The sequence below is a fragment of the Saccostrea cucullata genome, unplaced genomic scaffold, assembly GCF_032062105.1.
Source record: "Saccostrea cucullata isolate Sc308-1 unplaced genomic scaffold, CSIRO_AGI_Scuc_v1 ctg2400, whole genome shotgun sequence".
In the NCBI taxonomy this organism is placed as follows: Eukaryota; Metazoa; Mollusca; class Bivalvia; order Ostreida; family Ostreidae; genus Saccostrea; species Saccostrea cuccullata.
In genome coordinates, this window is record NW_026936167.1 from 1 (window position 1) to 68,106 (window position 68,106).

At 34.4% G+C, this 68,106-nt stretch overlaps 2 protein-coding genes across 2 annotated transcripts; both read left to right on the forward strand.

Annotated features, from left to right (window-relative positions):
- The first annotated feature begins 6,803 nt into the window (after positions 1-6,803).
- LOC134244939 (ecdysteroid-phosphate phosphatase-like) lies at positions 6,804-40,634 on the forward strand. The gene is made up of 11 exons (XM_062727198.1): positions 6,804-6,889; positions 7,356-7,542; positions 7,840-8,032; positions 9,392-9,561; positions 9,949-10,157; positions 10,305-10,410; positions 10,513-10,660; positions 12,453-12,572; positions 39,236-39,328; positions 39,514-39,753; positions 40,081-40,634. The coding sequence occupies exons 1-11, from the start codon at positions 6,807-6,809 to the stop codon at positions 40,323-40,325; spliced, it is 1,794 nt and encodes a 597-aa protein (XP_062583182.1). The 5' UTR covers positions 6,804-6,806; the 3' UTR covers positions 40,326-40,634.
- Positions 40,635-59,574: 18,940 nt separating this feature from the next.
- On the forward strand, positions 59,575-62,764 carry LOC134244938 (uncharacterized). Its single transcript, XM_062727197.1, has 3 exons — positions 59,575-59,697; positions 61,477-61,550; positions 61,654-62,764. Exons 1-3 carry the CDS (start codon positions 59,624-59,626, stop codon positions 62,751-62,753), a joined length of 1,248 nt encoding a protein of 415 aa, XP_062583181.1. The 5' UTR covers positions 59,575-59,623; the 3' UTR covers positions 62,754-62,764.
- Positions 62,765-68,106: the final 5,342 nt, after the last annotated feature.

The window sequence follows — 68,106 nt, forward strand, 5'->3', positions numbered from 1 at the left end:
GTGTGTCTGTCTGTAACAAATGTTCTTCCTATATTTCCGGCAACTACTCATAGTAGATGATTGGGGCTTTTAACACACGTTTTGCATGGCAAAAAGTGACATTTATTTTTGTATGAATACAACGTCAACTTTTTGTTTATCTGTGTGTCTGTATGTACCAAATTTCCATCATGGTTTTCTCAGCGAACACTCATTGCAGATTCTTGAAATTTTAGTACACTCTTTGTTTAGGCATCCCATGTTATTGTGAGATTGATTCATGAGAGTCAATCAGAGTGGGGGTTTTACTATTTAGTACTGGCTTGTCCTTTTATACCTGTATGAAAATCATACAAAAGAAAAATAATTGATTATATTATAACATGCCTGTGTATCTGTTTGTTAGGAAAACCAAAAACTTGGACACTAGAGACGGTAGTTTCAATATAAAAAGACCAAGGTCAGACTTATTGTTTCACAATAAACAATATTAATTATTTAATGTAAATCAAGGTCAAAGTTTCTTGATTATACCCGCACTTTCTAAAGAAAGTTCGGGTATATTGTTGTTACTCATGTCCGTCCGTCCGTCCGTCCGTCTGTCACACTTTTCTTCCCTGAACTCCTCCTACATTTTACACAGTAGCTTAATCATCTTTTGGGGGAGATGGTTTGTGGGGTCATGTAGATGTGCAGTAAGCTTTGGGAAATTTTTGTTTTTTGCCCCAGGGGGTCAATGGGGTGAAAAATGACGTTTTTTAGCAAAAAGCTCCGTCTTCCCTGAACTCCTCTTACATTTTACTCAGTAGCCTAACCAGCTTTTGGTAGATGGTTGGTGGGGTCATGTAGATGTGCAGTAAGGTTTTGGAATTTCGATTTTCCCCCGGGGGGTCAAATGGGGGTCGAAAAATGACGTTTTTTGTCCAAAAAGCCCCGTCTTCCCTGAACTCCTTCTACATTTTACTCAGTAGCCTAACCAGCTTTTGGGAGATGGTTGGTGGGGTCATGTAGATGTGCAGTAAGCTTTCGGAATTTTGATTTTGCCCCAGGGGGTCAAATGGGGGTGAAAAATGACTTTTTTTGTCCAAAAAGCCCCGTCTTCCCTGAACTCCTTCTACATTTTTTTCAGTAGCCTAACCAGCTTTTGGGAGATGGTTGGTGGGGTCATGTAGATGTGCAGTAAGCTTTCGGAATTTTGATTTTGCCCCAGGGGGTCAAATGGGGGTCGAAAAATGACGTTTTTTAAGCAAAAAGCTCCGTCTTCCCTGAACTCCTCTTACATTTTACTCAGTAGCCTAATCATCTTTTGGGAGATGGTTGGTGGGGTCATGTAGATGTGCAGTAAGCTTTCGGAATTTTGATTTTGCCCCAGGGGGTCAAATGGGGGTGGAAAAACGACGTTTTTTAAGCAAAAAGCTCCGTCTTCCCTGAACTCCTCTTACATTTTACTCAGTAGCTTAACCAGCTTTTGGGAGATGGTTGGTGGGGTCATGTAGATGTGCAGTAAGGTTTTGGAATTTCATTTTCCCCCGGGGGGGTCAAATGGGGGTGAAAAATGACATTTTTTGTCCAAAAAGCCCCGTCTTCCCTGAACTCCTTCTACATTTTACTCAGTAGCCTAACCAGCTTTTGGGAGAGTGTTGGTGGGGTCATGTAGATGTGCAGTAAGGTTTTGGAATTTTGATTTTGCCCTGGGGGGTAAAATAGGGTGAAAAATGATGTTTTTTATGGAAAAAGCCCCATCTTCCCTGAACTCCTCTTACATTTTATTCAGCATCCTAATCATCTTTGGGAGATGGTTGGTTGGGTCATGTAGATGTGCAGTTAGGTTTCGGAATTTTGATTTTGCCCGGGGGGTCAAGTGAGGGTTGAAAAATGACGTTTTTTATGGAAAAAGCCCAGTCTTCCCTAAACTCCTTTTTTGTTTTAAACAGTGGTCTTATCATCTTTTGGGAGAGTTCACTCTTTTGAAATTTTGTTAAAACATCAAGGTCAAGGGGTAAAAAATCATAGCATGTTGGGAGCCTCTTGTTATGGGTAATGTTCACTTGAAATGTGAAAGTCAAATCTCTTCTCAATGAAAAGGAAATACAACATTAATGAAAACTAAGTTAAACTTCAAGGTCAAGGTCACAGAGTCAAAAAGTCATGATACATTTTGGAAGGTCTTATCACAGGTAATATGAAAGCCCTTTCATTTATCTTTCAAAATGATCAATTCAAAGCAATTAATTTTTTTAAGGAAATTAGGTCAAACTTCAAGATCATGGGTAATGAAAATCATATTGTATGTAGAATGGTATTGTCCCATTTAATACTAATACACATATTTAATATAGAAGTCCTATCTCTTCTCATTCAAAATATACGACCATGATGACCAAGGTTAAATTTATTGTGACAGATAGGCAGATTGACAAACAAATGAGATTTAATGTACCCTACCTTTAGCAAAAATGGGGACAATAAATGTCTTTGCTGTTCTTGAGAAGAAGATTTATGTTGGAACAAGATGTGTTTGTGAAACACTACGCGCCCGGCGGCAACAAAGTTAAAAAAATCTTCTTTTAGCATATTGATCACAGTCAAGGTCACAAGGTCATTGACCATGGTGTCATTCGAAAGAACTTAATCAGTGGAGTATGCGTACTAAATATGAAGTCCCTATCTCCCATGGTTCAAAAGTTGTGGCAAAAAGTGTAAAGAGCTATTTTTAGCATATCCGTCACAGTCAAGGTCACAAGATCATTGACCTTGCCGTCGTTTGAAAGGACTTTATCGGTGGAGTATGCATACCAAATATGAAGTCCCTATCTCCTATGGTTCAAAAGTTATGACAAAGTGGAAAAAGCTATTTTTAGAATATAGGTCACAGTCAAGGTCACAAAGTCATTGACCATGGTGTCATTTAAAAGAACTTAATCGGTGGAGTATGCATACCAAATATGAAGTCCTCATCTCTGATGGTTCAAAAGTTATGGCAAAAAGTGTAAAAAGCTATTTTTAGCATATAGGTCACAGTCAAGGTCACAAGATCATTGACCTTGATGTCATTTGAAAGGACTTTATTAGTGGAGTATGCATACCAAATATGAAGTCCCTATCTCCTATGGTTCAAAAGTTATGACAAACAGTGGGAAAAGCTATTTTTAGCATATAAGTCTTAGTCAAGGTCACAAGGTCATTGACCTTGAAGTCATTTGAAAGGTTTTTATTAGTGGAGTATGCTTACCAAATATGAAGTCTCTATCCCTTATTGTTCAAAAGTTATGACCAAGGTTAAAGTTGACAAACAGACAGATATAAACAGACAAACAGACAAACAGACAGGACAAAAACAATATACACCCGGGATCTATCGATCCGGGCGGTTAAAAAGTACCCTGCATATTTAAATGTAAATTGGTTGAAATTAGCCTAGTGGTTCTTAAGAAGTTAATGTGAAAAGTTTGCAGATAAACAGATGGACAACAGAAATCAGTACATTTCAGAAAACAGTATGCTTATAAATAGTTAATCAAGGTGCTTTGGGTAGCAAAATAAAGCTAAACTGGTATATCTAATCTACGCAGAGCTTAGTATATTTCAATATGCACAACCTTTTCAACTCTTATAATTATTTTTTAAAAATTTATATCACCATGTCTCATTCAAGGGAGAACTAGAGATATGACCAGATGTATATCTGTTGAATATAAAATATGTACATGTATTCTGTGTTTTTTTTAATAATTTGTTTGTTTGTTGTGACAGCAACTGTTATGGCAGCTTTTGGCAAAGGTTGAAGTTTCTCAAATGTAAGTCAAACTCCAAGGTCAAGGTCAAAGGGTCTAAATTGTTGGTATCAAAGGGAAAGTCTTGTCACAAGGAATACACATGTGAAAAAGGGAGAAATCCCTAGAACTTCCTCACCTGTTCAAAAGTTATTGCCAAGGTTAAAGTTAAATTGGATTCAACTCTAAGGTCTAGGTCAAAAATAATTATACCTGTTGAAAGTTCACAATGATTACACATGTAAGAGCATGAAAGTCCTAGCACCACCTGTTCAAAACTTACGCCAAGTTCAAGGTATTTTTCTTGTAAAATTGGGTCAAAATCCAAGGTCAAGAGATCAAGAGGTCAAAATTGGTGGTACCCATTAAAAGGTTTTCCCAAAAGAAATTTACCTATGAAATATTCAAGCCATGTGTATAGCCCAATCCACTTAAAAAATATGGGCAAGGTTAAAGTTTCCGTGGACAGAAAATACATAAACATAGGAAACAAAATATGTATAAATAGTCAATTGAAAAAATTTTCTACTATTATGGAGTCATAAGATCAATTGTCATTTCAGGTACAGGGAGTCAGTGGCTAGGGAGATAAGACCCCCCCCCCTGGAATTAGCAGTTATTTAAATAAGATGATATATGTACTGTAGTAAAATGACTTTGGACATCCTCCCCCTTAGAAAACAGGGACTCCACCATCATTGTTTTTATTATTATTTTTTATTTCCATCTCAGGAAATCTTGGGCTGATTTTTTTGACTGAGGTGTGACACCCCCCCCCCCCCTTTCTGAAAAAAAAAAAATTCTGGATCTGCGTCTGTTATATACTGAATGTCCGCAACGGGAGATAACTTGACAATGTGAAATTTGTCGACTGTGGCATGCGATGATCTTTGACCATGTTGACCCTTTTTGAACTTCAACCTAACCATTTGCATTTATTTATTTTTATGCAATCTATGCTAAATCTTGTACTTACCGAATGTCATAGGTCGTGACAACGAATTCATGAAATATAATCCATATAATCCAATTAAAACACAAATGATTTTAACTGACCACACTGCATCATCAGCATACATGTGCTAAATAATCTCATTCGACAAACCTTTGCTCATTCCTTTGCCAGATGAATTGGCCGAGGTGTGCCAAGAGGTGATATCTATATATATATATTTTTTTGGCCCATGGACCTCATATTTGAAGAGAAAAAATTTATACTAATGAATTTAAGCATCTTGTTGTGAAGTTGTTTTAAGATTTTTTTTTTATTAGGTCACAAGAGGACTAAGATATTCCTTTGTTTAGGAGTAAGATAGATTACTAGCCTAGCTTTGGTCCCTTGCATAATTTTTCTTTACAGATATTTGACTAATGAAAAAAAGAATATCATTAAAAGTTAAGCATCTCTCAAAAACCTCTGATATCTGAAATGTCAGTATAATACATCCTTGTTCTGTCTATTGTCTATGAATAGAGATAGAATACCTCTATTGTCACCTGTATAAAGATATGTATTCATTGACTTCCCAGAAAAGCATATCCACTGAGCACGAAATTTGTAGTGTTGAGAATTCAATGAATATCTAACGTATTGTACAGAGATACGTTGTCATACCTATCTTTTATGGAGGAAATATTAGAAGAATCATACATATTACTATGGTACACCATGACTTTGCAATTACAGTGTACATTATTTTCGTGTTAGTATTAAAGAGTGAAGGTGATAGCTAGGGCTATATACATGTAGTTTTTCCTTTTGACTGAATGTCTCAGAGTCCCACATTTAGGTATTTTTTTGCACTTCTTAGTAGACTTATGAGATCTATATCAATAAAACTAGGATGAAAAGGGAAAATATATGCACCAAGGAGAATCTTCAATGTTTGTGTTAAAAAAAATTAAGGGTTCCAGAGACTTTCACTTAAAGGGGAGAAACCCTATGGCATTTACATTTGTAAGATCACATTTCAAAAATATTGGATGGGAGATTTTAAAGTTTTTTTTTAACCATTTCATGACTTTGAAGTAATGACCTGCACAAGACCCAGGATGAGTTTGTCATATCATTATATTGACCTGCATATAACTCATGGTCACCTCGAGATCTTCATAAGTCTTAGAGATATACATATGTATTGACCTTCAAAAGTCACATGTTGGTCACATGTTGGTCTAATCTGCCCATTTAACTGATATTAAAAAAAGATATATTGAGGGAGAGAATTCAGGTATTGCAATAATGCAAAGATTATATAATTACTGGGTATATATAAGTATCAATTATTCAGGATAATTATGGACTGCATGAAAGCATTAAATTACTTATATCTTTAAAAAGATGTAAAAATTCTAGCCAGATTTTTTTTCTCTCATGATTTTGTCATGAATCAATTGTTAGAATTTATAAGGGGAAGGAAGTGTTTTTTTTTTCTTTTTGCAAAATGTTATAAGATTACCATTCATATGATGAAATTTGCTTTTATGGTAAATTAATTGGCTTTAAAGAATATTATTATGTAACTTAACTAATTACAAAAGATTATATGACATCTCAATGTAAAACCTGTTGAAAATAAATTAATATTATCTGAGTACATGTATACAAGGACATTAAACCCTGAATTTTATAGGTATAAAAAAAGGAGTAATATGGTATAAAATTAACAGTTATTTCAGTCTTTGAATGTCACATTGAATTTGAAGATTGCATGACTTTTTATGCTAAGGACTTATTTGTAAATATTAAATAATTATAGGTTTAAGAGAAAAAAATCCATGTTCCTCAAATCAAATTCATTATAGAAACCCTACATTTAGATTAGTATGAAATGTGATTTAATTTAGAGAAAAAAAAATGAAATTAATTTACCATATATGCATTAATCAACATTGACATTATTCACTTGTATACATAATGTATAAAATGCACCAAATATTATCTGTGTCATGAACATACTGTTAAAAGAGCTTGTGAACATATAAGTACATTCAAGTTTTTATCTTGAACACAAGATGCTTCCTTAAAGAGATACAACATGTATGATAACATGTATGTGCAGAATTTCTTGCATGGATATAATGAATCTTGGTTGTAAGAATGTTAGAAGTAACAGAAGGAGAAATTCTCAGTACATGTAAGCCTTTTACTATTTACACACATGGATGAACTTTTCAAGATGTCCAAAATTGATGCTGTTTGATTTGTTGAATATCAGATAACTTGCACATTTTGTTAATATAGACGTAAATGTAAAATCTGTTCCAGGAGATTACATTACCTTATTATTGGTTTGAAAATCTGCAAGTTTTAATAATTAATACATGAATTTTACAACAATATAGATGTAGGTTTTCAGCATATTCTTTACTTAGCATGGAAGTGCCTGAAAATGATTACATGTACAGTGTAAACTGTCTTATCTGACTTCTGTACAATCTGTTTCACTGTGAACTCTGACCTTCATTTTGATTCCCATTTTACTGTCCATTTATATTTTCACACTGTGTAATCTGATACCCTGTGTACACCCCCCTCCAATGGTATCTCCTTGCAAGTGGGATTAGAGAGAGGCTTTACTGTATTTTGAACTTTTTTTGCAGGCTCTTGTCACATGTAGATGACCCTACCCTGGATGATGGCACCCCCAGGGAATATGTCCTCTATCTGTGTCCTAACGGTAAAATGCAGGACGAACTCAACAAATTCTGGGAGAAGAGCCTCACCCATTGTGGATGGAACGGGGCTCATTCCTACTTCCCTCACATCACCATGTGTCCATTCTTTACAGTGAGCTCAGTCACACTTTACAGGCCAATGATGTAAAGAACAATGTAGAAAAATATTTGTTTAACAGACAGGGTTCTTTTTTGGCAAATTTGGCATTTTGGGATTTAACTATTTTCTTTGGTCTTGAAAAAGACAACTTTGCTGTCTTTGAATGTAAAAGAGAATTTTCTGAATGTAAAAAATGTCTGTGAAGTGATTTGTTGAAATTATTGCTAAGTTCACACAATTAATATATTTTTTTAAAAGAATATGTGTTTGTAGCAAATTAAGACTGAGTCTCAGATAATTTTGTTTTAGGTTGATGACAAAGATGTAGGATTTTTGAGTGAGAGCTTTGTAAAGCTAGAGAACAAACTCAGACGGGCCCCTGATACTCTGAAGCTGGATTTCTTTAGTCAGATGAATTTCATTGGATTATTTGTGAAGGATACTATGTATGAATACTTACAAGAATGTGTCTCAATGTTCAGCAAAGAATTAGCCAAAGGAGGTAATACATTAATGTAGTAAACATGCATGGCTACATTTAATTAAAAAATACAGTCAAACCTGTCATAGGGATCACCTGTATTTTATGACTTCCTGTCACATGGGAATTTTACATTTAAAAGATTTTTTTATTAACTCATATACTTGAATTAGGCATCTTCCTGTCTTACAACATGTGACCGTCCCTCAGTTTCAATCCTTGATTACCGTAATTTACGGAATATAGGTGGATACTTTTTTCCCAGAACCATTGGGATCGCTCAATATACATTTACGTCAATAACCTAAAAATTGGTGACTTTCAGCTCTTCTTTTCATGTGACAATTTTAGAACCTCCATTCATAGATCGCCTAAAACAGGTTTGAATCTGAGTCCAGGACAGTTTATATTTGACGAGTCATTCCATGTACATGAATTTCTGTTTATAACTGAAATACCTCACACACTAGCTCAAACAAGCAGGAACACCACATTATAAAATTAATAAACATTTTTAAGATGATTCAAGTGGTTATATACAGTAAATACGTGTAGTATTTTTGTAAAAGTTCATGTATGCTGAGTTAATAGCTGGTACCATATTACACAGGAAAAACTAATGATAAAAAATAAAACATTTCCAGTTAGAAGGTGGGAAAATGACAAGTTGCACTTTTATGAATTTTTATGTAAATACATGTATGTGAAAAATTGGTACAAAAAATTGCTTTTGCAGTGAGATTTTTTGTATATGTTCTAAACATAAATGAAGATTAAAGGCATAGCATCTTCTCTCAAAGAACACATTATGGCTTGTGAAACTTCCTTTATGCATTCACTCACTTACTCACCCACCCACACACAAACACACTTTTTATATTCCTTTCAACTTGAATGCAGAGTGATAAAAAAAGTGCTTCCTGGAATATGTGCAAAAGAGTGGTAGTACTGTAGACAATTTGTTATAAAAATTGTCTATAATTGGTAAAGACAGATGTTTCCCTTGTTAGTAATCATAGCTTGGTTGAGAGAAATGAATTACTCGGAGTAATCTTTGATGTACTAAAATTAGGTACCCTTAAATTATATAAGATGCTTAAATACTGACTGCTGAAAATTACGTAAACAGACAGAAGAAGTGTTTTCACTTTGAAAAGATACACATTCTCAAGATATACAGTTAGACCTTGTTATCTCAATAGGATGCACATGAAACTGTATATCAACATACCGGTATTAATACTTAATTTAAAATTCATATTTGTATAAATCAAGCAAACCATTTTACCAGACTAACATTATAATTGTATCATTCATAGATTTTATATTTATTTTTGAAGTCATTGAAAGAATTTAAAATAAATTCATTTTCCTTTTAAGGGGTCAAAGTTGAGCCCCACAAGAAACAGCTTCACCTGACCCTGGCCTACCAGTACCCACCAGAACAGCATGACAAGCTCCTGAAGTATGCCAAAGAAATAGATCTGGGGGTGGACGTTAGATGGGACCTCCGTCTGTATTCCAGGGATCCCAGGGCAGGCAGAAGTGAGGTATTTATATAATCTAAATGATGCAATTTTCAAACTCTTAGGAGGTCAGTATTGGATCTTGTGCTCAAGGTTCAAGGTAAACTTACCAAGAATGAAGGTCAATGTCATGTTGTTTTTTTTTTTATAGAGAGCACCAGGTCATTATAAACATAATTGTTTTTATCAGAAAAGTTTATCATTGCTTTGAAAATACAGGGGATGAAAACCACTTCACTTTAAGCACAAATTTATCTTAAGCAGGTTCTCTGTAACACAGTGGAAACAATGTAGTTTAGTTATCTGTATTTAAAGAAGTCTACAGGTTCTCCTTATAAGCAGGGTTTTTTAACCTCTGTCTCTACCATTTTGAATTTTCTATTAGAAAATTCATTTAAATGATGTTTCCAGATCCGTCGAGTGGTGAAGGCGTACACACCACAAGTTGGGGATGAGCTGGAACTCATTGATGGAGATTTCATTTTCCTGGACCCAAAAGAACTGACTAAAACCAAGGATGGCTGGTATCCTGGGATTTCATGGCTGACCGGGATTCTGGGAATGTTCCCGGGAGTCTACACACAAAAAACAGCCGAGACATGGACCTGGATGCTTCATAGGTCAGTATTGGGAACATCATGGGAGACATAATGTGCTCAGAAACTGTCTTGTACTAAGGTCTACATAGAAAAAGGAAAAAATTTGAATTCTGATATTGTTTAAATAAATTTCATGGACATGTAGAATATTGTGTATACTATCCCTAGATCTCTACCACTGCATGTAAGACCCAAGTCAGTAGCTGTGACCAATGGAATCATTGTAGAGGAAGATTATGATGCAATCTGGCACGATGATAAGGATTATGCCAAGGTAAAATACAGCCAATCTCACCTCTCTTTTCTTTTTTTTAGTTAAAAGACAAAAAAATCTTGATAATGCAACATAATTTAGGTAGCGAGTTTGTGAATTTAGGTCAACAAAAACTTCATTAAGGAGAAAAAGCAGCGCATGCCTTCAGTGGAGAAGAGGGAACAGAGAAGATTGATTATATGTCGCCATGGCGAGAGGACGGACTTTGCCATGGGTAAAGGGTGGTACGACATGTGCTTTGATGATGATGGTAAGATGTTCTTCATAAGTATTTTCCTTTGTTGCATTCTTTTCTTCTTTATTTAAAGTTTTTTAAAAATGTTTTTTTTTCCCAATACCACATTGGATTCAAAAGTGCAAAGTTTTGGTCTTGGTCATACTTTATATACTGTAAATCACTTTTTATTCACGAGAACTTTATTTTCGCGTAATTACGCGAGGTCGTGTGCTCGCAAAAATTTAATTCTTGCGTATAAACTATAAAAGTATTTCTTAAGATTATATAGAGCAATAACCACAATTCGCGAAAATTTTGTCTCGCTAATCAAGAGTCAATGACTATCTCGCGAAAATAAGGTGTCGCTAAAAATTTAGTGATCTACATTATATTATCATGTAATATAAGCACTTTACTACAAGAGCAAAGTAATTAAAAATATTAAGGTTTTTAGTAGCTCACCTGAGCCGAAGGCTCAAGTGAGCTTTTCTGATCACATTTTGTCCGTCGTCCGTCCGTTTAGCTGTCCGCCTGTAAACTGTTCACTTTTCGACTTCTTCTCAAGAACCACTCGGCCAATTTTGACCAAACTTGGTACAAAGCATCCTTGGGTGAAGGGGAATTTAAATTGTTAAAACAAAGGGCCAAGTTCCCTCACAAGGGGAGATAATCAAGAAAAGACAAAAATAGGGTGGGGTCATTAAAAAATCTTCTTCTCAAAAACCACTGGGCCAGAAAAGCTGAAACTTATGTGGAAGCATCCTGGGGTAGTGTAGATTCTAAATTGTAAAAATCATGACCCCCGGGTGAAGGGCGGGGCCACAATGGGGAATCAAAGTTTTAAATAGAAATATATAGGAAAAATCTTTGAAAATCTTCTTCTCAAGAACCACTGGGTCAGAAAAGCTGAAACTTATGTGGAAGCATCCTGGGGTAGTGTAGATTCTAAATTGTAAAAATCATGACCCCCGGGGGAAGGGCGGGGCCACAATGGAGAATCAAAGTTTTACATAGAAATATATAGGAAAAATTTTTGAAAATCTTCTTCTCAAGAACCACTGGGCCAGAAAAGCTGAAACTTATGTGGAAGCATCCTGGGGTAGTGTAGATACTAAATTGTTCAAATCATGACCCCCAGGGGTTGGGCGGGGCCACAATGGAGAATCAAATTTTTACATAGAAATATATAGGAAAAATCTTTGAAAATCTTCTTCTCAAGAACCACTGGGTCAGAAAAGCTGAAACTTATGTGGAAGCATCCTGGGGTAGTGTAGATTCTAAATTGTAAAAATCATGACCCCAGGGGGAAGGGCGGGGCCACAATGGGGAATCAAAGTTTTACATAGAAATATATAGGAAAAATCTTTGAAAATCTTCTTCTCAAGAACCACTGGGCCAGAAAAGCTGAAACTTATGTGGAAGCATCCTGGGGTAGTGTAGATTCTAAATTGTAAAAATCATGACCCCCAGGGGAAGGGCAGGACCACAATGGGGAATCAAAGTTTTACATAGAAATATATAGGAAAAATCTTTGAAAATCTTCTTCTCAAGAACCACTGGGCCAGAAAAGCTGAAACTTATGTGCACATGGAAGGATCGTGGGGTAGTGTAGATTTCAAAATGTCTAAATTATGATTAGTGGGATAGGGTGGGGATGCATTATGTATTACAAGGGAGAAATCTGGTAAAGAACAGAATGGTCAAAGCTTCTCAGGTGAGCGATGTGGCCCATGGGCCTCTTGTCTTACCATACAATAAATTATATGTACAAATTGCATAGGGAATCAAACATTAAAAAAATCATGTATAAAATCTAATTCTGCAGGTAGATATTCCAGAATTAACTTGAATTTGCCAAAGAAGATGTTAACAAGGTCTAATAACCTGGAATACATAAATGACCCACCTCTGACAGAAGTAGGAAAGTTACAAGCACAGCTAACAGGTAAATTTAAATCAGCTTAAAAGCTGGGCAAAGTACAGTTTCTCTAATAACTGCTATATGTTTCATCACTCCAACACAGAGAGTCTTTTTTAGGTTCCCAAACATGGTAGAGGACTCTTCTTGAGCATTTGGTTGGTTACCATGATAAGTAAAGTAATTTGATAGGTTTCCATATTTCTTAATGTACGCAACAAGCATTCTGAGAGTATTACATAGGCGATACATGTACCCTACTGGGTTCCCCTTTTCTCCTTAGAATACAAGCTCATTTAGAATATTAATTTAGTGCATCATGATTCTGATAGCAGTCCCAACTATAAAAAATGAATTAAAGTACTGAAAGTACTGAATCGAGGTGACGTCTTCCAGTAAAATGTGAAATTCACCCCCAAGTAACTGGCATATACAAAAATTTTAATCTAGGAGAAACCCCAATGAAAATCACTGGAAAGAAAAAAGTGAGCAGCATGACAATGTATTTTGTAACTTATTTGAATGATGTATAAAAACTGAACTATAAGTACCCGTCACCATAAGAGGAAAATACCTCGCATTTCTCTTTAAATTAGATTTTTGATTTGTTTCTTGTTACACAGTAGATGCAGATCTGTAGCTCTCCGAAAAAAAATCACAGACCGGAGAGGTACAGTGCCATCCATTGAAAAAACTATTTATTTATTGCGCTCAAAGAAGTGCGCTGTTTTTCGATTTATTTCTCCATGTTTTTAAACTGTCTGACATTTCAAAATATTACTAACCATGTGTTCCTAACATATTCTTTCACTGTTTCCCCAACAAAAAGTTCCTTATAATTGTTTTTAATGGCCCTACTGGTTCTGAAATTGAGATCATCAAAATTTTCGTCTATTTACACTGCCATTTTGGTTTGCACGATAAATTCAGTCCAACGCACTTTGAGCTGATGTCAACTAAAAGAGTACTTCATAGAGGAGTAAGGATTTTTTAAAAGTGTTTCTTTTTTTGGAAGAACTATAAGTCTAAAACTAAGCACAACTTTTTGTGCGCAATAAATATACATTTTTTTTCAGTGGATGGCACTGTAGCTCTCCGGTCTGTCAAAATATTTTTTTCGAAGAGCTACAGATTTGCAGCTAGTTACACAGTAATAAGGATGAACATTATATTTAATGTTAGCAACAAAAAAGTGCAGACACTGGGCTTATATAAAACACTAAATAGAATGAGTATCCTGCCAGTATCATTTTGTCCAATGTATCGTAACTCTGTCACCAGGGTCCTCTACAATATGCCATCTTATTAAAGAATTCCCCCTAGTTAAACTTTTCCTGAACTTTGTACGTGTCATATATTTTTGAAATTGCAGCATGCAGGCTCTGGGGCCATAAAACTTAGATGAGCTCACTCTTGATCTCAGTCTCACTTTTCTACAAATACATGTACTATTAATTCGTTATAGGTAAAAGTGAAATTAGATCAAAAGTGCCCCGGAGCAATGAGACAACATTTATCATTGATGCAGCTAGCATTTAATACAATCAAAAACCCTCTATTTAGTTTTTTTTTGCCAAGAGCAGGCCCAGTTTGATATTTTAAAGAAAGGTATAAATTCTGCATTTTAAAATTTGACTTCCAAAATAGAAGATTAGGGGACTAGAGATTTTACTTTAGTGATTGAATTCGCCCATCAAATCAAAATCTATATTATTAGCTTTAAGATTTAAATTATTACTATCAAATTAAAATACATAGCGTAAGGTATAGTTAAAAAATATATTATTTCAAATTTTTCAGTTACAAGGCATATAAATGTCTACAGCTTGAAAACAAATTATTCGCTATTATCAATCTAAAGTTTTTACATCCTCTTCAAAGTTCATTTTCAAATTCCTTATAATTACTTTCTTTTTTGTGAATTCTTAAAATTATGAATATTAGAAACCACATATTAATTACTTTATTGCGAGTATAAATTATTATGTAAACTAGATTAAAATCTCTGAAATTTACATATTAACAAAAAAATGATCTACCTTCGGTATGACATCGATAGATGTTTAGCTGTGTTAACGTTGCGTCTTATTGTGTATAACTTGTAACAATGTAATTTTTCATATGCGGAATCCTAAATTGTAGAGGAGTTCAGACCGAGTATTCGATGAAGTGGTCATTAGCATGCAGCGAAATAGGTACAAGTGCCCCGCTGTTATTCACCTTTTTCAACAGTGATAGCACCAAACAGATTTATAAGATCGGGACGATATTTTTACGTTCTAAATAGATTTTTTTTAATGAATTACAAAAACAGAAGGGTAGAAATAACTTCACTTTTGTAATAATTTACGGTGAATTTTGGAGCTCAGTAGGGACTATTGCGCCTCAGACGCCTCTATGTTAACCCCAAATTTATTTAATTGCATGTTTCAATTCAAGCAGAACGCTTCCTTCTGTTTTGTTTCAGTGTATACTGTTATAATAATAATGATTGTATTTATATAGCGCTTTTCTAGCATAAATGCTACTCAAAGCGCTTTACAATGCAATGTTCTGTTCTCTCCCTTGCCTGCGATCGACGTTCAATACACATACATGTAGGTCACGATCCCTGCTGCAGCCAGTTGTTTACATTTTACCCTCGCTAAAATAGTTCAGAGTATAGGGATACTTCATATCTTATTCCCACTCAGGAACTTGTATTTAGTATTTGTAAATCCATAAAAACACTTCTTACTGCTTGGAAATTAAATTGAATACATTGTAGATCTTGTTTTGTGACAGAATTTCTGATTTTAATACATGTATAATCGGAGAACTATATTTCTTAGAGAACTGATAAAAATTAATGTTTTTTAAAATATTTCCAATCAATCTTGCAAATGCTATTGTTTACATATTAGCAACCTATCTCTAATTTGATCCTTGCCTTCTAAGGTATCATATTTTTAACAACAAGATTACTGATCTGTCCCAAAGAGTGAAGATCAATAAGAAAATGCAAATAGTAGTGATCACAGGGGTCCGCCATTAAGCTATAGAGCAGCTATCGAGGCTGACTTACATCACCTCGAAAAATCAGTGACGTGGAACAAAATGTAAACTTGATCTGTAATTCAGCAAGATACACTCACATACCAAAAAATCAGCTTGATATTTGCAGGGGTTTAGAAAAAAGGTGTGGAAAGCCAAGTGGGACAGAGGGACAAATGGACAGACAAACAGACAGTCTCAGAGGAAACTTATAATTCCCTCTGGTTTCACCAGTAAGGGGACTAATAATGTACACAAACTTGGAAAAAATTAGGTTTTTGCAATGGGAAAAAAGCTTTCATTGGAAAGATAAAACTTGTTGAGTTTGTTCATCATATCAAGAAAAACTCACAATATTCAGGTTATTTTCAATTAATCAAGGACAATTGCATCTTGTGTAAGCATTTTGTAAACATTTACTTCACAGGCATCAAAAGCAAATTGAAAGGGGGGGGGGGCTATAAACCAACAAAAAAGGGGGTAAACTCCATTTTTCAATGCCTAAATACATGTAATGCCTATCTTTGCCAAAAAAGAGTGGAAGGAGGACTAACACATTGTATTCAGTTTGTCTGCTATGCAAGGTGCTTTTATTAGACTGACACCCAAAAATAAAAATTCAATGCTTAAATAAATGTTTTTGCTGGGGCATTGCATGTAACATCATTTAGAAATGTGGAGCATACAAGGTTTGCCTATTTTGTAGCTGCAGATCTGTAGCGTTATGGTTTTATATATTTAGTATTTGACCATAACACTACAGATCCAGTAAAACAAAAAAGGTGCAAATTAGGGCGCAATATTTTTTGCGCACTTTTGGGGAGAATTTCTCCACTTTCCAACATCGGTCAATTAACTACCTTTCACTCCTTAATTCTAGGCACATTATTTAACTAATCTGTGTATTTTATCCATCTCCCAACCCTCTATAGTCGTCTCTACAAATGATAAACTTGCTTGATTAAAATTATTTGTTAGATTGCTGAAAATTCTCTTCAGGCGAGTTCAAACTAGAGAGTAATTATTAAATATAAACATACATGCCAACTTTTGAAAATTCCCATGGGGGATTTAGCGCGTGGCGACAATTTTCAAAGCTTTAAATTCACGACATTTTGTCGTGAAATTAAATGATTATGAAATGATCTTTTTTAAATTTAGAATATTGATATCACATATCAATACAACTTAAAAAAAAATAATGTTTTTCTTTCCAGAATTGCCAATCAGAAATATTTTTGCTAAAATAGGTGCCTCTCTCACTAAAGAAGGGGTATTTAGTTACATATGTAAACAACATTTTTGAGGCGCATCGTTTTCGATGCAGCCTCATTGCGATCACCTGGCAATTCTTTCTTATCTAAACTGCGGCGGCAAAGGACTCAACAATATTGATTCTTAACACGTTATTAAAAATAGTGCTAATGTACATTGACAAGTTGGCGATATCCATTGTTAATTTTAAACAGCCAATAACATAAAATCTCACACATACATGTTGTTTTTACTTTGAATCAACAGAGATTACAAAAAAATGAGAAAATAAACAATTAAAACAAAGAGAGAAAACAAACGTGCCCTTAGACTGGTACCCTGACATTGGTTAACGGGCGCAAGCGCCCTAAAAAACCTAGAGGCAGCGACTGGAATCAAGGGCAGAGAACCAGTGCTAACGTGCCCTGTGCGGAGTAAGATCTATTAGACTGGTACCCTGACATTGGTTAACGGGCGCAAGCGCCCTAAAAAACCAACGACAGGTAACCACTGCCATTTTATCGCGTCACAGGAAACAGCACTGATGATAAAAATCTGTATTTAGACTAGCGTAAATCCAGAAGTGCTGAAGTAAATAAACCCTTCTCTCTGCACTCTAAACTGCTGTTAACAAAGAAAGTAGACGGATTTTAAGCATATATAAAACCATAAAGAAGTGTTGCTCCAAAAACCATCAAATGTAAAGCGATATCACAGGTCCCATATGCATATCCTACCAAAATAATTCAAATCAAGATCTATTGCATGATTAATTTATCTACATATTTACCATGATATGATAATTAAATCATCGATTTAGTTATAACACTTGTTCTTTATCATTATTTATGTTCTAAAGTTTACGGGGAATGCTATAACTCGTCTCTCTAACTCCATGTGTTATGGTATGCACCAGGGAGGATTACAATCTAATTAATTCTAATTGATCCGCTCCAGTTTGATCGCTTTGTGTAGCGATCAAATTGGAGCGGATCAAAGATCTAATTTTAATTAGATTGGGAGGATTACAATGTTTAACACTACGGAACATTTGAAAGTTCATTGTGACAATATATTGTAAGTTAATGATATACTCAATTAATAAAGTCCTTACTATGTTGTTTGAATAATTTCATCGTATTCAATTGCTCTATTCATCAAGAAAGACATGCTACGTTTTGTTTTCTCTGTTATTTAAATCGCTGGATCCACCTAACAGTACTATGCGCGAAGCAAGCAGTGAGTTTTTCCACTGTCATGGCGGCGGAGGTTACCTGTCCTTGTAATTCCTAGCGGCAGCGACTGGAATCAAGGGCAGAGAACCAGTGCTTGTAATTCCTAGCGGCAGCGACTGGAATCAAGGGCAGAGAACCAGTGCTATAAGATCTATTTGCATAACAACAGCTCGTACTATAAATTACTCGGTTTTGTATCGGTTCATAAACCGTATACCACGCCCGATTGTTTATTTTAGTCCCGTATAATTTATATAACAGGGTTTCGATAGAAGAACTACGGCGCCGCTGGAGGGCCAGGTAAAAAAATATTTTTATTTGTTCGGACAAATTAGATATTCGTTCGGACAATTAGATATTCGTTCGGACAATTAGATGTTCGTTCGGACGAATTAGTTATTTGTTCGGACGAATTAGAAATTCGTTCGGACAAATTAGAAATTCGTTCGGACGAATTAGAAATTTGTTCGGACAAATAAGTTATTTGTTCGGACAAATTAGAAATTCGTTCGGACGAATTAGAAATTTGTTCGGACAAATAAGTTATTTGTTCGGACAAATTAGATATTTGTTCGGACAAATTAGAAATTCGTTCGGACGAATTAGTTATTTGTTCGGACGAATTAGATATTCGTTCGGACGAATTAGAAATTTGTTCAGACAAATAAGTTATTTGTTCGGACAAATTATTTAAATTTAGATATTCGTTTGGACAAATTAGAAATTCGTTCGGACGAATTAGTTATTTGTTCGGACGAATTATTTAAATTTAGATATTCGTTTGGACAAATTAGAAATTCATTCGGACGAATTATAAATTTGTTCGGACGAATTAGTTATTTGTTCGGACAAATAAGAGAAAATGTGTACAACTGTCAGGACACCGCGATTAATATGCGATTTGCACCAAGATGTTTCATTTTATTTTGATTCTTTGCAAAATAACTTTAATGAACAACATTATCAATAAATATTTTGAAGAAAAGTCGTTTTAATGTTCATCTCTTTCTTATATTTTTTATGTACATATTCACTACCCTGCATTTATTAATCATGACATGTGAATGATTTTTTAAATACATTTCTGATACATATGTCGCCGATTTGTGGCTGCAGTATTTCCAATTCGGCGTAAAACATTCAATCAATCAATCTGGTACATATGCGGTGTATAAAATGAAAGAGGGTCCTCATTGAGTTTTTGATTAAATATTTCTGTTTGTGAATTAAGAACACTTCACAAAAATGAACCTGTTCGTATTGATCTCAGGTTGTTCCTATGACTCGCAAGCCGGTGAATTAAGATGTCAACCGGTCGATATGGTATATTTTCTAGTCCATTGATTTACAGAGCATAGTTATAGCCCCATCCCCTTATTGGAGAGGTACATGTAGTAGAACAAACTATTTAATTTCACTTTCAGCATTTCTTAATGTTGTTTATAGGCTTTTACAGTTGAATACCAGTTGGAAGATTTGATAGGCCAATGACTCACTAGAAAGGGGAATTATGAAACAAACCCCTTTTATGGGGAAATAAATCATGAATGAATGAATCTCAAAATATTTTCAAGTAACAACCCCCCTCCTCTATTTAAAAAACGATCGATTGTCTTAATCATTGAGAAGCTTAACTTGCATTAAATTATGATGTGTTTTTTAATTTTACTGCACTTTCTAGGAACTTACATATATTCATCTTTTTTTTTTTATCCTTTTCCCGGAAAGGGGCGTGTGTTTAATTTGGTCAATATTATACTTGCATGATTTAATTCATGCACTTTTCTGATATTTAAATATAAAATAAAATTTATATAGATACTTAATAATAGTTTTTAACGATCTTAGAAAGAATCCATTGGAGATGGACTTATGAGATTCCCTCTTTTTGTTCCTTTATCACAAAATACTTAAATGTGGGAACAGCGGTATAGAAGCCAAACTACAAATGTTCTAGCTAGTAAGCCCCACCTTAAAAAAATTAAGACCCATCGAATGAGAGGCTTCATATTTTGAGTCCGAAGTTTATTTGATATAATGCAATAGAGCCACGTAGCAGCGTTTTTGAAAGTGGGGGGGGGGGAGTCTGAGAAAAAAATACTTATTTGAAAAGTTGACAAGCAAAAAAAAAAGGGACACAGGAAAAGTTGCCCAAAGTTGACAGTCCTATTTCGTGGGGGGGGGGGGGGGGGGCTTAATTTTTCAATGCCAATTTTTACCAATTGCCGAATAAATCCTTAAGGAGTGGATCTCATCTTTTCAAAGAAGCGGTATCTGACCACTGGCAACCCAGTGTTACCAATTTAACACCACCAGCAAAAGTTGGTCTGGTAGAACCAGATGATGTTTATTTATGACAAATCTTACGAGTGTGTCAGGGATGGGAGTGAAAAGATGTTTGATAAGAAGTAACTGACCCTTTGAATTTACTAGTGGGCTCTCAGATAATATACTTTCTTAAAACATTGCTGTGACGTCATGCCTTTGTTCTTGCAGTCTAAAAATTTACCTGTAGCCGTCCGATAATAATAATTACCAGTCTGATAATATATTATCAGACGGCAATGATAACAAAATCGGACGGTATTTAAAAACATAAAAGAAGAGTGGAATAAGTTAAATATTTCCACCTACCCCCGACCACCCCCACCCCCTCCCCTCCAAAAAAAGAAAAAAAATTAGGGAAAGCAATCGCAAGGAAATTAAGTTGCTACAAACTAGAAAATCCATGAAAAAATCGAGTTTAAACCATCTTCAAAATTGATAATTCCCATCTTTTAAGTGTTTTTGATACAGCACTTTGTATAATCGAATTTAAATCCATTTTTGAGAAAGAATCGGCAAAATATCTTTTATAAAGATTATTTCCAAGTGGCTGCACTTGTAAAAGCTGAGAATTTCCATTCTGTAAACTAAAACTCCAGGATGAAAATTCGCATGTTTCCATGGTGACGGTGGTAATTTAACCCCAAAAAACATTTATGCACAAAATAAATAAAAATGTTCCAAAATAAAAAGGAAATCCTTCCCCAACGGACCCCCGTCCTGCTTATCTAAACGACTGCCATTGAATGAATGAAATGAAACAACAGTTCACCCATTCTTTATTTGTCTCTTTTCTTTTGTCCACTTATTAGACGGGAAAAAAACAATTGATGCCTGAACTCCCATTGTGTTAATATCGGACTCCTACAGGTAATTTTTGGACATTTAAATGGCAATGTTTTAAGTAAGATATATGCCTCATACTATTCTATATGTAAAATTATCAGACAGTTTTCGGCCCTAACGGGCCTCAAACAGTCTGATAATTTTACATATAGAACAGTATTCGGCATATATCCATTACAGAATGACAGACTTTAGGCCTATAATACATGTATATACCGGTATAGAACCATTATTTCCGAATATTTACAATCAACATACCCGACTTTAATTGCACTTGTCTAATTGCAACGTGTGTATGTCATGGTCCAAAGAGCTATTCATGTATTAAAAAGGGATGAATCCTCCTGGCAAATTGTATATCTCTCTTTACAAGATAATTTGTGCAAACATCAAATTCGTCCAAACAAATATCTTATCCGTCCGAACAAATAACTAATTTGTCCGAACATATTTCTAATTCGTCCGAACGAATATTTTATTCATCCGAACAAATAAATAATTCGTCTGAACAAATATCTAATTCGTCCGAACAAATAACTTATTTGTCCGAACAAATTTCTAATTCGTCCAAACGAATTTCTAATTTGTCCGAACGAATATCTAATTCGTCCGAACAAATAACTAATCCGAACGAATTTCTAATTTGTCCGAACGAATATCTAATTCGTCCGAACAAATAACTAATTCGTCCGAACAAATTTCTAATTTGTCCGAACAAATATCTAATTTGTCCGAACAAATAACTTATTTGTCCGAACAAATTTCTAATTTGTCTGAACGAATATCTAATTCGTCCGAACGAATTTCTAATTTGTCCGAACAAATAGCTCATTTGTCCGAACAAATTTCTAATTCATCCGCACGAATATCTAATTCGTCCGAACAAATAACTAATTCGTCCGAACGAATTTCTAATTTGTCTGAACGAATATTTAATTCGTCCGAACGAATATCTAATTCGTCCGAACGAATATAATACCTAATTCGTCCGAACGAATTTCTAATTTGTCCGAACAAATAAAAATATTTTTTTTACCTGGCCCTCCAGCAGCGCCGTAAAGAACAACTCCTGTGGCTTAGGTTCTCATATATAATTTATTAAAGATGTTGAATGCATTGTATAACAAGCAAAAGCCCTGAAAATATCAATAACAGATTATAAGTACAGTAAAACTCGGTTATAACGAAGTCCTAGGGACCTGTGAATTTAATTCGCTATATCCGTAATTCGTTATATCTGTATAACGAATTTGTAAAACCATATATAGCGAATTCGCAATATGCAGGTTTTCCTTCAGGTATTACTACCAAATATGTTAGGGAAGCAAATATGACAAAACATACCTTCGATAACTAAGGTTTTATTGTGAATTGAATTATATATACAATTCCATGAACAAAAATAAGTCAGTTCATTTTATCAAATCAGATCTTTGAAAGTTCGTTATAAAAGATGTAAATTTCATTATATTTAACTTCAACGGGACCCAAAATCAGTTCGCTATATCCGTAAATTCGTTATATCAGAGTTCGTTATAACCGTAAAATATTACAAGGATTTGTTAAGAATTTTGCCGGGGACCCAGAAAAACTTCGCTATATCCGTGAATTCGCTATATCCGTGTTCGTACTAAAGGAGTTTTACTGTATTTAGAAAACAAATATATTGCATTTATAATACATGAATATAGATACGATTTACTTTATAATAATAGATCATAAAAATATTACATGTTATACCATGTTATACTGAGTACTCAATGAATACATGTAAAAAGAAAAGTAAGAGTTATGCCCCTTACATCGACGTATTGAAAATAAGAAAATGAATCGAACAGAACTATTACAGTAGAATGAATAGTTCACAAATCTATTTACAATAATATATACACACACAATTAATAGAAAATAATAGTAGGTATACCTGATTGTGGATCAGGGCTCAAAACAATGGGCCACCCGATAAATAATGGGTCTTGATATACTTTCCTATTAAACAATAATTACACTCTATATACACTACTGCATTACTGATGTTTTATTCACACTCAAAGACTTTATACTTTAAGCTTCAGTAAATAATAATAAAGTTGAACGCAGTGTGTATATCTTCGTAAATTTACATTAAAAATCAAAGACGATGAATTATCGGTAAGTATAGAATTAGAATAAGTAAGAGAAAGTAGAAGTCAACTTACAGTCTCTGTCCTGAGGACTCGTCTCAAAATTATCAATATGTACTGATGTAAATATGTATGTCAGTATGGTGACCAAAATATAGATCTAACTCTCTCAATAGTCAAACAAAGAGATCGGCGGGAAAACGTCCCGAGCCAATCGCAAGCTTGGTTATTACAACTGACCAATAATATTAAATACCCTCAGGATAAGTAAAGACTTCTAGAACATAAGTAAAATTAAAAACCAAGTATATTTTATTGCGGTGCGCGCAAAACTCCATGAATATCGGAACGTTGCACGATTCTAAAAATAAAATACACCTGAATATTAAGTGGCTGAAATAATTAAATAATATTCACATAATAAAATAAATAAAATATCACTCTATCACATTTACATGAACATTTCATGTATATAACATTTGTTATATATGTCACAGTTGATATTTAATTAGATACCTTGTGAATAATTCATATTTGATTAGCGCGCATTGCTAATCAAACGTAGCGCTGTTTGTGTGAATGAGTGCCATGTGTGAATGTTTTGTTTGTCACGTGAGGTTTCTATTTTTAGCTTCCCAACCGACCAGGTATACGAGTACGACCAGTGGACCAATGACAGACCTCTATCTGATAATTAATATGCATGTATACTAACTTCGTGCACTATATAAGCGCTTATCCCGCCAAATAAGATATCCATTAGCTTTTACCTTCACGGTTTATAAGGTCTAACCATTTATGAAGTCATCGAGTTATACGATGTCTTGATTACTATTATAATAACATTCATTATTTTATGATTATACTGGATACCTGGTAAGATTAAATTCTAATGATGTAAATACTTATATCAATTTTGATAATACATAAAATATCTTAATGACAGCGACGTGAATTTGCATGTTGTGTAATTTGTAACATTGTTTAGCGTGCTGTATTTGTCTCTTGATAATGTGCAGGCACGTAGCGGGGGGGGGGGGGCGCAGTGGCCAACTTTTTTCCCCCCTGGCCCCCCCGGATACTACGTGCCTGATGTGTGTGTTGTGAGAGTGTTTTCTATGTTTCTAGGTTTCTTTTCTGTTATCCATAATAAAACATCATTACTCGAATCCATCGTTTTCTCTGAAACAATTGACCCTGTGACATATATTGTGCCATTTATATTGTGAAAAAGTTTTTTAAAAAAGTTAAAAACAAAGTAATGATATTTTAAAAAGTGCACATAATGAAAGCAACTGAAATAATTCAGATATGAAATTATATAAATATATTCAATAATCATTACTAGTAATTTCTATATTGACATTCATTATTTCATCTTCCTAATAGTAAAAGAATAAAAATAAAAAAAGAATTAGAATAAATTAAAATCAATTATGATTTAATTTAAATATCAATGAATTATAACCGATATATATCAGACTATCTTTTAAGAAAAAAATGTTTTTCCTCTCCTGCACATGATCGATTGGCTTAAACTCAGAGCCATGGCTCAATTTTTTTAACCTCAAAGAAACGTGAGTTATTTTTTAAATTCTTATTCCTGGATTCTTTCATTCCCTTAACACTGATGTTGAATTTCTCTAAGAAAAAAAAAAGTTTTATACCCTCAATGCGATGCGCCTCTCAGGCCGTCAGGCCTTTGATTTTTTTTTCTACCAGGACACATAATTTAGTGAAAAATTGAAAATTGTACAACTTTTAAATCATTTTTTTCAAAGGCTAACATATGAGGTTTTGATACTGTAAATTCCTGTTTCTGGAAACATTTTTGAGATTTTTTATTCATATTTCAATTAATTAGAAATTCTAATAAGATATTAAATTTACAGAAATTTATACCACCTATCCAAAAGAGAATTATTTTTTTACAGTCATGAAATTTGTCAGGCTTGATGGTGCCATGTGGGTATTTCCTTAAGTCATGCACATACCTAACATATTACTTTGGGGAGAAGGGAGGGAAAAGAAATTCTAATCGACATTAAACTTGATTGTTTCATTTTAATTATACCCCCCGCAAACGAAGTTTGGGGGGGTACATAGGAATCACCTTGTCCGTCTGTCCGTCTGTCTGTCTGTCTAGCTGTCTGTCCGTCCGTCTGTCCGTCCGTCCGTCTGTCCGTCTGTCTGTGCAATCGTGTCCGGTCCATATCTTTCTTACAGAGGGACATTAGAATCTACTACTCCACACTATGATTGCTCATGACCTAAGGGTGTGTCATGACCTTGACCCAAGGTCATTCGGGGAAGTTCAAGGTCACTGGAAGAAAAATTTCATAATTCGTGTCCGGTCCATATCTTTCTTATGGATAAACTTGGTAGGTTCTCATTTCACACAAAGATTGCCCATGACCCAAGGGTGTGTCATGACCTTGACCCAAGGTCATTTGAGAAAGTTCAAGGTCACTGGAAGAAAATTTTCATAAATCATGTTTAATACATATCTTTTATAGATAAACTTGGTAGGTTCTCATTTTACACAAAGATTGCCCATAACCCAAGGATGTGTCATGACCTTGACCCAAGGTCATTTGGGAAAGTTCAAGGTCACTGGAAGAAAATTATTTATATTCCCTGTCCAGTCCATATTTTTCTTATAGATAAACTTGGTAGGTTCTCATTTTACACAAAGATTGCCCATGACTCAAGGGTGTGTCATGACCTTAACCCAAGGTCATTTGGGAAAGTTCAAGGTCACTGGAAGAAAATTATTTATATTCCCTGTCCGGGCCATATTTTTCTTATGGATAAACTTGGTAGGTTCTCATTTCACACCAAAATTTCCCATGACCCAAGGGTGTGTCATGACCTTGACCCAAGGTCATATAGGGAAGTTCAAGGTCACTGGAAGAAAAATTTAATAATTTGTGTCCGGTCCATATCTTTCTTATGGAAAAACTTGGTAGGTTCTCATTTCACACAAAGATTGCCCATGACCCAAGGGTGTGTCATGACCTTGACCCAAGGTCATTTGGAGAAGTTCAAGGTCACTGGTAGAAAAATTTCAGAATTCGTGTCCGGTCCATATCTTTCTTATGCATAAACTTGGTAGGTTCTCATTTCACACAAAGATTGCCCATGACCCAAGGGTGTGTCATGACCTTGACCCAAGGTCATTTGGGGAAGTTCAAGGTGACTGGTAGAAAAATTTCATAATTCGTGTCTGGTCCATATCTTTCTTATGGATAAACTTGGTAGGTTCTCATTTCACTGAAAGATTGCCCATGACCCAAGGGTGTGTCATGACCTTGACCCAAGGTCATTTGGGGAAGTTCAAGGTCACTGGAATAAGAATTTCATAATTTGTTTTTGATACATATCTTTATTATGGAAAAACTGACTTCTGAAAAACCCAGCGGGGGGTATTTTGTCCCGTTTGGACAGTTCTAGTTTTTTTCATAATATTTTAACTGGCAAACTTTACAATATTTTTCATTATAGGTAGATAAAATCGGCAGCTATGCTTAGTAGTTTTCTACTTTCGTTTTCAAAAAACGATCTCTTTGGATTCCGATTTTATGGTTTGATTTGCAATTTATTGTCTTTAATTTATGTTTTTAATAAAATGACTAACAATTATCTTGTTAATCTATGTGTTTCATCTTGCATACCCATTAAACTGACAAGATAATCCCCTAATTCGTAATTGCCCCAAGCTATAAGCTACTTGTACCTGGACAAACTGCGTGCGTTCAAGCTTGAAGTGATTTCCTGTGGCAAATTTTAACACCTGGTTAAATAAACAATGAAACTTATTTGTGTACATTGAATAAACAAGTCTGACATTGTTATCCCGATTGTCAAAATTCAGCGGTATTGAAACTTTTAAAATCGGAAATTTTGGTGATTTTTTCTTCAAAGCGGGAAATTAGGGCAATTTTTCTCTCCCGATCGGGAAAGCGGGATGAAAGGGTAAAATCGGGAGGATCCGGATCCCGCCTAAATCGGGAAAGTTGGCATGTATGTATAAACAAAAAAATGCATAGTTGTTCTTCATATAATATAGGAATTAATGCAGCTGTTGCAGAAAAAATACAAAAAAAAACATAAATGGTATATACTGTAGAAGTATTTTTTTCCGCTTGGTATTATTATACGCTATGTACGCGGTCCCAAATTTTCCAAAATTAATATAAATGTAAGGCATATAGTGAAAGTCTAAGAAATCCGCGTAATTTTCTACCCACGGATTAAACAGAAATTGAGATTCCACGGAAGTATGACCCCGTGGAAAAAAGTACATCTACAGTATAAGCAAGTTTAATAAGCAAGTTTTTCTGCAATATCTGTGTCATATCCCATACTGACAAAGACAAATAGTCATATATAGTAGTTTTAAATACTTTAATGAATATTGTTTTATTGATATAGTTCTGTGTTTTTGGGTGAAAATAAGACTGCGTAAGAAATCTAACTCGGTATATACTAATTGATGAAAGAATTTAAAGATAGGTAAAACAGATCACCAACACTTATGAGGATGCAGCAGTGCATCTTCTGCAGTTTTAACCTCAAGGTATTGGTTTCCAGTTTTTCTGAAATTGATTGATGAAAGAAGTAATTTTCACAAGTATTTCTCTGCAAATCTGGGTTCAGTTTCCTTCCATATATTTAATTTTCTTGACTTGTTTACTCATTTCTAGAGCAACATACAGATTATCATTTGTGTCTATACACAATCCCCTGGGACTATTTTGTCCACATTTTATGTAACAGAGGAACTGGCCATATTGATCTATAATGTGGACACAGTGATTTTCTTGATCAGCTATAAGGATGTGACTCTGACTGTCTGTGGTGATTCCCACTGGATAAAAAAGTTGGCTGTTTTGAGCATGTTTTCCTGTGAACCTAAATCTCAGTCTCCCATTCAGATTAAATACTACTACTGCTTTATAGTCAGCCACACAGATATCCAGGTTCTTGTTCTCACTGATACATTTAGGAGAAGAGAAATAGAGAGGTTTGCCTTCTTCTTTAGGCTGAATGGTTCGTTTTTCTGTGGAACCAGAGTAACGGACAATCTTTGATTCTTGGTGCCGGATATCATCATTGTTCATGACAACTAGGAGATCTCCAGTTAAGGTACTACAGATATTGCAGGGTTTCTCTTTCTGTAATGTGATCAAAGTCTCAATCATTCCATTCTTTAATACAATGTACACAGTTTTGTATAAAGGATCAATAAAAACAAGATTGCCTTGTTTTGTTATTGCTATATCTGTGGGGATGCTCCCTGACTTGGTTGTGATTGACTTGAGTAGAGATCCCTGATGAACACTGAAGAGTTTCATGGTGCTGGTATCTCCTCTTGTCCAGATTTCATCATCACTCAGACTGACCACATGATATAGGTATTTCATGTACTCAGTGTTTATGGTAGTCAGGATCTCTGGTTCATCAAGAAGCTGCTTCACTGGAAGGGAGGATCCAGCTTCTGATGATTTCTGTATTTTTTTGATTCTGTAACCATGTCTTTCTGAGGTAGTTTTACTTGGCAATAAAGTTCCAAACAGGTTACACAGTTCTTCCCCTTGAATTGTGCCTGGAGTGAATTCAGGAAATGACAGGACAATTTTTTGTGGAAGTTTTCTGTATTCATCTACATTAAAGTTAATGCTAAACAGTTCTGAAATGTCCTGTGAGTCTATCAAATCATCAATTACTTTAATTTCTTTCTTTATTTCGGAAATCTTCTCATTGATTTCTTCAAGACGTTTCTGTAGAGTTTTTAACTGTTTGTTTTTCATCTCGTCAACTTCAGCTGTTAGTTTCATGACAACTCTGTCAATTTCCTGATGCCATTTCTCTCCATGTTCTGTTATGAATTTTGAGAGACCTCCATATCCATTTTCTAAATGCTCTATCAATTTTTCTACATCAGTTGCCATTTCTTGGTATTTTGGATATATTACATCATTTAATTCATTTTGCTCTTTAATTATGTTTGCTTTTCTTTCATCCTTAACTTTCAAAATTTTCAAAATTTGATGACCAGAATGTTGATCAGATGTAATGCAAGTGTTGCAGACAGGCTTGTCACAATCTTGACAGTATATTTCACAGCGTCCTTTGTCATGAGACATACACAGAGGATAAATTGGAATTGATTTTAGAAATATAAATTTTATGATCTCATGTATTTTCTTGGATTCATCGGATGCCATGTGTTCACCAATACAAGCATTGCACACTTTGACATGACATGTATTACAGTGGACTTGCACCATTTGAATATTACACAGGTCACATTTTATCAACTCCTGGGCCTGAATATGGGGGTCATCCTGGGCATGGGCAGGTGGGTCCATTACCAGACTTTTTGGCTTTGAAATAATAAAAAAGCTTTAATTAACTTTAAAATTAACTATAACAAAGAAATACATCTGCGGTAAATTTTTAGTTATTCTCAACAAAGTTTGGGGAGCTTATTAAAAGTCCTATGTTGACGAAACTTGCATAGATGATACATCTAAGGATACACACTACCAGGCTTGCTTCGGATGCTGGATCTGACCTACATTTTCTGGAAGAGAAAACAGGTTAAAGATTTTGGAGCAGCTTCATTCTAAGGTAACAAATCCTATGTTGAACAAACTTGTGATGTATGAATACATCTAAGGATACACATTTATGGACTTGCTTTGGATGCTGACACACATTTTCTGGAAAATGGACCAGGTTAAAGGTTTGGTAGCTGGTCTATTATCAAGGAACTATTTTTAGAAAAGCCTGCCTGAACCAAACTTGCATGGATGATGCATCAAGGGATGAACACTCACAAAGTGGCATCAGATGCTGGATTTGAATTACATTTCTTGATGAATTACTATAATTAAAGTTCCTGGATACTGTAAATGTATTATATTTGGCGTGTACGATATTTGGCGGAAATTGAGTTTTTAACAAGTTAGCGTAGATTGGATTTAGCACAAATCTTAATGTTCCTATTAATGTATATATGTTCAAGAGATTTAGCGTGTACTTGAATTAGCGGGAGTTTCACTCCGCCAAAGGTGCTAAAAAGAATACACAGCCAAATGTAATACGTTTACAGTAAGTCTAATCCCAAGTAATTGCAAGCCCTATCAGAGCCAATTTAATAATAGCATATTCACAGGACTTGTATAAGTAAGTGAATGTAGGTAAACAAGATGTGTTTGTGAAACACTGATGCCCCCATATGGCAACATAGCGAAGGTTAAGCTTTCTCAAATGCAGATCAAATACGTTGGTACCTAAAGTAAGGCCTTTCACAAGAAATACAAATGTGAAATATAAAACCCTAGCACCACCTGTTCAAAGGTTATAACCAAGGTTAACATTTTTTTAAAGGTAGGATAAACTCCAGGGTCAAGGTCAAAGGGTCAAGGTTGTTGGTTGATAAAAAAAAAAAAAAGGCCTTGTCTTTAAGATTACATTTGGGAAGTATGAAAGTGCTGGTCCTTACCGTTCATTAGTTATAGCCAAGGTTAAAGTTTGTAAAAAGTAGGTCAAAACACAAAGGTCAAGGTCAAAGGGTCAAAGTTGTTGATATCCAATGAAAGTTCTTGTCACAAGGTTTAAATGTGTGAAGGATGAAAGCTGTAGCCCCTACTGTTCGAAAATTATGGCCAAGGTTAAAGTTTGTAAAAAGTAGGTCAAACTGCAAGGTCAAGGTGAAAGGGTCAACGTTGTTGATATCCAATGAAAGGATTTCTCACAAGGATTACATATTTGAAGTATGAAAGCCCTAGCCCTTACCATTCAAAAGTTATGGCCAAGGTTAAAGTTTTCTTGTAAGTACAGAATTCTCCAAGGTCAAGGTCAAAAATGTTGATTTCAAATGAAAGGTCTTGTATAAAAGAATTGATATTTGAAATATGAAATTCCTAGTATCTACCATTTAAAAATTAGGGCCAAATTAAAAGCTTACAATTCCGAAATATGAAAGTAGGCCAAAAAGTTAAAGTTTTTTCCTAAGTACAAAAATCTCCAAGGTCAAGGTCAAAAGATCAAGGTTATTGGTATCCAATGAAAGGTCTTGCAACAAAAAATACATATGTGAAGTTTGGAAGCCCTAGCCCTAACCCTTCAAAAGTTATGGCCAAGGTTAAAAATTTTAAAAGTTGGTCAAACTCGAAGGTCAAGGTCAAAGGGTCAAGGTTCTTGATATCAAATGAGAGGTCTTGTCACAAGGAGTAAATATGTGAAGTATGAAAGCCCTAGTCCTAACCCTTCAAAAATTATGTTCATGGTTGTACATATATAAAAGTAGGTCAAACGTCAAGGTCAAAGGGTCAAAGTTCATGGTATCCAATGAAGCGTCCTCTCACAAGGATTACATATGTGAAGTATGAAATCCCTAGCCCTTACCATTCAAAAGTTATTGCCAAGGTTATATTTTTTTCTTAAATACGGAAATCTTCAAGGTCAAGGTCAAAGTTGTTGGTATTTAATGAAAGGTCTGCCACAAAGAATATATATGTGAAATTTTAAAGTCCTGGTATCTACTGTTCAAAGATATGGCCAAAGTAAAAGTTTAGAATTTTTGTGTAAAAGTGGGTCAATCTCCAAGGTCAAGGTCAAAGGGTCAAATTTGGTGGTACCCAAAGAAAGGTCTTGTTACAAGGAATACACATGTGAAATATAAAAGTCATAGCTCTGCCAAATCAAAAGTTATGGGCAAGATTAAAAATTTTGCGGACAAACAGACAAACAGAGAAACAGACAGACAGACGCATGGACACGACAAAAACTATATACCCCCAAAACTTCGTTTACGGGGGCATAAAAACATTTCTGTTGCAAAATGTAGCTTTTAAGAACAAGATGTGTTTGTGAAACACTGATGCCCCCATCTGGCAACATAGCGAAGTTTTAATTTTTCTTAAGTGCAAACTCACTGAAAATACAATTCCGAAATATTGAAAGAAGGCCAAAAAGTTAAAGTTTTTTCCTAAGTACAGAAATCTCCAAGGTCAAGGGGTTATTGGTATCCAATGAAAGGTCTTGCAACCAAAAATACATATGTGAAGTTTGGAAGCCCTAGCCCTAACCCTTCAAAAGTTATGGCCAAGGTTAAAAAATTTAAAAGTTGGTCAAACTCCAAGTCAATGTCAAAAGGTCAATGGTCTTGCTATCAAATGAAAGGTCTTGTCACAAGGATTAAATATGTAAAGTATGAAAGCCCTAGACCTAACCCTTTAAAAGTTTTGGTAAAGGTTTGCTTTTCAAAAGTAGGTCAAACTCCAAGGTCAAAGGGTCAAAGTTCTTGGTATGCAATGAAGGGTCTTTTCACAAGGATTACATATGTGAAGTATGAGATCACTAATCCTTAGCATTCAAAAGTTATGGCCAAGGTAAGAGTTTTTAGCTCACCTCAACGAAGATGGGGGAGCTTATGTAATACCCTCGGCATCGGCGTCGGTGTCGGCGTCCCAGGTTAAGTTTTTTGGAGCAGTTTTCTTTTTAAGTACTTCTATGTCCTATATTGATTAGACATGCATGGAAGATGCTTCCAGTGTGTTTCATTGTACCAGTCAAAGTTTCAGATGCTGCAATTTCAGCAAAGGAATGACCCAGTTAATGTTTTTGGGGCAGGTTAACATTTTTAGGTCACCTGAGTAAACTCAGGTGACCTATTGCTATCTGTTTTCGTCCGTTGTCGTGCGTCGTTCGTCGTGCGTCGTTCGTCGTGCATTAACATTTGAACATTTTCAGCTTCTTCTCTGCAACCACTGAACCAATTTCAACCAAATTTGGCACAAAGCATCTATGGGTAAAGGGGAACAAAAATTTTGAATTTCATGATCCCTGCCCCCCTGGGGCCTGAGGGGTGGGGCCAAAACCACTAAAATTAATGCAATCTTTAAAAATCTTCTTCTTTACTCCTGGACATCAAGCAGTCAAACTGTTTGCATGATTGTAATCAGCAATGAGTCCTCTACCAAAATTGTGAAATTCATGGCCCTGGGGTCAGGGGTTCTAGTGCTAGGGCGGGGCTAAACAGGAAGTTAGTGAAAATGCATTATTTCTTTGAAAATCTTCTTCTCTGCTCCTGGGTATTAAATAAACCAACTAAGTACATAGTTATGATGAGCAAGAGTGCCTCTACCAAAATTGTGAATTTTATGGCCCCAGGGTCAGGGGTTCTGGTGTTAGGGCGGGGCTCTATTGATTATATAGTGAAAATACATGAATTCTTTGAAAATCTTCTTCTTTGCTCCTGGGTATTAAATAAACTAATTATAAAGTACATAGTTATGATAAGCAAGAGTGCCTCTACCAAAATTGTGAATTTTATGGCCCCAGGGTCAGGGGTTCTTGGTTTAGGGTGGGGCTCTAATGATTATATAGTGAAATGCATGAATTCTTTGAACATCTTCTTCTTTGCTCCTGGTTAATATGCTAATGATCTAATTACATATTTAAGGCCAGGATTTATTTTATTTTCAGTTTTACAAACCCTCCGCTCAAGGTTTTGAATTTTCAGAAAAAAATAAAACAATTTTTTTTTCTTTCCGATGTCAAATTTGAGTCGGGATCGAGATTTCAAATTTACGAACTCGCACTTCAGGTTTTACGATGAAACGGTGGGTAAATAAAGCTAGATCTGAGAAGATAGCTTGGTTTAGTGTAAAATTCATTGATAAGAGTGCCATTCAAAACGTTTTACCAGTTCAAAGGACAAATAAAATGCTGACGACTTTGTTGCACAATGACATGCTGGTGAGATAATTATGTATTCGTTTCAAAAGTAACTGTAAATTATTTTCCTCCCCCAGGTTTTAAACTGCCCGTGGTAGCTATTGCATATTGCCAGGGACATTGTTTAGGTCTCTGTTATAGCTTACAGTCTAAGCACCATTCTTCAGAAAAGGGTTGCTTATGCATCAGATGTAATGAATAAAACTATGGGAGAAGTGAAGTCCATTTGAGGAAGAAATAAACAATAACCTGAAGAAATAAAAAAAATTCAACTATTAAAAGGCAAGAATATACAAATATATACAGGCATGTAGTATCATTTGTATCAGCCAGAAAAATTATTTTACACTTAATTGAAAAAATGTTGACCCTACTCCCCAATAGTTCCTGTCTGTATTAATGATAGGAATTATAATTTTAGGCATCAAGTAAATTTTAGAACAATGTCTACACATTCACCTAACACATATTAAAAAAATGAAGATATATTGAAAGACTTTTAAAGAATTGATTTTTAAAAATATATTTTGATCAACATCACAAAAATGAAAATTTATATAACTGGCCCAAACTGACAGATGATGAAATAAGCAATTAAATGTTCTACTTTCCTATTTGTAAGCATTATGTGTCCAGTGGTAAGGAGCCTATTAGGATAGCATAAAAAAAGAATGTACAAATGTTAATAATTGATTTATCAAAAAAAAAATTTTATTTCCTTCTCCTTCGGGACTTTTTTATTCTCATGTTCATAACTAAACCTAAACATAAAAAAAAATGCTGGCCTTATAATGAAGAAAGGGGCCTCTTTCAAAATAGATAATTTCAGGGCTGCTGGGTCAGGGGTACCAGGGGGATACTTTGACTAATAAAATAAATAAATGCTTTGAAATCTGCCCTTTGATAAGCAATGGTGCCTCTTTCAAAATTTGTAAATTTCATGGCTTTTGGCTTAAAACACGAACCAAATACAATCGCTGGAAAGTTGTTACATGATACTCAGGTGACCTATAAGGCCCGTGGGCCTCTTGTTAGCTCACCTCGGCGAAGTCGAGATGAGCTTATGTTATACCCCCGGCGTCGGCGTCAGTGTCGGCGTCCCGGTTAAAGTTTTAGGAGCAGGTCCATTCCCAAGTAACGATAAGCCCTACCTGGACCAAACTTGCATGGATGATGCATCTAGGGATGGACACTACCAGACTTGCTTCTGATGCTGGATGTGACCTATATTTTCCAGTTGAGAGACCAAGTTAAAGTTTTTGGAGAAGGTTTATTCCCAAGTAACTATAAGCCCTACCTGGACCAAACTTGCATGGATGATGCATCTAGGGATGGACACTACCAGACTTGCTTCGGATGCTGGATGTGACCTACATTTTCCATATGAGTGACCAGGTTAAAGTTTTTAGAGCAGGTCCATTCCCAAGTAACTATAAGCGCTACCTGGACCAAACTTGCATGGATGATGCATCTGGGGATGGACACTACCAGACTTGCTTTGGATGCTGGATGTGACCTACATTTTCCAGATGAGTGACCAGGTTAAAATTTTTGGAGCAGGTCCATTCCCAGGTAACTATAAGCTCTACCTGGACCAAACTTGCATAAATGATGCATCTAGGGATGGACACTACTAGACTTGCTTAGGATTCTGGATCTGACCTACATCAACCAGATTAGTGACTAGGTTATTCCCAAGTAACTATAAGCCCTACCCGGACCAAACTTGCATGGATGATGCATTTAAGGATGAACAATGGAAACTTGCTTTGGATCTGCATTTTCCAAACGAGTGATGAGGTTAAATTTTTTGGAACAGGTCAATCCCCAATGAATTTTAAGACCAATTTAAACAGAACTTGCTTGAATACTGTTATCAGAATAAATACTAACTGTTAAGAAAATGTGATGTGAGATTTGCATTACCTAAATTGATAACATTCGTCGAGGTGAGCTTCGTAATCTTTGATTACCTATGTTTGGTACAGTTTTTGGTGTAAGTCTCATTTCCAAGAAAATATAAGCCCTATGTTGACCAAACTTGCATGGATGATACACCTAAGGATGCACACTACCAGGTTTGCTTCGGATGCTGAATCTGACCTACATTTTCCGATTGAGTGAACAGTTTAATGTTTTTGGGGCAGGTCTCATTTCCAAGTAACTATAAGCCCTATGTTGACCAAACTTGCATGGATGATACATTTAAAGATGCACACTACCAGGCTTGCTTCGGATGCTGAATCTGACCTACATTTTCCGGTTGAGTGAACAGGTTAAAGTTTTTGGTGCAGGTTTCATTTCCAAGATACTATGAGCCATATAATGACCAAACTTGCATGGATGGTACATCTTAGTATGCATACTACCAGACTTGCTTGGGATGCTGAATCTGACCTACATTTTTCGGATGAGTGAACAGGTTAAAGTTTTTGGTGCAGTTTTCATTTCCAAGTTGCAATGAGCCCTATAATGACCAATATTGCATTGATGATACATCTTAGGATGCATACTACCAGGCTTGCTTCGGATGCTGAATCTGACCTACATTTTCTGGATGAGTGAACAGGTTAAAGTTTTTGACGCAGGATTCATTTCCAAGTAACAATGAGCTTTTTAATGACCAAACTTGCATGGATGATACATCTAAGGTTGCATTCTACCAGGCTGGCTTTTGAATGCTGAATCTGACCTACATTTTTTCCCAGATAAGTGAAGAGGTTAAATTTTTATGCAGGTTTCATTTCTAAGTAAATATTACCCCTATGTTGTGCAAACTGGCATGGATGATACATCTAAGGATGCACACTAATGGACTTGCTCCGGATGCAGAATTCAACATTCATTTTCCAGATAATAGACCAGGTAAAAATTATGGGTGCAGGTCTATTACCAAGAAACTATGAGGCTTATATAAACCAAACTTGCCCAAATGATGCATCAAGGGATGAAAACTCTCAAACTTGCTTCAGATGCTGGATTTTAATCACATTTTTGTGATGAAGAACTAGTTTGAAGTTTTTATATAGGTCTATTCCAAAGTATCAGATCAAAATTGCATAAATTTTGCATTTTTGGATGTACACTCTTTGTTGGGTAATTGTGTGACTTTGCCATACTTAAAGACAACATTTGTTAAGGTTAGCTCTGTAATCTCTGATTACCTATGTTTTCATAAGTAACAAAATTGTCAAGGTCAAAAGGACAAGGTAGTAATTATCCAATGAAAGGTCTTGCCACAAAGAATACAAATGTAAAGTATGGAAGCTGTAGCCCTAACCCTTCAAAAGTTATGGCCGAGGATAAAATCTTTAAAAGTAGGTCAAACTCCAAGGTCAAAGGGTCAAAGTTCTTGGTATCCAGGTGGGTCCTCTCACAAGCATTACATATGTGAAGTATGAAAGCCCTATCCATTACCGTTCAAAAGGTATGGCCAAGATTAAAGTTTTTTCATAAGTACGGAAATCTCCAAGGTCAAGGTCAAAAGGTCAAGTTTGTTGGTATCCAATGGAAGGTCTTTCCATAAAGAATATATATATAAAGTATAAATGTCCTGGTATCTACTGTTCAAAAGATATGGCCAAAGTAAAAGTTTGGAATTTTTGTATAAAAGTGGGTCAAACTCCAAGGTCAAGACCAAAAGGTCAAATTTGGTGGTTCCCAAAGAAAGGTCTTGTCACAAGGAATACACATATAAAATATGAAAGTCATAACTTCACTAAATAAAAAGTTATGGGCAAGGTTAACGTTTTTGTGACGGACGGACAGACTGACGAACAAATGAGATTTAATGCCCCCTCGCTTTCGCGAAAGCGGGGGACAAAAAACAATGAATTGCTTAAAAAATGTAACACAGATAAGATTTTTTGCTTAAGAAATAAGGTATTATTTTAAAACATCTATCAGGATTTAAAAACAGGTTGGTCACGAGATTAAATTCCATAAAGCCCAAAGGGCTTTGTGATGAATTTGATCTTGTACCAACCCGTATTTATAGCCCGACAGATGTTTTAAAATGATACCTTATTATTACTTATATTTACATTTGTGACTTATTCATACTTTATATTTACCTGATTGTGACTTTTAACATGTGAAATCCATAATTTTTCAAACCAAACGGAATGTATGTAATTCACTGAACGTGCGTCGACCCTTTATGACATCACTGAGAAATTACATCGAACGTTTATCCATACGCACATCTATGACCTCTTGACCCCGTACCAGTATTTATACAGTTATAGATACGCATTGCTTTCAGTAGTGTTATATAAAGGAAAACATTTGCAAATGTAAATATATTGCAATATATATCTGCATATTGCTACAACCCGATAAATATTTTACAAGAATATCTTGTATTTCTGCATGTTGAAGAAAACATTTACATGAAAGCTTGAATCAAGAAATATCAAATTTACAAATTTAAGTTTTTGAAACATACCAGTTAGTATTTACCTGACTCTAGGTAGCCTCTAATGTCGATTGTCTTACCAACTAAATCACATAATGTTATCTGTTTTCTGGTCCATCAATGAACCCTTAACAGTATTACGTACTTGTCAGATTTGTTTTGTTCTTATAGGCCTACAAGGATATTTAAATAGATTTTTTGTCTTATAATCTTTAATTAAATTGATTGCATCATTATACAATTGTGTATATATTTGTGTGTGTGTGTTTTAACTGTATTTGTGCATGACAAAGGTATATCAATTTGAAAATCCCTAGCATACAATGCAGGCCTCAAAGTAATCTCATGCCAGCTGGCTCTTAATCCAGTAAACTTACACGCCAATTTAAATTTTTAGATACCAGGAAAATGTTCATAATCAAAAACTCTAAAAGCTGATATTAATCAATCTATTATGGGGGTAGCCACAGGAGGGGGGACTATATTTATAAAGTGTCATTTCCAAGAGTAGCCTTTCTTAGTCAGATGGATAAGAGATAGTGTAACTACATATCGTTAAGTAGTACACTACAGTCAAACCTTAATACATGTATCCCCAACTAGAGGGGACTGAGAAAGTACTTGTGATAAATGATAACTCAAATGATGTAAATGTATTAAACTAGTGAGTCACTAAATAAATAACATGTTTTGATTATTTTGCAGCTGACTCACTGACAGAAAACCGGATAACAATAGCAGCAGTTTATTCCTCTCCTTCCTTACGGTGTGTTCAAACAGCAACAGAAATCTATCAAGGTTGGTAATGCTAGCGTTTTCTTTTTGGTCCATTTTTTTCATTTAATATCTGAAAATTACATTTTCAAAAGCAGCAAGTGTAAATTTTTATTTAGCTTAGATAAAGAAAAATAAATTTATTTCCACAATGCATAGGCATTTAAATAATATTAATTGGTAAAATTTTGAAATTTAATATTTTACAGTGTTAAAACTCCAAAACAAAATCAAGATAGAACCAGGTTTGTTTGAGTGGACGGGCCACACCAATGTTGTGCCGCGGTGGATTTCCCCCGAGGACTTGTCCAGGCAGGGTTACCCGATAGACACCTCCTACCTCCCCCAGGTACCCCGAGACAAGCTGGAGGATGGGGAGTCAATCAGTAATCTGTACGCTCGCTCCACCGAAACCTCAAGGCAAATACTTAAACTGTACGAAAGCAAAGGTCAGTTAACCTCATACTCAAATTAAAATATTAAGTACATGTCTTCTTTGTTTTTTTTACATGTACACTGCTCATAAACTGTTTGTGAGGAGTGTCGTGGACCAGAAACTCTTAAGTAGAAAAGAAAAATATCGATAGACACTAGTTAGTAATAACTGTAGAATTCTTTTTTCTCTTTGACTGGTAATTTTTTTTTTATTAAAAATGTTGAAGTTTCAAATAGAATGTCCACTGAAACAATTTGTCTCAGGAAAACCGAAAGTTTCATTTTGTAGCACAGATTTCTTCTAAAGTAGTGACTGAAAAAAACCGTTTATTTGAATTTAGGTGGCAGTATTTTGTTCATCGGTCATTCTGGTACTCTGGACTTATGTACCCGAGTCATCACAGGACAGACCCCCCGGACCACCATGTCATACAGAGAGTTTCTCCCCAAGGTGCCCTACGTGGCTATGTGTGCCATCGAGGAGGATGTCATCACAAGGAAGTGGAAATTCATAGATCCACCCACGTTACCACTATCTCACGGACGCAATATTGTACAGAACGTCAGAGACATTCTGAATGGATAACATTCATGTTTCGGAAATTGATTGAGGACTTATTTGTGCCAATAGCTAACATTTAGCTCAATAATGCCAATGAAGCCATTATTTATACCTGTGAATAGTTGAACATAAGTATAAAATTTCTACTAAAATGTAATTTTATTTCCACTAACAAATATTTAATAATCTCTTCAGCAGGTTTGAAGGGTGAAAAGGAAATTTTACAGAATGTTAAGGCTTGTGGATCAAAAAGTTAACCTGAGTCACATTTAACTTCCTTGGAAATGAATATCTAGATAAGAGAAAGAAGAAAAAAATCCAAATTGTTCCTTTCCTTTATAAGCTAGGTTTTATCAGATAATGTAAGATTAGATATGCTACAATACTTGTTGTCTTGTCTTATTTAACTACAGGTAGCTTCAAGTTTTAGCTGCTGTTGGATCATTTTTTTTTTAAATGCCCTTATTGTTATTTATGAATTTAATAAGGTTTTAAAACAACACTCTGTTTTTATTATTATATTATTATATTGTGGAGAATAAGGCAGCTCAGTTGAACAAAGTTGAATCCTCTTGAACAAAGAAATATTTTTTTCATGTTTGGTTGAAATAAGTCCATTGTTCTAAAGATTTGGAAAAAGATAGTTAACAAAGATTGATCAGAGAAGCTTCCTTAACTTGGGCTCATGCAGTTGACCATTAAAGTTAGATTTTTCCCTGCTGTGGTCAGTTTTTAAGCACCACATTCAGAGTAATCAGTTTAAATATTATGTCTTTTTAATATACATTATTGTTATGCAGCAACTTTTTTTTTTGGAACCCCCCCAAAAAATCTTATTTTGCTGATGTAAAGTTATGTCCTTTAGATGAGGTATGATTAACCTTAAAGAGTGAAAATCTGCTGATCTTTTTTTCAGCAGGGACCAATTTTTAATAGTATTACAAAGTAAATGTACTTATAGTATTTTTTTTTCAAACCAGTGTTTTTTATTCTAGAATATTAGATTCATATAACAGTGGTACTTGTACTTAAGGTGAATTCAAAGGTGTTCATGAAGCTGATCTTCTATTGATTTTATTCTAAATCAGTAGAAAATATTGAGCATTTTTATTGATTTATATGATTGTCTTTTTTCTAAGATTCTTTGTATGGCTGTTCATGCAGATTTAAAATTTTCTTCTTTACTGATAAGTGACATTCATGCTTGTTGTCCTTAGACATAATGTTTTATATTTTGTACTATGTTTTTTTTTCTTGTTGATATCATCTAGATCATTGTTGAAGTTGATAATTGTTGTTGATGTATATATAGACAAATTTTATTTCTTTTTGTACTGTATCGTAGATACATGGGTAATCCCGCTGCTCATTAAAAAGCCAAAACAAAACATTCACATGCTTCAGAATACTCTCAACCATTTCCATTTCAAACTTTTTACAAACATCGAATTTTTAATTCATTTTCATTGTTTTAATGAAACATAATTTTTTAGCCAGTTTTTAATCGTACTTAGCTTATTATTTTTTTTTTAAATAGGCTGATTTTGCAATTTTATATAACATAATACTTTGCTTTGCTTTTATCAGAATTTTTGGTCACCAGTTTGTCTCTACATCAGTCAATATATCATGCCATGATGAAAATGCTCAGTTGAGTTTGTAGTATACAAGTATATACAAAAGGAAAATTTAAGGGTCTCCCTATTTTAGGTGACATAAATAAGTATCCATCCTTTGTTCTTTTATTATAGAAGATAATGCCCATTGTAAAGAGCATGAAAAATTTAAAATGCTAAACCTTCTAGGATAAAGTGAAGCCACGGGCTTAAAAATTATTTCATTTTTGCAGTTATTTATAAATTGCATTTAGCATATGCAAAAAAAACTTTTTAAATTCTGTAATAGAATTGATCTCACTGGCCTGTGGCTTGTTATTTGCTCTTATAAAGATTTTTTTATACTAGTGTAAATTTTTTCCTCATTTTTTTTCTTCCCTTAAAATTGGTAAAGAATTTTGCTTTTATATTTGGTCTAGCATAATTTTTGACAAAGTATCTGATTTGAATTGTCATAATTTTCCCCATACAAAAAAAAGGTACATATAGGCATACTTTTTTTGTGCCTTTTCAGTACCTAATGTGTGCCTACTATTATAGGTACAGAAAAGGCATACCTATTCTGTGCCAAAAATGAACTTAATTTTTTTCTAGTGTACCTAAAATGTACCTAATTTGGACTTTGTCATTTTACAGTGTGCCTGAAATGTGCCTACTTTAGACTTTGTCATTTTTCAGTGTACCTAAAATGTACCTAATTTGGACTTAGTCATTTTACAGTGTGCCTGAAATGTGCCTACTTTAGACTTTGTCATTTTTCAGTGTACCTAAAATGTACCTATTATGGACTTAGATATTTTCCATCTTACCTACTATGAACTTTGTCATTTTTCAGTGTGCCAGAAATGTACCTATGTTGAACTTATATATTTTCCAGTGTACCTAAAATGTACCTATTTTGAACTTAGTCATTTTTCAAAGTGCCTGAATTTAAATACTTTATTAGAAGACTGGTTCTTTGTAGCAGGGTGGGGTGGGGTGGGGTTTTGGGGGGTGGGGTTGAATTATCATTCAAACAAGTTGTGCATTTAATTTTTAATTTCATTATACTTCATATTTCACATCATTATTGCAAGTCCTCGGTATATTATATAGTGGTGTTGTGGAAAGAAAAAATGGGGAGGGGTAAATAACATTGTTATTCTCAAATGCCAAATATGTAATTATCATTAATTCAATTAATCTTCTTAAGGAAAATAAAAGGTAAAGATCCATTTCTGTTCTTAAAATATGACCTAGTTTGTCTTACAGAGTTCTTAGTAACTTTGATTAACATTCTCTAAGACATAAGGGATTGTCTTATAAACACTATACAATTATATTGACCATTGACCATTAACCCCCCCCCCCCCCCCCCCCCCCCCTACACACACACACTTGTTAAATTATTTTTTTTTTACATGTCATTTTATCAACTTGTTGCATTTTGCAATACTGTGAAATATGTATATATCAATTAGAAACAGGAATTCACTTTCCGCTTGAACGAACACAATACACAGGTAATCCACAGAGACTATCAGGTAGTCCGTGCATTTAGTGAAGTGGACACAAAGTCATGTAACCAACAGCCAAATCTGCTTAGTTACGATGCTTCTCAGTATTTTTCTTGCAGTATTATTCTTTAATTTCTTTTGTTCTTCAACAAATTAATGATAAATGAATGTTTTTAACTCTGTAAATAAACTGATAAACTATTAAGATATTAACCGTTTTAAAAACTAAATACATTTTTTTTTTCAAAACCAGGTTTGCCTAGCAAACCCCTCTAGTTGTAACAGATACAACTTTGTATTATAAATTATCAGTAATAAAATTCATATGCACATGTCTATGTCCAGTAGAGGTCCCATTACGCGATCACGGCATATCTCTCTATCTCTCTCTCTCTCTCTCTCTCTCTCTCTCTCTCTCTTGTACGTTTTGTAAATACAAAAATGTATGGGATGTTTAAATTAACTTTATAGGGTGAGAATTTATATCCATTAGACCAGTTACTGGTGTATTTTAAAATAGACTTTGTTAATCTTTGAATGCAAAACGATGTTGATTTCCACAGTATTCTTCACTGAGTGACACAGGTGTTAATACCGGATGACCTTCACCCTGCAGAAATTGTTCGTGTATCACATGAAGTTCTCCACAAACATGACAAAAGGGTGATTTCATTAAATTTTTCAGCTCAATATTAATGGGTAAAATACAAAAGAATAAATTACAGAATGAAATAAATAGAGATGTTTTAACTATTACCGGTAGTTAGGAAGTAGCAGTAAAAAAAAAATGTGTACATTTACAGAAATTTCATATAAATAATAGCCCCCAAGTTGCACAAAATACAGGTGCTTATCATTTATAATTATTCACATACTAAGCATTTATGGATTGTATACATGTTATAATTTACATGATGGTCCAAGTATACATGTATTTCGATGTTTGTATCACTCTCTTGTGTCAGTTACATTAATTAAGATTTTAGTTGAAATCTAACACGTAAGAAAATTATGAATAATTAAAAAAAAATAGGGGGCCAAATCAATTTGAGAGGATTAGTTATGTAAACAAACACAAAATAGTAATGGCGTTCAAGATGGCGGTTCAATTATTTACCCAAAATAGCCACGCTAAATTTCAAGGATTTCATCGCAATCGGCTTTCAGTTTAAGCTGGGGTTTCATTAAATAATTGTTAAATGTTCATTGTTATAATTATTAATTGTTTACACGAAATATTTTATGAATAATTTAATAAATTTTAATGAAATCACGTGACTCCAGCGAAGTCTACGATTGGTCAGTGAATAGCGCGGACATTACAGAGACGATTTGAAAATTGGCCGAGATGAAAACCTCAAAAAGAAATCGGAGAATTATAGGTCGGTGAGTCTTTATTTCAGTGTAAATTTTTATGCTGCTTTTTGTTTATGTATTTTTGCACGTAAAGAATGCATTAGAATGTGAATATCAAATGTAAATTTTACGAAATTCTAGGTATTTGTACCGTAGAGTTTTGGTTTGTTTTGATTCAAGATGGCCGTGCAGCCAGTGATACAGCCTACACATGAAGTAAAGAGATTTAAATAATTATTATTTTGTTTAACCAGATGTGTAACAAGACAAAAAAGTGTTTCACAGTTTCAGAGTCTTTTAAAAAAAAATACTACGAGTAATGTACGTGTCAATATCGCCGAACAGGTAGAACAGTAGCCTCTGCATGGGCATGGCGATAATAACAAACAGAAATTCAAATGAACAGTGTGAAAATTTAATCATTGGCATATGAAATTTGAAATATAAAGTAAAGATCTCTATATAAAAAAAATGTGGGGGGGGGGGGATAATTTTTAACATGTTTTAAAGTATCAAAATTACAGCATTTATAAAACATAATATAACAAAACTAACTGATTTGAATTTATGTTATAAGTAATTAAGTTTACATAAAATCATTTCAACCCTATCTCTCCACTTGGTTCATGCCAGGGGAAGGGGGGGGGGTGACACACATCATTTAATTCAGAGTTACAATGTTTCAGTATTATAATAATAAAAAAAAAATAAGAATGTATACTAATGAATCAGCTTAAATGCATGAACTTTAAGCTCTGAGGATTTAATTTTTATATGTTTATTTATTTTTATGCAATCAAAAGTTGAGCACAAAAATGTTGATCTTGCGTCATTGATTATTATAATAATTTCTGGTTATGTTTAAACATGAATTAGTGCTTAATAACTACGAATTTATGAATTTGTATGCTAATTAGGACAGTATCAAGTGCACAGAACCATTAAAATTCTGAATTCTGTACAGATAAGTCTTCAGTATTTGGAAACTTTCTAGCTTAACAATTGATCAATGAATTTTTTTATTGAAAACTTCAGTATAACAGCTAGTACTTCAACTTCAATGTGAAGTACATTGTTGTATTTGCTTTTTTTCCTCTTTTGCATATGACCCAAAACATTTTCAACAGATTTTTAATGATTTGATTACTCAAGCCAATGGGATTGGTCTAGCTTGAACATTAAGGATAACCATTTTTTTCCAATTAATTTTGGGACATTGGATATTTAAAATCAGAGAAGCTTATTAACTTTGAATTTTAATATCTGCAAGTTACAAATTACTTCTTACATTTTGAGTATTTTTTCCCATATAGTAACTTTATGTTAGCTGTTTAAAAAAATATTTTAAGTGATATTGTGATTTTTCAGATGTTAATTGGGGACAGGATTATTTTGGATTAAAACTGTCAGAAATTAGAGACACAGTTTCTGATGGGTACTGTTGTAGTGCTTCAGTCTCGATGGGTCTGTCAACACAGACTTTGAATCCCTAATTCTTCTATGAATCCCTAATTCTTCTATGTAGAACTCCCTCCCAACTTCTGTGTAATCAATTTAGTGATATTATGTTCTAGTCATGACAAATAGAAGTGCAAGGTACCCTATTTATCAGCATTTAACAATTGACATCTTATTTGATACGGACAAGTTCATGTTGATGACTTTGTTTCGCGCTGGCAACAAATCAAAGATTAACAATAGTATAATCATGTCATTTTGACCTTTTATGCATCTTTTATTTTTTTTCCCCACTAGAAGTTCAATGATTAAATTTAATTTACTACTTAGTATGTCATATGTACATGTAGATTATTTTTCCCATTCTGGATAATCAGTTGTCTTCCTTTAACAAGTAACATGTCATTGCAAGTGAATGTCATTGTGCAATACCAGATGTCATAACATTGTACTAGTAACAGATAAATGAAGCTGGTCTCACATTATGTAATCTGACAATAAAATTGTTGTATAGTTTTCTAGAGTGTTGAATTAATTTTAAGGAAGTCTTCTTTATTTTAGCTTTTGAGGCAATTTGAGTACTACTACCCTCTCCCACCCCACACTCCCTTTTTTGCTAACAGGTTATCAGCAGTTCCTTTTACATGAATACCCCTCTTGGCCTGAGTTTATTACTAATGCAGCATGAAAATCTTTTTATTGACGTATGAAGTTTTCAGAAAATATTTTGAAGAGTTCTTTATTTATTTAGTGGTTTCATACATAATAAAAAATAAACTTAGAGGTAACTGGGAAGGTCAAGTTGGATAAGAATACCATTTTTTGGAACTGAGTTAAACACAAAGCAAAGAAAAATGAGGTCAAGGTCAAGGGAAGGGTCCAGGTAAAAAAAAAGTTGATGCACTTAAAATCTGTCATCAATATGACATTGTATCAGCATAAGAAATTTAGTAAATAATTTAGAGCATAGTTTCTTCAAAACTGAGCTAATTACTTTATCAAAGACAAGTTTAAAAGAGAGGTCAAGGTCAACCATTTTGATGGAGTTGAATGAGCCATCACCAATATCTATCAGCATATGAAGTTTAATAATAACGTCTTGCTTAGTTTCTTTGAAACTGGGCTAAATGCACATTTATGAAAAGCAAGGTCAGGATCAAAGGAAAGGTCAATGTCAAAATGTTGTTGCAGTTGAATAGCTCTCTCATCAATATATATATCAGGCCGTCAGGTTTGATTAAGATGTATTCAATAGTTTTATTGTGAAAATGAGCTAAACACAAAATTGTAATTGTGGGAAAAACAGACATGATGAATACTTATGTCTTGGCCACATTTTATGTCAGGGCATGAAAACATTGTTTTATATTAAGTAACTTTTTAATATTATTAACACTTACTATGATAACTCAATGACGGACCTTAAAATTCCATCATATCATACTGGTGATGTGTTTCAATTATTATGTTCCCCAAACGAAGTTGGGGAACATATTGTTTTTACTCTGTTTCTTATTATTATTATGTTCCCCAAACGAAGTTGGGGAACATATTGTTTTTACTCTGTTTCTTATTATGTTCCCCAAACGGAGTTTGGGAACATATTGTTTTTACTCGGTTTCTTATTATTATGTTCCCCAAACGGAGTTTGGGAACATATTGTTTTTACTCTGTTTCTTATTATGTTCCCCAAACGGAGTTTGGGAACATATTGTTTTTACTCGGTTTCTTATTATTATTATTATTATTATTCTTTTTTTTCTTCTTTGTTCTCCGGTACTTTTTTGTCCGCGAGTGTTCTCAGAAACTGTTCACCCAACTAAGTTAAAACCTTTTTAGGGTTAATAGGTGTGTAGTGTAGGTGTGCGGAACGAAGGTCATTTTGCGCGCATTCGCATGCACGTGCGTGCGCGTGAAATGAGTGAAATGACTGATATACTTAATATGGCCATAACTTTTACATTTTTTGATGAAATGCTTTGAAACTCATTACATAAGGATATATTAATACTGTTAATAATATGACACTGTCAAATTAGCACGAACTCACGCGCATGCACGTGCGCCTTGCTCTGATTGGCTGAAACAAAAATCTCAATTTCTCTTTTGTTTTTTGACGAAATGCTTTGAAATTTTTAACGTTGCCATAAATTAGGACATCCTACAATATAGTATGGAAAGAATTTCATGAAATCTCGCGCATGCACGTGCGCTGCAATCTGATTGGCTGAAACTTTAAATGGCTATATCTCCTTTGTTTTTTGACGAAATGCTTTGGAATTTAAAACATAGTCTTGCATTAGGATATCCTGCAATATGATAAACAAAAAATTTCAAGAAATCACGCGCATGCACGTGTGCTGCAACCTGATTGGCTGAAACTTGAAATGGCTATATCTTCTTTGTTTTTTGACGAAATGCTTTGGAATTTAAAACATATTCATGCATTGGGATATCCTACAATATGATTTAGAAAAAAATTCATGAAATCACGCGCATGCACTTGTGCTGTAATCTGATTGGCTGAAACTTGAAATGGCTATAATTCCCTTGGTTTTCAACCAAACAGGATGGGATTTAGAATATAGATAGATATAAGAGCCTCCTACAAGAAGGTATGGTCATCATGCACGTGCACGCACGTGCGTGCATTTGGAACTAGTGAAATTAAAAATACACTTTAATGAGTGATTTTTAATACTTTTGGACTAAATGGTTTAATATATAGTATATTTAAATATATAGAAAACCGTAGACAAGATGATATGATCATTGAGCACTTGCATTCACATGCGCACGCCTGCAATGTTAAAATTTGAATATAATTGGTATCCCTCTGGGAAAACGTTGTTAAAGGCAAAAATGCACAGATGTTGTCTTATTTAATAAGGCTTACATGGAATATGGCACCAAAAGGGAGTTGGGGAGCGTTTGGGGAACATCTGTAACGGTTCCCGTTACAATTAGCACTAGTTATTATTATTTTTTTTCTTATTTGTTCTCCGGTACTTTTTTGTCCGCGAGTGTTCTCAGAAACTGTTCACCCAACTGACCTAAAACCTTTTTAGGGTTAATAGGTGTGTAGTGTAGGTGTGCGGAACGAAGGTCATTTTGCGCGCATACGCCTGCACGTGCGTGCGCGTGAAATGGGTGAATTGACTGATATACTTAATATAGCTATAACTTTTACATTTTTTGATGAAATGCTTTGAAACTCATTACATAAGGATATATTAATAGTGTTAATAATATGACACTGTCAAATTAGCACGAACTCACGCGCATGCACGTGCGCCTTGCTCTGATTGGCTGAAACAAAAATCTCAATATCTCTTTTGTTTTCCGACGAAATGCTTTGAAATTTTTAACATTGTCATGAATTAGGATATCCTACAATATAATATGGAAAAATTTCATGAAATCACGCGCATGCACGTGCGCTGCAATCTGATTGGCTGAAACTTTAAATGGCTATATCTCCTTTGTTTTTTGACGAAATGCTTTGAAATTTAAAACATAGTCATGCATTAGGACATCCTGCAATTTGATATACAAAAAATTTCAAGAAATCACGCGCATGCACGTGTGCTGCAATCTGATTGGCTGAAACTTTAAATGGCTATATCTCCTTTGATTTTTGATGAAATGCTTTGAAATTTAAAACATAGTCATGCATTAGGATATTCTACAATATGATTTAGAAAAAAATTCTTGAAATCACGTGGATGCACGTGTGCTGCAATCTGATTGGCTGAAACTTGAAATGGCTATAATTCCTTTGGTTTTCAACCAAACAGGATGGGATTTAGAACATAGATAGATATAAGGGCCTCTAACAAGAAGGTATGGTCATCATGCACGTGCACGCACGTGCGTGCATTTGGAACGAGTGAAATTAAAAATACACTTGAATGAGTGATTTTTAATATTTTTGGACTAAATGCTTTAATAAAAAGTATATTTAAATATATAGAAAGTGTAGACAAGATTATATGATCATTATGCACGTGCATTCACATGGGCACGCGTGCAATGTTAAAATTTGAATATAATTGGTATCCTTTTGGGAAAACGTTGTTAAAGTCAAAAATGTACAGATGCTGTCTTATTTAATAAGGCTTACAGGGAATATGGCACCAAAAGGGAGTTGGGGAGCGTTTGGGGAACATCTGTAACGGTTCCCGTTACAATTAGCACTAGTTATTATTATTATTATTCTTTTTTTTCTTCTTTGTTCTCCGGTACTTTTTTTGTCCGCGAGTGTTCTCAGAAACTGTTCACCCAACTAAGTTAAAACTTTTTTAGGGTTAATAGGTGTCAAGTGTAGGTGTGCACAACGAAGGTCATTTTGCGCGCATACGCATGCACGTGCGTGCGCGTGAAATGAGTGAATTGACTGATATACTTATTATAGCCATAACTTTTACATTTTTTATTGAAATGCTTTGAAACTCATTCTATAAGGATATATTAATAGTTTACATAATATGACGTGGTCAAATTAGCACGAACTCACGTGCATGCACGTGCGCTTGGCTCTGATTGGCTGAAACAAAGATCTCAATATCTCTTGTTTTTTGACGAAATGCTTTGAAATTTTAAACATAGTCATGCATTAGGATATACTACAATATAATATATAGCAGGTATCATGAAAACACGCGCATGCACGTGCGCTGCAATCTGATTGGCTTAAACTTTAAATGGGTATAACTCCTTTGATTTTCAACCAAACAGGATGGGATTTAGAACATAGATAGACATAGTGGATTCCTACAACAAGGTAAGGTCATCATGCACATGCATGCACGTGCATGCACATGAGATGGATAAAATCAAAAATACACTTGATGAAGCGTATTTTTTAATACTTTTGGATTAAATGCTTTATTATTTTATTATATTAATGTATATAGATAGTGTAGACAAGAGAATATGGTCATTACGCACATGCATTTACATGTGCACGCGTGCAATTGCTAAAATTTGAATATACTCGGTATACTTCAGGGAAACGTTGTTAAAGTGTAAAATGCATAGAGTTTGTCGTTTTTAATGAAGCTTAAAGGGAGTATGGCACCAAAAGGGAGTTGGGGAGCGTTTGGGGAACATCTGTAACGGTTCCCGTTACAATTAGCCCTAGTTATTATTATTATTTTTCCTGGGAAAATTTTGTCCACGAGTGATCTTGTAAACTACACATCCGAATAGGGTAAAATGTTTTTAGGGTCAGTAGACATGTTATGTAGATTTGCCTCCGAACGAAGGTCATTTTGCGCGCACGTGCAACACGAGAAATGACCAATATAATGGATATTGCTGTAACTTTTCTATTTTTTGATGATTTTTTTTTAAACTCATAATAAAAGGATACATTAATAGTATAGACAAGATGGCATGGTCAAAATAGCAAAATCTCACGCGCATGCATGTGCGCTTCGCTCTGATTGGCTGAAACTAAAGTCTCAATATCTTTCTTGTTTCTTGTCATAATCTTTTGAAATTTTGAACATTGTCCCACATTATGAAGATCTACAGCATGATATATAAAAATTTTCATGAAAGCATGCGCATGCGCGCGTGCTGCAATCTGATTGGCTGAAACTTTAAATGGCTATATCTTCTTTGTTTTTTGACGGAATGCTTTAAAATTTAAAACATAGTCATGCATTAGGATATCCTAAAATATGATGTAGAAAAAAATCATGAAATCACGTGCATGCACGTGTGCTGCAATCTGATTGGCTGAAACTTTATATGGCTATATCTCCTTTGTTTTTTGACGAAATGTTTGGAATTCTAAAATATAGTCATTCATTTAGATATCCTTCAATACGATAAAGATAAAAAATTATGAAATCACGCGCATGCACGTTTGCTGCAATCTGATTGGCTGAAACTTCAAATGGCTATAACTCCTTTGTTTTTCAACCAAACAGGATGGGATTTAGAACATAGATAAATATAAGGGACTCCTAAAAGAAGGTGTAGTCATTATGCACGTGCTTTCACGTGAAATGAGTAAAATGAAAAATACACTCGAATGAGTGTATTTTTTAATACTTTTGGATTAAATGCTTTGATATTAAGTATATTAAAATTTTAGATAGTGTAGACAAGATGATATGGTCGTTACGCACATGAACACGCGTGCGATGCCTATTTTAAAATATATTTTGTATTTTTCTGGGAAGACTTTGATTAAGTCTAAATTCCATAAAATCTTTCTTATTTAATAGAGATTACAGGTAATATGGCACCAAAAGGGAGTTGGGGAGCGTTTGGGGAACATCTGTAACGGTCCCCATTACAATTAGCACTAGTTATTATTATTATTATGGTCTTCCGTTTCAGACGGAAGACCTTATAGTGATTCTACTGTTTTTTCTTCTTATTATTATTATTATTATTATTTTTTTCCCCAAATCTTGTCGGCAAGATTTCTCAGAGATGGCTGGACAGATTTTCATGAAATTTTCAGGGATGATAGAGAACTAAAATACGCCCAGGCGTTTTTTTCCTTTTTTCAAAATTCACTTCCGGTCGTCAGATTTGTCCGATTTCCGCTTTTTTCAAAATAATTTTGTCTAAGTCATATCTCAGAAATGGTAAGAGATAAAGACACCAAACTTATATGAGTAATAGATCTTAATAAGTAGGTATGTCCATTTGGGTTAAGATCGTCCGCCGTCACTTCCGGTCGTCACAGGAAGTGATCTAAGAAATCGAAAATTTCAACTTTTCTTTTATGAAACTTTTTTAGCATCACATTATGGCATCTTATTTGTAGTTTCGAAATATATCAGTCCCACCGGAAACAAAAACGACAACTTCCGGTTATAAGAGAAAAACTGCATAATTCGAGTATTTTTCTTTCCCATAAATATTTTTTATAGATAAAGTATTTGTAATGATTTTAGGGTATGTTATCTAGACTGCAAATATCTACAGTAACGTAAAATATCTTTGTAAAATTCACTTCCGGTCGCGTGATTTCCTGTCCTCAAAATGAGAAGTTATCAAAGCTAGATCTCGTAAACGGTAAGAGAGGAAGACACTAAACTTATGGGAATGATAGATCTTAATAAGTAGATAAATTCATTTGGGATACGATTGTCTGCCGTCACTTCCGGTCGTCACAGGAAGTGATCAAAGAAATCGAAAATTTCAATTTTTCTTTATGAAACCCTTTTTGGCGTCACATTATTGCATCTTATATGTTGTTTTGAAGTATGTCAGTCCCACCGGAAGCAAAGACGACAACTTCCGGTTATTAGAGAAAAAGTACATAATTTGAGTATTTTTCTTTCCAATAAATATTTTTATAGATAAAGTATTTGTAATGATTTTAGGGTATGTATTGTTATCTAGACTGCAAATATCTACAGTAACGTCAAATTGTTTTTAAAATTCACTTCCGGTCGTGTGATTTCCTGTCCTCAAAATGAGAATTTATCATAGCTAGATCTCGTAAATGGTAAGAGATTAAGACATCAAACTTTTACAAATGGTAGATCTTGATGAGCTGACAAAACCAGTTGGAATAAGATTGTCCGCCGTCACTTCCGGTCGTCACAGGAACTGATCAAAGAAATCGAAAACTTCAACTTTTCTTTATAGAAACTTTTTTGCATCACATTATAGCATCTTATTTGTAGTTTTGAAACATGTCTATACCACCGGAAAAAAAAAACGGCAACTTCCGGTTATAAGAGAAAAATACCTAATATGAGTATTTTTCTTTCCCATAAATATTTTTTGTAGATAAATTATTATAGGAGTGATAGATCTTGATGAGTAGGCAAATTCATTTGGGTAAACATTGTCAGCAGTCGCTTCCGGTCGTCACAGAAGGTGAACAAATAAATAAAAAATTTCATTTTTTTTATGGAATCTTTCTTAGTAATACATTATAGCATCTTATTTGTAGTTATAAAATATGCCAGTACCACTGGAAACAAAAACGACTACCGTAAATCTGGAAATTTTTACGTCGATTTATTTTTGCGAATTTGGATCAAAAAGCTGTTGATTAATTTTTACGCTTCAAATTTTTGCGAATTGTCACTAGTGCTAAAAATAAAAATCACTGAAGATTTTCATATCAGGTTATTTTTCAAATACTCCAGTAATATGCCCAGTTAGAATACCACCAATATACTCGCAACATGGAAAGAAATTGCAAAATCGCTCCAGAACGATTTTGATAAAAATACAAAAGGATTTGCACTGAAAATAATTTCTAAATCAATTATAACAAACATTTTAGAGGTTGTGTATGCCTTTTAACCTAAAGTATAATCCAAATGAAGAAAAAATATAACTAATTTTCTCAACGTTTGGTTTTTTTCTCACCTAAAATTTACACGCTGCGTTTACATTTGGAACTTTCTAGTAAATGCACTGAGTTTGAGTTATCGCCCGTGTTGATACACGGTTAGATAAAATGACAGTTCTCTCTTTATTGGCAAATTAATTGATGAAAATAATTAAAAAGGGACATACCGCCTCAGTGCTTGTCAAATCATCGGACGATATTGCATATAATGAGGGCAATTTACACGCACAGGTAATTAACATGTAGTTATATAGTAGACTAGTGTAAACAGGTTTCTTTTAAAAATGACCAGTGCTTACCGACGCCTATTCACTGAGTTAAAAAAAGACACGAGTTCTCAGAAAAAAATTCTTCACATGTTGATTTATTTTTAAGAAAAATATTTTTGCGAATGCAATGCACGCGCAAATTTGCTAAAAATTTATCTACAGTAAAAATTTCCAGATTTACGGTACTTCCGGTTATGAGAGAAAAACAATATAAATTTAGTTATGTACTATACCATTAATATTTTTTATAAAAAGAGCAGTTGAAATGATTTTAAGGCATGTTATTCAGACTGAAATGTCTAGAGTAACCTAAAAAATCTCTTCAAAAATTTACCACCGGTCACGTGATTTCTTGTCCTCAAAGTGAGAAGTGAGAAGATAACATTACGAGATCTCTTAAACTGTAACAGATCAAAACACTAAACTTATATGAATAATACACCAAGAAGATTGGGCAACAGATATAGGATAAAGTGCGTTCTCCGTCACAAAAATTGAAAATGATTTTTGTAAATGTTATTAGGACTTTAATTGTCTAAAGTAACGTCGAGAATCGAATCTTGGTAAGTTACACCTACGGCCGTTTGTTTTCCTGAATCATTTAAAATATTATATGCCTTTTTAAAATTGATAAAAGTTCATTCATGCAGATAAAGAGAGGAGAACGGAAGACCTTCTTTGTTGCTTTAGCAACAAGAGATTCTAGTTATTTTTCTTCTTCCTGGGAAAATTTTGTCCACGAGTGATCTTGTAAACTACACATCCGACTAAGGTAAAATGTTTTTAGGGTCAGTAGACATGTTATGTAGATTTGCCGAACGAAGGTCATTTTGCGCGCACGTGCTTGCAAGAGCGCGCACGTGCAACACATGAAATGACCAATATAATGGATATTGCTGTAACTTTTCTTTTTTTTGATGAATTTTTTTGAAACTCATACTGTAAGGATATATTAGTAGTATAAACAAGATGGCATGGTGAAAATAGCAAGATCTCACGTGCATGCACGTGCGCTTCGCTCTGATTGGCTGAAACTAAAGTCTCAATATCTTTCTTGTTTCTTGTCATAATCTTTTGAAATTTTGAACATAGTCCTACATTATGAAGATATACAGCATGATATATAAAAATTTTCATGAAAGCATGCGCATGCGCGCGTGCTGCAATCTGATTGGCTGAAAATTTAAATGGCTATATCTCCTTTGTTTTTTGACGAAATGCTTTGAATTTTAAAACATAGTCATGCATTAGGATATCCTAAAATATGATATAGAAAAAAATTCATGAAATCACGCGCATGCACGTGTGCTGCAATCTGATTGGCTGAAACTTTAAATGGCTATATCTCCTTTGTTTTTTTACGAAATGTTTGGAATTTTAAAATATAGTCATTCATTTAGATATCCTTCAATACAACAAAGATAAAAATTTATGAAATCACGCGCATACATGTGTGCTGCAATCTGATTGGCTGAAACTTCAAACGGCTATAACTCCTTTGTTTTCCAACCAAACAGGATGGGATTTAGAACAAAGATAAATATAAAGAACTCCTACAAGAAGGTGTAGTCATTATGCACGTGCGTGCACGTGAAATGAGTAAAATTAAAAATACCCTCGAATGAGTGTATTTTTTAATACGTTTGGATTAAATGCTTTGATATTAAGTATATTAAAATTTTAGATAGTGTAGACAAGATAATATGGTCGTTACGAACATGAACACGAAATGCCTATTTTTAAATATATTTTGTATTTTTCTGGGAAGACCTTGATTAAGTCCAAATTCCATAAAGTATTTCTTATTTAATAGAGATTACAGGGAATATGGCACCAAAAGGGAGTTGGGGAGCGTTTGGGGAACATCTGTAACGGTCCCCGTTACAATTAGCACTAGTTTCTTTATAAATTCTTCAGTCATTTATGAAATCAGAGTGTATGCTACAAGGTTTTTTTCTTCTCTTAGAACTGTCTTAAATTAATTTTAGCCTTTTTCAATTCATTAGCAAATTGACCATTCATGAGAAAAAGTCCATCATATTAGGAAAGAGAGGGCGGATTATTAACGTGAAATGTGAGAAATGTAGGGGATTTGTATTTGCTGTTGGCCGAATGTCCAAAAATAAATTCCCTTGAAATCTTTGATTGCGCACCATTTCATCTCCCCAGTGGACTTGTTTAATCAAATGCGCTTATTTGGTATTTCATCCATCGCAAATAAGAACAGAAGTGTCGTTTATAAGAGACTGTGAAAGTGTTTGGACTGTTATTTTAATTTTGGAATGGACAGGATGACGTTTTTGGCGGTCTTTGTGTTTGCCGTAATGTCTGCCAGTGTTGCGTCTGGTCACCCAGTTAGTGAATCTCAAGAAAAGCATCAAGGGTTGCAAAAGGTAACATTTGCTATAATATTGTTTATTATCCAAAAAAAAAAGTATGTTAGAAACTTACCTCGTCTGAAAGAAAATATTCGAGCGATTTGGTAAAATTTTATCATGTTAAGCTTCCTATTAAATTTGTGTCTTTTTATTTTTCATTAGACAAAAAAGCCATATTCCGCATTTATAATAGTACAGGTATTTTGAATTGTAATACATCTAGTAATTTTCTAAGAATTAAAGATTGGAAAAAAAATGCAATATTAAGTTTTCTTTCGATTTTGGATTCTTGGACACATGTGACAGAGTTATTTCTCTTTTAACAAACTCGTGCAATTTATGATACCTCCTCTGCAAATCGAAAAAAACTAATTTTATTCATAAAATATGGAGATACATGTAACAAAGAATACTCAAGCTAAAAACGTCCATTGACACTTAGGAACAGAGCAAACAATGACCTTTTGAAAACATCAGACGTGGGATCAGGTGCCATTAGAATCTAATTTACCCCAAGATACCTCCACCTAAATTTTAGCTTTTCTGGTCCAGTTGTTCCTGAGAAGAATATTTTAAAAGATTTTTTCCTATATATTTCAATGTAAAACTTGGATTTCTATTGAAAAGCTCACCTGAGCTGAGAACTGAAAGCTCAGGTGAGCAGCAGCTGAAAACTGATAATTCGCGCTTCCACCAGCATTCTCGGGATGATTTTCGGTACTTGTGAACCGAATAAAGTGTCAAACTTGAAACATTTTAAAGTCCAATACTTTTAGTACTCATGAATATCGTTTTATATGGTTTGTCTGTACTAGTATTGATAACTTGTGAGTTCGTAATTTAATTCAGTTTGCAAGTCCAAAGACACGTGTTTCGGTAATAAATGTCTTAACCCAAAGTAATAATACTTAAAATGTATGCTTTGGGTTAAAAAAAATATTAACAAAATAAGTTCCTGTGTCACAAACATCGAAGATCAACTCTGGTTGGAGGCGCCGATTTTCCAGTTTTCGTAATGACGCTGGTTCCGACGTTTTCCTGGTACGTTAAACAATCAAAAAAAGGCTAAAAAAAAAAAAATCGGAAATTTCGGACTAAACCCCATATGCGGGTGACAAGGGTGTGTTTAATTGCAAAATAAGTAAAGAAACCCATCACATGTATCATAAAGTTTTGTTAAGTTACCATTAGCGTCCTTTTCTATCGCAAAATACCCGAATATGAAACCGATGTGACAGACTCTGTGGTATCTCATATCAAGTTCACTAGAAAATATGAAGTTGACATCTAAATGTAACTATTGTTAATAGGCAATAATAATAAGTCAAATTTTTTTTCTAAATATAGATGTGAACGCCACAGCTAGTAATAAAAATGTACATCTGCTGATGACGGGCCACAATTGGTACCCATTTGAATTCCGATATATTGTTAGATACCTCTCACTACTAAGCTGCTTTAGTCACGGTTCCACGATTATTTACTTGTCTTGTAGAGGTCCAGACACGTCAGTAACCAGTGGCAGGAGATAGCCAACAATATGTTGACGAGGTTGATGGTGGTTGTAGAGGAGACATTACAGGAGCTGGGGGCCAGTGAAGCGGAACTGAGGGAAGTCCAGAAGAAAAGATCTCACATCACTGCGTGCTACTTCCAAGCAGTCACGTGTTATTAAAGATTTACTATTTGTATTGAATCTTATGTATAAGCAATTGTTCATGAATGATAAACTTGTAATGAAATATTTTCTTGATTTTGTCATTTTAATCTCACCCGAGACAAAGGTGTGAGTGATTTTTTTCACAAAACACAACACAGCACATCGTAAAAATATCAATTTGTCGTGTATGCCCTCTTTTATAATAAGGGACGATAAAGAATGGTCTTACAAGGATATAGAACTTTGCTAATCTAAATTATTGTTGGTCCACTCAAGGGTAAAATGAATTTCTTCACTGTCAATTTTTACTTTGTACATAAGCCTGTAAAATTACATAAGTCATAGGCCATTGTCTATACTGAGATATTCTAGTAGGCTTAAGTGAAAAATACATTACGGTAAGCCTAACAAAAGTTATCTGTATGATACTTTGAGACTTTTTTTAAACAAAAAGTTCTGCATATTAAGGATTTTGTTGTAAAAATTAAACTAAAACTTGGAAAACATAGATTTTTTTCCCATATATTCTTGTTAAAAATGTTTTAAACAGTTTAAAAGTTATCAGTCCAAGTGTGTTTAGAAATAAGCTGCCATCTAGCACAAAAGAAACTCGAAAATGTCCTTGGGTCTTCTAAGTCAACTCCTCAGTCGCTTCCGTATTGGTCACCGAAAACTCCCGAGAATTCATATCTGAAAAAATGACGTCATCATTTATGACGTAGAGGAAAAAGTAATGTTTACGATGTGAGATATGAGGCGTACATATTTGTTCATTTTAACCATTTTCCTTTGTGTTTGTTGGATCTTGGCATATGATAACGATTAGTAAGTGATACGTTCTGTGATTTTGCTGAAACGGTTTGACATCTAACAATGCAAACAGTCGTAACAGTGTTACTAGCCTAATATTGGTTTTTTACGATGTTAATATCATCCTAAGGCTGAGGCTAAGGTGTCTGTCGTCCATCTTTCCGTATCTCTAGCCTACCAGAAACAAATATTCAAAAAGAAACTTAACTCAACAGTGTTTCTTGGTACAGGTTTGGCACAAGTTTCATATATCGATACGACATTTAAAAAAAAACTTTCAAGACAACAAACATTGTTTGATAAAAAAAAATTAAAAAAATAAACAATGTAACAGTAACCTGTGAAGTTATAAAAATACAGTACAAGCGCAATTTCAGAGCCTGAGGTGTAATCGAATGCGTAAGTGGAATAAGCAACCCTGTTGACAGGCCACACTCACTGTGTGCCCGAAGTGTTGTTCAGGAAGATTGAAATTTGAAGTCGGAACATGCCATAGACAACTTGAATAAAATGAAACATATGAAGATAACGAACAATATTCAAGATCAAAAATCCATAAACAATACCGAATAGGAGCAGAGCAAACACGGACCTCCAAAACATCAGAGGAGGGATCAGCTGCCATGGAAAATTGAGCGTCCCCTGTCGACCGGTCACACCCGCCGTGTGCTCCTTGTCATGATCAAGAAATGATGGTAAAATCCGTCGTCTATTCAGTGTATAAATACTAGTCATGGACTATAAAATGTTAGTAAGTTTTTGACTCAATGATACATTGTATTTGCTGACAAGGTCATTGTATCGACTATAAAACTTACAAAATTATTATTTTAAATGAGACAGCTGATATTCTTGTTTCATCAACTTCTTTGTCAATAACTTACCTCGTTTTAGATATTGTTCATACGTAGAACATGCTCTTGCGTATCGAATCAACTGAGATATATATACTCCGTATGCAGGTGATGAAGGTATATTGCTGCATAAGTTAGGGAAGTTGACGATAGAAAAGTTAACGTCATCACGTTTATCATATAGCTTGGTTGTTAGATTACTATTAACGTCTTTTTCAATTAAAATATCCAAGTATGGAAAATGACTCTGTGGTATCTTTTATCTCAATCTCACCGGGATTTATCGTAGCGATATACTGTAAGTTTGGAAGTAACCACTGTTAAACGACAATACGTCGTCGATATATTTTATATTTAACTATCGAGTTGAAGGCCATAGCAAGTGTATTCTTCTTTTCGACAATACGTCGTCGATATATTTTATATTTAACTATCGAGTTGAAGGCCATAGCAAGTGTATTCTTCTTTTCGCGTACGAGATAAATTCTGTTTCATATAAATAGAAAAATAGGTCTGCTAATATTAAATGGGGCGCATTTGGTACCAATGGGAAATCCAACAGATTGTTGAAAGACCTGATCTCCAAAAACCACATAGATATTGTCAATCAGAAACTCATGATTTAAAAAAAACTGCAAAACGTCAGATATTTCGGACAATAATGCATACTTCTGTGCAGCATCTCATATATCAAATATTTTTCAAGCTTTTTCAAGTTTTTTTTATCATGATTTTGATATTGGACATTTTTTCTTGCATATCTAATATCAAACATTGAACTGTAGACACGTGTTTTCTTGATTTTGAGAACCAGCAAAAATGTCATGTAAATTTTGTATTTACTGCCACCCGGTTAATTCAAAATTTACAACATGACATTTCCTCCATTTTAATATTTAAAAAAAATATAATGGTCTTAATTTTCATTATCTTGTTGCAGCAATGACTACGATACTGGTCTCTTAGATGAAATAAGATCAGAGGAGAAGAGAAACTTCAACGAACAAAAACATGGTGGGTCTCAATTTGAAAAAAGTAGCATTTTGTTTAAATCGTGTAAAATCAACTGACTTCTGTTATAAACTTGATTCACGCTTTGCACTTTTATCATTTTCAGGAGAGGTCGATGAGCCTTTCAAAAATTTGTTGTCCGAGCTCGAAGACGACATCGGAGAGTTGTCCGACTTAAACAAAAGAAACAACGGCGGTTCTTCCGGAAAATCGCCGCCTCAGCAGAAACCAGTCACCACCACAAAGGCGACTCAGACCAATAGCACAGCCACCTTAAAACCCACCTCACCGAGTACTGTAACGTCAACCGCTACTGCAGGTAGTGTAACGACAACCAAGGCGCCGGTGAAAGCAAATCCCCAAACCACGGAAAAGAAACCAAATAATGATAGTCGCGAAAGCAACGCCAAAACAAAGAAACCCCCAAAAGGCAACGCTGTTCATAACAACCGCAAAAAATCAAATCCACAAGGGGGCTCAAAGAGTAAGGAAAGTAAAGGAAAGGGCAAGAAAAACCTTCGTGGGAGAAAGAAAATGAAGAATAGATATAGAACAGATAAAAATAAAATGCTTGCTCAGGCATCATGTGGCAAGGCTAAAAAATACCCAACCTGCATCCAAATATATCGAAAATGTATGCATGAAAAAAAGAAACAGAGAATTCGTTGTAAGCAGAGAAAGGGGAATAATAGTCGAGGTCGTTTGGGGAAGTATTCAAATCTAAAGGGGAGAAAACTGCTTTTAGCGAGACATGGTCTACAACAGAATAGAAAAGGGGAGCAGCAGCCAACAAACAAAAAGAACAGCATACATGACAAGAAACAGTGGAAGAATAAAGGTAACGATGGGAAAAAAGAAAGTGAAAGAAAAAGTCCACATAGTAACTTGCCCAAGAATTCGCCAAGAAAGCAGGAAGGAGCCGGAAATGGAAAAGGAAACAATCAGAGTCATAAAGGAAAAAGTAGTCCATCTGGGAGTACAACAAAACCGTTAGCGAAGGACCGGAGAGGAAAAATAAACAACGATAGTAACAATGTATTAAAGGAAAAGAAAACACTGGAAAATCAAAAGAAAATGGTAAATGGAGAGATCAAGGGACTGCTGAAATATCTCAGAAGGGTCAAAGGTCATTTGTATCATATCGACAAAAATGACGGCAAACGAAAAGAAAGAGAGGCAAAAGAAAAGTCAGATTCAAACCGATAGGTGTTTGTTTTTGTGGGGTTTTTTTTACTGATTTTAATAAAGTAATTTTTATTGATTTGCTTAAATTTTATTTGACATTCCTAATTTTACCGATGTAGAAAATTGAATGTAGCATTCTGATTTTGTTTCCCTTTGTTTGACTGTTGGTGCTTTGTTTTATTAATCTGCAAGGTACCTATCCTAAAGACCTCGTGAGTGGTTTTCAAAAAGAAAAGTACAGGAAAAGGTGACACGTACATGCATTGCACTTAAAAAGCAATGTCATTATCTGAGAAAGACAGCAGCAGTTTTTGATGAAAGGTTTTTGGAATAAATATATATCGAGACAAAATTGCAGGAAATCATGCAGAAGCTTCTTCTTGACACGCTACGCAGTAATATTGTGGAACAGTTTCCAAGGGATGGTGGAGCTTTGGTATTGAAGGGGAATAACTTAAGGGTTATGATACAAAGTTAGTTTGATTTACGACTACTGCCTCTCCGTTTAAGGAAGTTGTTTCCCCTTGTATCCGTTAATCGTTCTGCTTTAGTTCTAGTATTACACTAAAAGTATATCTTTCATTCACTTCAAAATTTGACAGTTCGTATGTTCCATGTTTGACTCTGTTAGGGAGGGGTCTTGATGATACATTTAATGTTTATGTATTAGTTAAACCCCGAAACCCTCTATGAATGTTGATTTTAATAGGGGACAGTTTCTTCTATGTGGTATATAACTGAATAAAGATGTACGTGTAAACTAGGTGTACCAAATGAGATGTAAGCATTAGTTTCCAAAGTAAGTTTTATAGTACATATCGCATTGTAATCTCACAGTTTTCTTTCATACTGCGTTCATCAAAACTCTAAAGACTAAATTCCCTCTCTCTCATACACATTATGAATAACTTTGAAATTCAACCAGTGATGAACAGAAAATGTTATAATCTATATTATACAGCGTAATATATACGTAGTGTTGATTTAATTTGGTTTTTAGAAGCTTAATAAAACTTTCTTGTGAAAGGTTCTCATTTAAAAAGTAGTAGCGAGGTTGCATTTGTAATGAAATGTCATTTTGATTTGATTTATTTATTACAGATAAATTATATCAACAGACTGAATTACCGAATTTGATTAATATGTGTATTTAAAATTCCATAAATTATCAACTTGCTTCACAGGCACTTATTTCGGAAATTAAAAAAACTTTAAACCATAGTATAATAATCAGGTATCTAACTCAGAATTACACGAAATACCCCCCTCCTCAGAAACGCACTCATTTACACTTTCAGATGAAATGCACTGGCAAACTGTTTATTACCATTGTCTTCTACGATGATTTATCAACACAACCATATATGGCATGCATGTCTTTGTTTTCATTTATCGCCGTAAAGAGCGTCAAAGCTATACTCGCCGAGTGGAAAAGTCGACTCAGTGGAAAAGTGATCTCGCACAGAGATTTCAATTGGCTAAAAATCTGTTTCTGAAATTACGTCGGATAAACATCGTAATGTTTTCATGGAAAATCGGACGTAAACAAGTTTTATTTACTCACTGCAATACTTCAACATTGGAAATGAATTTTTAAACCCACTCATTTTTTTTTCTTTGCCCGAGATTAGCACATACCGTTTTATGGTTGAGTTCGACTTTCCACTCGGCGAGCAGAATTGTGACGCTGTTTACGAAGATTAAAGAAAATTAAGACAGGCATGCCATATATGGCTGTGTCGATAAATTATATAGCAGAAGACATAGGTATGAACAGTTGTTCAGTGCATTTTCTCTGAAAGTTTAAATGAATGCGGTTGTGCGGTAGGGGGTATTCCGTGTAATTCTGAGTTAGATATCTTGTATTATTTTTATACCCTGGATTAAAAATTTATTTCCGAAACACGTGCCTGTGATTTGCTTATATAAATTAAATTACTGATTAAAGCCCACATCCTCCTAGCGAAAAAAAGGAACGTTTAAAAAATCTAGTGTGGTCAAGTGTTGAAAAAGTCAGCTGCAATGTAAGGCAAGCGTAGAGTGTATGTAAAATGTAAAAAATAATAATAACTAGAAAGTTTGCTATTGCAAGCAATAGCGTATGTCGCCCCGAACTGGACAAGACTTTCATTTTTTCATCAATACAACAATACCCTTTAGCTAAGCTTGGACAACCATCAACTCGTCTCAGTACTTTCAGTACTTTGATTTTTAAATCATTACATAAATAAAATTTCATGAAGAATGTTCAAGGGACCAGAGAGAACACTCGCGGACAAAATTCGTCGCTTTTTGCAGGTTTCCATGGCAACGGTAGCCATTTTGAAACTGAATGACCACACAACACAACTACAACCAGTGATCCTCCTTTGAGGAAAGTTTCAGGAAGATTGTCCCAGCCATCTCCGAGAAACAGCCTGGAGAACAAAAACATGCGAACAATCGCAATATGTCGCAATAAAAGCAGAGTTTGTATATTGCTATCGCAAAAGTTCAAAGGCTTCTTGAAATATCGCTTGGAAACGAAAGTGTTGCATACAGACAGATGTATAGCCGATTGAAGAGACGGACAGAACGGCGATGATGGGACAGAGGGACAGAGGAATTTAAGTAATGGTATAAAAATTTAATAGCAAAAACTCAAAAAGCTTCTTGATATATCGCGAGGAAATGAAACTTTCGCACACACATCAAATTAAAAAATTTATGACCTTTGACCTTAACTTCTCAAATTCTCGACCTTATTACCCCAATGTCACTTTCTCACTCCTCTCTCTCTCTCACACTCCTCTCTCTCCTACTCCTCTCTCTCCTCTCTCCTACTCCTCTCTCTCCTCTCTCCTACTCCTCTCTCTCCTCTCTCACACTCCTCTCTCTCTCCTACTCCCCTCTCTCTCCCTCACACTCCTCTCTCTCTCCTCTCTCTCTCACATTCCTCTCTCTCTCACACTCCTCTCTCTCTCACACTCCTCTCTCTCTCTCTCCCCCACACTCCTCTCTCACATTCTCCTCTCTCACACTCCCCTCTCTCTTTCCTCTCACTCATCTCGCTCTCTCTCTCCCTTCTCTCTCTCTCGAGAGTTAGAGAATAAGGGATAGAGAGACGTATCATCTTCCCCCTCCAAGGAGAAGTAACTCCCCACTCCAACCATGAGTAGAGAGTAAGTGATTCATAGGAATGTAGGGCAGGTAAAATGAAAGAGATATATTTCCCATTCATTTTTTCCCTATCCTATGTCTCCCTCTCCCAACATATTGTTTTCTCACATCACTCTCTCCCTCTTTCTTACCCTCTCTTTCTTTTTTTGTTTGTTTGTGTTTTTCTGCTGCACTACATATTAATACGTATTTGTCGTAGAAAACTTTATATACAAAATCTTTATTCAAAAGTAATAGTGTTTTAACTCTGGCATTACTATTATCGCCAAAATTTACGGTACTTGTTAGTTAGATTCAAACTAAATCACAACCAAAAATTTCTAATTATGATTTTGAACATTCTTGAAAAATTAATTTTCCAAAGAAACATATCTATTTATTTATACTCACGAAATAAACCATAAAAATTTGCAACGCATACAAAACGTTTACGCTAAGAATAGGGCAACTGAACCACTAAAAGTGACATGGGCGCTTCCCATTCCTATGCAACTTGTACTGGTAATTAAAAAGACTTTGTACATGATATAAACCTACGTGATTATTCGCGTATAGGTTATAAATTCTATCTTACTGTAATTTAATAATATGATATGACAGTGAATATAAAACTAAATTAGAAGTCCAAGTTAAAAGACTTGTATCGATAGTGAACATGTTACTAAAGTAAATGATTTAATTTAATTCCTTTTATCGTTGGCAAGCATGTTTCTGGTCATAAAGGAATTAATTTATATATTATATGTACTAGTATTTGGTTTTCTATACTGACGATTTGAAGTTCACTCACTCGCCTCTGGAGTATAACACTAAATGGACCTTTCTGAATGGGGTGTTAATTGGTTGGTTATTGGACCAATCAATTATAGAGGTGTTTTTTTTTTAATTCCAACTCATTCTGTTAAGGACACACGCAAGGTACCTTACCTACTGATAATTTTTCAAGATATTCTTAATTTAAGATTATAGTGCCATCAGATGTTAATAGACAAAAAATCAGCATGCATAACCAGCGGTTTTTGGAAGATATCAAATAACCACGAAACATAAATTCCAGATTATTCCCCATCAAAATTTGGTTTAGAAGAGGTGTACAAATCCATATATAGACATTAATTGCACACGGGTCTTTCATTTAGTGGAACTCTTCAACTACAAGGAAGGTTCCAATAAAGTTCAAACTACGTTGCGTATGACCTTAAGTACTGAAGTTATGGAGAAGACAGGGGTCAACATATTTTTTTTTCCATTTTTAAATGTTTTACATTATTTTGCTATTTGTTAAGAATTCGATCTCTACTCAGGCGAAATTATTCAGAATGAAACATTTTTTCTCTTTCAATATTAATATGTAATCAGCCTTTTCTGAGACGAAACCACATAAAACAAGGTCTAATAATGTGGTTGACCACATTACCAAATTTTCAAAAAATCATTTTTCCCCCTGCAGACTATTAATTATCAAGATCGTGAATTAATTAGTATAACCAGCTCAAATTATCACATAAAATGATGTGAGTACGATTTTTATAGACGTGCACCTTATAAATTACCCGTTTTTGCTCTTATTCTGTCCATAATTGAAAACAAGTCATGTTAATGTGTTTGAATTAAGAAGTTATACAATAAGCAGACAAGGAATAAAAAAATTGTTAAAATAGATCTGTGTAATCTGTGAAACATAAAAGGTAGATTGTTCTTCCGCTCACTTTTTGTTCTTCCGCTCACTTTTGAGTCAATTTTTCAAAGTAATATCACGCAAACTCTTTCATATAAACGAACACTATCTAAGTCGTATACAGTTCATTAGACTAAGTAGTACAAATGTTTTGATTCTTTATATCATATGTAATGAAGTTTTTGCTATTAGCTTTTAGCAAAAACTCACTTGTTCAATCATCGTTCCACAATATAAAATTAGAAGATTACTTGTGATCTATGTGTAATATTTATATCTATTCATACTTGACATTTTAATTTTGTTTTCATCGGTATGAAATGTATCTAAATATTCAACACATTGTTTGAACTCAAAATCTGGTGACAACACCCCCTCCCCCTTCCAAATTGACAGTGAAAGGGATTTGAGAAATGAGAGTATAGCATTATTCACACAGCTGAATATATATTCTCTATTTTAGGTTAATTGTAGCAAATAATCAGACAAAAAAAATCTGCTGCAAAAGGGGCGCATATACGTACCTAAACACTTTGT

Coding starts and splice junctions, on each gene's coding strand:
- LOC134244939 (XM_062727198.1), top strand. CDS start 6,807: ATGTGCAGAATTTCTTGCATGGATATAATGAATCTTGGTTGTAAGAAT. Junction 8,033..9,391: donor CAAAGAATTAGCCAAAGGAG/GTAATACATTAA, acceptor TTTCCTTTTAAG/GGGTCAAAGTTGAGCCCCAC. Junction 10,661..12,452: donor CATGTGCTTTGATGATGATG/GTAAGATGTTCT, acceptor CTAATTCTGCAG/GTAGATATTCCAGAATTAAC.
- LOC134244938 (XM_062727197.1), top strand. CDS start 59,624: ATGAGGCGTACATATTTGTTCATTTTAACCATTTTCCTTTGTGTTTGT. Junction 59,698..61,476: donor TTGGCATATGATAACGATTA/GTAAGTGATACG, acceptor ATCTTGTTGCAG/CAATGACTACGATACTGGTC. Junction 61,551..61,653: donor CTTCAACGAACAAAAACATG/GTGGGTCTCAAT, acceptor TATCATTTTCAG/GAGAGGTCGATGAGCCTTTC.